Raw genomic sequence first — 72,089 nt, 5'->3', positions numbered from 1 at the left:
CAGCCGGCCGAGCCACAAAGCTTCTTTTGCAGCGTCGGACGCAGCTACATATTCTGCTTCGGTCGTTGAGGTCGCTGTGCACTCCTGAAGTTTCGACTTCCACGAAATTGCTCCATTGCCGAATTTGAAGCAGTATCCAGTTGTTGATTTCCGACTGTCTATACAGCCGGCGAAGTCCGAGTCGGTGTAACCGACTACGCCTGAGGTTGAGTTCGGACCGAAAAGAATGTCGTGGTCTTTTGTGCCAGCAAGATATTTGAACACATGCTTGACTGCGTTCCAATGCGATCGGCCAGGATTGTGCATAAATCTGCTAACGACTCCTACGGCATGAGAAATATCAGGCCGTGTCGCGACCATCAGGTACATAAGGGAGCCGACTGCCGGTGCATACGGTACCGACTTCATATCTTCCCCCTCCGGACCGGACGTCGGGCAGTCTCGTTGAGAGAGCCGAAGATTCATGGGGAGCGGGGTTGAAGCAGATTTGGCTGATTGCATGTTGAAGCGTTCCAAGACACGTCCGATATAGTCGGTCTGAGACAAAAAAAGATGTCGTTTATCGCGATGCCGACTAATCTTCATGCCAAGTATGTGTCGTGCCGGACCGAGGTCCTTCATGGCAAACTTCAACCGCAATTGCCGAATGAGATCGGCAAGTTCGCCCGCGTGGCGTCCAGAAATTAGCATGTCGTCCACGTAAATGATGAGGAAGATGGGTGATCCATCTTGAGCTGTGTTGGTAAAAAGACAATGGTCCTCATCGCTTTTTGAGAAGCCGATCGATTGGATGAAGTCGTCGAACTTCTTGTACCATTGTCGCGGTGCCTGTTTGAGGCCGTATAGACTCTTCCTGAGTCGGCAGACTAGATGTTCTTGGCCAGTTGCCACGAAGCCTTTTGGCTGCTCCATATAAATTTCCTCTTCAAGATCACCATGGAGGAAGGCTGTTTTGACATCTAGCTGAATCAGCTCCAAGTTGTCGGCTGCCACTACGCCGAGTAGAAAACGAAGGGTTGTCATTTTCACCACTGGTGAAAAAATCTCGTCGAAGTCGACGCCATATTCTTGTCGGAAGCCCTTCGCAACTAATCTGGCCTTGTACTTTGGGGTGGTCGAATCAGACGTCTCTTTTAGTCGATAAACCCACTTGCAAGGAAGAGCACGTCGATTCTTAGGTAATTCGACCAGATCCCAAGTCTTGTTTGCCCGAGTGGAGTGCATTTCCGACTCCATCGCCAGATGCCAGGTGGCTGAATCGACAGATGTCGATGCTTCTTCATAAGACGTCGGTTCGCCGGCGTCGGTGAAGAAAATTCCAGGAGAATACCTCTCTGGAGGTTGCGACCGTCTCTCGGATCGTCGAGGTATGATTGGACTGGTCGTATCGGGTATCGAGGTCGGATGGTCCGAAAGCGAATTATTCTGCTGTGCCGAGTCAGAGTTGTCCGAGTCGGTAGTGTAAGGTTCAGCTACCCGTGAAGCTGACCGTGTGTTAAGAGCGGGGCCTTCTTGAAGGGTCGGCACATCGGAAAATGTTACCCTTCGGACTTCGATCGGTGTTTCGACTGATGGATTCATAGCCGACTCGTTGAACACAACGTCCGAACTTCGAACGATTTGTCTGCGTTCGGGGTCCCAGAGTCGGTATCCCATTTCGCCGTCTGATCCATATCCAAGGAAAATGCATTTCCTGGACCGAGGTGCAAGTTTTCGGCGATCATCTTTCAGAATAAGGGCGTACGCCTCGCATCCGAAGATCCTCAGCTTGTCGTAATTCGGCTTACTGCCGATCCATAGTTCCTGAGGAATTTGAAGTCCTAGAGGTCTGCTTGGCGACATATTGATTATGTGTACTGCCGTGAGTAGAACCTCTGCCCAGAAGCCATCCGACAGTCCGGAGTGTTGGAGCATGGAAACTATCCGTTCTTGGATTGTCTGATTCATGCGTTCTGCAATCCCGTTTTGCTCCGGACTGTGTGGTGCCGTAAATTCACGTCGGATGCCGCATTGTCGGCAGAATTTGACGAATTCTTCTGATTTGAACTCTCCCCCATTGTCGGTCCGAAAGCATTTCAGTTTTCGGTCAGTTTGATTTTCTACCATAGCGAGCCAATCGGAGAAGATCGAGAAGACACGATCTTTGGTGCGAATTGGATAAGCCCACACCTTTCGAGTCGAATCGTCAATAAAACTGACGAAGTAAGAGGCACCGCCGAGAGACTGATGCGGCATTGGGCCACAGACGTCCGAGTGGACTAAATCGAGAGGTCTCGTTTCTCTTGGTGCTGATGTCGGGTGTGATGCGGCTGCTTGTTTGCCATACTGGCAATGTTCGCAGAATTGATGGTCCGAGAAGGAGAGTTTAGGGATGTATCCGGCTCTAGATAGGTGCGTAATGCCGGCCTTGCTGAGGTGTCCTAATCTTCTGTGCCATAGTGATGACACAAGAATATCCACCAAAAACAGGTTACCCTCTCTGAGCGTAACATGTAACGGATATAGTGAGTGTATCTTGGGTCCTCTAGCAAGCAGGAGGTTCCCCCTGTGGAGTGTCCACCCTCCCGAAGAAAAACCGGCACGAATGCCGTCTTCATCTAGTTGTCCGACTGAGATCAATGGCCTTGAGAGCTCGGGTACATGTCGGACATTGTGAAGTACAAGTGTAGAGCCACCTGCAAGGTTGAGCTCTACTGTGCCGATTCCAATGATGTCACAGTGTTGCGAGTTGCCGACTCGAACTGAGTCGGAGTGACGGATCGTATATTGCCGAAATTGGGATCGATGAGGAGTCACGTGAAATGACGCGCCCGAATCTAAGAGCCATGTGCTCGATTCTTCAGTCGTGAGCAGAACTTCTGATCCGACTGGATTTTCGATTGATAGTATATTCGGGTCGTTTGGTAGCACATCAGCTGAGAAGCTGACGTAATTGATCTCCTCATGCCGGCCACTCTTCTTGTCTGATTTCTGAGACTTGTCGTTCTTGTTCTTGAGTGCGCGGCAGTCGGCTTTGATGTGTCCGGGTTTCTTGCAATAGTTGCAGATTCGATTATCCCGTGACTGGCTCCGTCTTCGCTGATTGTTCGGCTGCCGTGAGGAATCTCTTCCTCGTATGTTCGATCGTTCTGTCGAACCTTGTACTACATAAGCGTCTTCTGTTGAGTCTTTGGCGAAAGACTTTCTCCGAGCTGCTTCGGTCAGGATTGCGCTCGTGACTTCGGAGTATTTAACAGCCGTGGTTGACGCGTTGCACACGGTTGTGACGAAAGTTTCCCATGATGAGGGAAGGCTGCTCATGAGTATCATTGCTCTGAGTTCATCCTCGATTGCCGTCCCCTGAGATGAGATTTGGGAGCTTATGCTTTCGTACTCATTGAGATGTGCTTGAACCGAATCTGATTCTTTCATCCGCAAGTTGTAGAGGCGCCGGATCAGAAACATCTTCGTTGCAGCGACCTTCTTTTCGTAGGTGTCCGACAGTGTTTTCCACAGTTCGAATGCTGTCGTACACGATTGCACCGTAAAGTATACTGATTCCGATAGGTGCATCCGAATCGTGGCGCGGACGATTCTGTCCAGCTTCTGCCACTCAATTGGTTTGTATCCTTCTGGAGGTACTTCATTTTCGATGGGATCGATTTGCCCCTTGACTATGAGATAGTCCTGCATTTGCTCCTTCCAGAAGTTGAAGTTCGATCCATCGAACTTTCGTAGACTCATTTCTGACGAGCCGGATGTTGATGTCATGACTCTGCCCTAAGTCGGCTACGAACTTTGGTGAAGTGCAGCGGTTTGGCCCACTCAGTGTCGTTCTAGCCGAAGTTGGACACAAGTGATGTTGATTACGGAGAATCGGGGATTTGGTTCGGATTGACTACCGACAACTGTCTTAGTCGAGTTGAACCTAGATTTAACGATCCGACAGTCCTTCAAGCCGATTCGGTTTCGGTTGACTGCAACGGTGAGAGCAATGGAACCGACTGGTCCTTCCGATTATTGTCCAATCGAATGAAACGCGAACTGGGTTGTCCTTGAAGTCGTCGTTGTGCAGGAAGCCCACCTCAAGCAGTTACGATCAAGGAAGTAGAGTACAGCCGACTGGTTTACTCCGAGTGATGATCTAACGCAGCGAGATTCAAGCTTGTGTTTGCCTACTTTCTTCTCTGTTTCTTCGAGTGACGCAAGAAACCGAATGCTTTGCAGACTAGGATGAAGCGAAAGGCCGAATACTGTGCAGGCTGTGATGACGGCCGACAGCGGGTTGAGGGACCTTGCTCTGATACCAAATGTTGAAGACAAGGCCGTCAATGCGGAAGATCAAGTAGCATTCGATTGGGGTTGAGTACCTGCGTATGACAGTTTCCAAGATCGTGCACAGAGATAGAGAGAGAGAGAGAGAGAGAGGAGGCACAAAAGACTCTTTCTATTCAATAGAAACAATAATACAACCCAACCTTACAAAAAGGTTACTAGGTCACTTTATATAGTGACAAACTTAGGGCAACTACCATTTATGCTAATTACACAAATGGCCCAAACTTGAGCTATACAAAGGGATAGTGTGAATACGTCCATTATACACTTGTATTCGACAGCGGAAGGGTCGAAGCGCGCGGAGTCGAACAGGTCGAGGAGCGCGAGCGAGGCGAGAAGCCAAGAGGAACCAGTGCTGTGAAGATCCCGAAGAGCCTCAAGTTGAGCTTGAGGGGGAGTGTTGAGAGACAAGCTCAACATCGGCCGGATCGGCTGAAGAAGCCGAGGATCGGATCGGTTGGGACCGATCGGTTAGGCCGAGTACATAAACCAGGAGGTCGTTATGAAAGATATTCCGTGAGGAATATATTTGGGAGTTAGTGTAGGTTTCTTGATGAGCATTGAAGTATTGTCAATACTTCGGTCAGTCCTTCTAGGGCTTGTATAAAAGTGTTCACTGAGCACGTCTTATGTACAAAGATTGAGTATTATTGTTGAATATAGTTTTTTGTGTTTCTCTCTCTGTCTCTCCCGCGTATACCGTGTAAGCCTAAGCTCTCCATTGAACCTGAGTTTCCTTCCTCTGTTCTGTCTTCATACTTGTTTCCGCACGCTACTTTCTACAGTAAGTACTCATTTACAAGAAATAATACCTTTAACCTTAGGTTAGGCAATTAAGTCAATTTGTTATTCTTCACCATTACACCAATTTCCACTTGAATATTTGTATTCCTTGTTTCGTCACTTTGTAGGGCTTCATCTAATAAGGGATGGATTTTGTCTAATGGAACATTTAGTATCTTATTGTGAACAATCATTAGCCTTATGTGAATTCCCCATTAATGTTTCTTATGGCTCAATATGACATAGATCTTACTTGGAGTTCTATAGATTTACTTCTTCATATGTAATGGGCCTTCATTGACTCCAATATGAGTGTTTCCACTTAGAGTTTTTCAAGAAGGTGACTATAACTAATCAAGAGCAAGAGTGGTGAGATTTGGTTCAAATGATATTGGTTGATGGTCCAACACGTGGTTCCATTGTTCTAGACATGAAATCCACCAACATTGTTCAACTTAACAATTGTCTTTCGCTTTGACATTATATTAAAAGGAAATAATGCCATATTCTTTACTTCTAATAACATTATAGGGCTAAATATTTCCAGTCTAGAATTTTGTTCATAGGCCAAATGCAAGCCAAAGACATGGTCATATTGTAAATTGTGGGATGCTACCCTTTATTAGGTAGCAATGGCTAATGCCTAAATGGCCTGTAACGTGAACCCTTACGGTTTCCAATTTAGAAAATGGCAAGAGCTCCCACATAAAACATTAGGGCCTTTGTATTTTGTATCTGATATGCCTTTTTAAAACATTAGGGCCTTTGATTGGCCTATCTTTAGTCCCACTAACATTATCTAGGCTTTGCCTTTGTTAAGAGTCAATTTCCTCCGTGCAACTTTTTCCCACTAATTAATTGAGAGATACTACATTAGTATTAAAAAGATACCACATTAGTATTAAAAAATGCCCTAAGGCTATATATGCAAGATCTATTTAACTAAGATACTTCATATGTTTTTTATTTAGTAATAATCTATTTAATTACGACAAATATATTCGTAATTGATGCAATGATTATGTGTATATTAATTTTAGTTTAACTTAAGAAACCTTTGAGGTTTCTATGGTCCAGGGCTACATGGAGTCTAGAAGACCATTCCTCGAACCACAATTCCTTGAACCATGTTTCTTCAAGCCAAGGTTTCCTCGAACTAGTAAATTCCTCAAAAGAGATCATTCTCAAAAGAAAGGGGGATTATGCAAGGACTACCCACAAAGGGTTCTAAGTCTTTTCTCATGGCCTCACATCCTCTCTAGTTTAGGAGCCCGGGGACCTACTCAAGTAGCACACCCACATGCATTTACGCAAGTAAGAATGTTCCATAAGAGAGACGACATTATATGCCTCGACAATGTTGTATGTGAATCAAATTCCTTGTATTAGCAAGTGAAGACATAGCAAACCAAGTGGAAGATTGAGCATTAAGGAATAAAACAACCACATAAGTGTGCAAACTCCTTTTTTTTTCCAAAAAAAACACTACTTCGCATTAGTTAGCAAATAGAATACAACTAAGTTTACCCGAATCCACAGTGGGATCAACATATACAACTCGAAGGAACAACTCCAAAAGTATAATAAAAACACTAAAAACTCACATGACCCTTAACTCCTACAAAACTGAAATAAACCCCATTTTACTCTGACTCTACTTCTCCCAATGAACTCTTTTATAACAATGTTATCCGGGTAACACGACTATGCTAACCCACTTGTGCTTCAGTTATACATACATAATTACATCCCATGTACAATATTGGGAGCCATCGGCGGAAACAACCACCTAGGCACTTGTTAATTCCACTTAGGCCTCGTCGAAGATTTGACCATCATGGGAGAACCACCCCATTTCAGCAAGAACTTTGACCTTGCCCTTTTTGCTTCATCTGATTCCCCCTAAATCGATTCATACCGTCTGCACAACCAAGCCACAAGGTCAAACCAGATATTTAACATCATCTCCCCGCATGAGAGCTTTTGTTGCTGAAAAAAAAACTTGATGCGCCTGGTTCAAATGTGCCAAACTTATGAGCACGCCACCATAAGCCAAATCTACTCAAAAAATTCAAATTTTGTGCCAACTCTCACCCCCATCACATTGGAACAAGCTACCACCCTGCACTATAAATACATGTCCCTGTGGATTTAACTCTTCCGCCCAACTTTCCTCTTTTAGGGACAGTCCTTGTATGGAGCCCTACACAACGTTCCCATTTACTGCACAAGTTGCCACGATTTGAAGGCTTCTACTCCAAATGCTAATCACCTATGTACAATTCTAGAAACAATGAGAGATTGATTCCAAAGCATGTCCACATCACTTACATATAGCGTCGCCACCATGGGAACTCAACCACTCCCCTACAGGTACCGTCTTGCGGCTACGAAGCCACAACCAAGCCTTTATGTTCTATGACGTATCCAATGCCCATAGTCTCCTCCAAAACGACTTCCGATCGTCATCTGATATGTCGTTATCCTTCCAACTATTGCAAATCAACACAACACCGACCGTTTTGGAGCCAATGATTTGTCATCCTAGCTTAGTATTGTACTCAAAAAACTTTTTCAAGTTGTTTGTTCTCGGTGGCTGCCACCATACCGCCAATGGATCCCACTCCAAATCATATAAGGGCTTGTTGCCGAAAAGCCATATTTTACAGTCCTAATCAAGTGTCTTAGGGTCCGGGTTCAATTGTCACCTCCTACCTTCCAACATTGTCATGTGAACTGCCAACCACGTGCCATCATCCGTCAATGAACTTAGGTTACCCCACAAACGCTCCTCGTTAGTTGAGCACCTACCACGAATAAGTTGTGCATCACCCTCACTTACAAACCAACCTAACCAAACTGCCTCTTCCACGTTCAACTTACCTAATCCATCAACAACCTTATTTATCAGTTGGGTCACCTTCACTAGTCTTCCAATAATAAACCTACAACTAACAGCTTGACCCTCCCACCTCTTCATGTTGAAGACCTCCCAATTGTGTGTCGACCTAATCTTGTAACCTAGCATCCTCCTCAAGGCAAGTATTTTTTCTGTTCAAGCATCATATCGTGTTCACTTCTAATCCTAGGGTTCCAAAACAGTTGTTGTCGTAGCCATTCAATCAATGTTTTCGGTTGCATTAAGACCAACCCTTCTCTTAAACTTGACTAGGTCTTCATTGTTAGGAAACAAGTCCATCCGAATGGGAAGGAGAGCACGAGCCGGATTGGAGTCCAAGGAACCAACATTGGAAAGGAAAAAAGTTCGAGAGTCGGATCATATGAATCCGATGAAGAAGCGAGACCGGATCCGGAGAGGCATCTAGAAAAGGCCATATTTGTAAATAGGTTTTGTTGCGCCTTTTCAGGTCATACTTGTAAATAGTCGTAAAAGTTGTGTTAGTATAAATACAACTAGGGAAGACCATTTTGGATGGAGTTGTTGACTACTGTAAAAGTTATAGCTAGTAGTTGCCTCTGTAACTAGAGAGAGAGAGAGAGAGAGTGTGTGTGTGTGTGTGTGTGTGTGTGTGTGTGTGTGTGTGTGTGAGAGAGACTCCTCTGTAACCGTCAGTCCGACAAAGAGGAACTCAAGTTTGTTGCCTTGTAGTTTTCTTGTTGTATACCTTACACACATATAGTCATTTCTTGGAGTTTGCGGACTCCCGTGGTTTTTTCCCTTTCCGGGTTTTCCACATAAAATTCTTGTGTCTCTGTACTTTTGTTTCGTCTTCAGTTTTCTATCATTTCTATCTCTACACCCCTCATATACACATGTGTTAACTAGTTGTGGCCAATAGTATCCTCATCATTCATTATGGCGCGAACCACCTTATCCTTCGTGTTAGTCGGTTCTTTCAACTTTAGAGTTGGACTGAACAACCACCACGTATTTGCTACCAAGGACCACCATTCCTAGGACACCATAGGTCAGCTCTATTCCTAAGGAGCACCTTTTACAATTTTTGTCTAGGTTACAGACTTCGCACTAGAAGCTTACCAAGTAGAGCCTTACTTTGGTGAACCGGATCCACCAATCCAGGTCCTCCCTTATTCTTCGCCTTAATTAACCAACCCACGCCACTTTAGCTAACGCCATCTCATTGTCTCTACCCGCCCAAAGGAACCCTCTCACCATTGCCTTAATATTTTTATGCGGGCTTTTTCTAACATCCAACATGCCACTGAGTGCCACATGGTGGCTAGCAAAATATGGTTCACCACATCCATCCTACCGGCAAGGGAAAGCTTTACTGATGCCCACAACCGAAGTTTTTTTCTAATTTTGTCTTTCACCTGCTTGAGTTGCTGATTTTTAGGTGTCTCGACTCCCACCAAAAAGCCCAAATACTTAACATCCATTCCATTGGGGACCCATTGAAAATCAACATTAGGACACCAAAGTGGTCGTGGGTTTGAACTTACCCAAAATCCTCTACTTTTGTTCCAGTTAATTTTCCCCCTGACGCTTTGCAAAACAACTCAATCCGTCCTTCACCCTTTTGTAAATTAGCGTCATTGCCTTGCAAGTAAAGCATAGTATCATTTGCATCCTCAGAGTCAAGCAAATCCTTGCTCTCATGTGGAACAACTAAACCCTTTATTCCCGCATCTAGTCTGTTCAAAAAGAAAGAGAATGCCTCTGTAATAAATAAATAAATGTAGGGGGCCAATGGGCACCCCTACCTAACAGACTTGCTTAATATAATCGATGGGCCCTGATGCCCCGTCAACAACACCCTATTCGAGCTTCCTTTGTAAAGGGCCAGAGCAAACGATCTCCATTTTTGTTGGGATTACGGTCCCTCCGGATGGGATGGTCGGATGTCCGGGAATCGGGAATGAAGACCCGAATGAGGAGTACCCGGTATCGGAGCCGGATGATGAAGACCCGGTTCCGGATCCGGATGATGAAGACCCCGACTACGAAGCCGGATGATGAAGACCCCGGCTACGGAGCCGGATGACGAATGTACCCGGAGAGAGATCCGGATGCGGGGACATATTTGTGAATATGTTTGCCAAGGGACCTTGAGGCTATATTTGTAAATAGCCCGAAAGTCATATGTGTATAAATATGACTTAGGGCAAACAGTTTTGTAGTTGTTGCTCATTTTTCTGTTTTCCACTGAGAGGGAGCGAAGTGAGAGCAGCCGAGAGAGAGAGAGTGAGAGAGAGAGAAAGGAAGAGGTCGACGCCTCTGTGTAATACCGCCGCCTGTGGCGAGGACAGCGAGATCAAGGTCGTCGCCTTGCAGCTCGCCATTGTGAAGGTTTTGAAAGCGTCAATTTCTATCAATCTGGTATCAGAGCGACTGCAGTGCAGAAAATGGAAGGCGGCAGCAGCGGGCAGCCGGGGATGATGGTGCTGAATGCGCAGAACTACGCCGACTGGAAGATAAAGATGGAGGATCTGCTCATTGTTCGGGACCTATATGAACCGATCGACAGGTCGGAAATACCCAAGGGGGTACTTGAGACGGAATGGAGGCTTCTGAACTGGAAAGCCGTTGCAACCATTCGGCAATACGTCGACGTGAGCGTTCTACAACATGTGGCGAACGACACCAACGCATATGAGATGTGGCAGAAGCTGTCGGGCCTCTACGAGAGGAAGAATGCGTTGAACCGGACCTCCCTGATGAGGAAGATAGTGAACCTCAAGTACCGGGACGGCGAGAGTATGGTGGAACACGTAAGCACGTTCATGGGATTCGTGAACCAGCTTGCGGCGATCAAGTTCCCGTTGGAGGATGCAATGCAAGCCATCATGCTGATGTGTACATTGCCGGAAAGCTGGGAGAACTTGGTGGTGACTCTCAGCACCTCCTGCACCGAAGATAACTTGTCCCTACAAACGGTAAAGACAAGCATTTTGAACGAAGAAGCGCGTCGGACAGATAAAGAACCGGCCTCCGATCCGAAGATGCTGCTTACCGAATCGGATCGGGGAAGACAACGGAACCGGAGTCCGCAAAGACGGGAGAAGTCGGGGACCCGGTCGCAGTCAAGAGGAAGGCCCACATGCTTCCACTGTGGGAAGCCGGGGCACTTCCGAAAGAATTGTCGGCATTACCGAAAAGACAACGGAGCCGACGACACCGATTCGAAGAAGTCTTCGGAACGGAACGGTGCTTACCGGGGAGCCACGGACCGGAATGGTTCGGATCGGCGAGGGCAGGACCGGAAAGGAACGACGGCACTCGCGGCAAGTGAAGAGGAGATCATGCTCATCACCGAAGAAGGTGAACTAAACATTGCCGGCGATGAGACTACCTGGGTGGTCGATTCCGGAGCGTCGTTCCACCTGACCCCGGAAAGAAGATACTTCTCATCCTACACAGCCGGTGAGCATAGCTGTGTTCGGATGGGAAATGAAGGTACGTGCCGGATTGCCGGCATAGGAGACGTGTGGTTGACAACCTCGACCGGATGCAAAATGTTGTTGAAGGATGTCTGACACGTTCCGGAGGTTCGATTGAACCTGATTTCGGCCGGGAGGCTAGACGATGAAGGCTACACAGGTAGCATCCGGAACTGCGTAATGAAGTTCAGCAAGGGGAGCCTGATAGTGGCTCGGGCCCGGAAAGTCAACACATTGTACCTTATGAATGCTTGGTTGTGTCCGGAGGAGTTGAACGTGGCAGCCGACACTGCCGGTGAGCTATGGCACAAGAGACTGTGCCACATGAGTGAGAAGGGGATGAAGAGGCTTGCAGAAGACAACCTTATTCCAGTGAAGCATGTGCACCTGGAGAAGTGCATTGATTGCCTGGCCGGTAAGCAGAACCGAACCTCCTTCCACTCAAGGCCACCGACGAGACGTAGCGCACCATTGGAGTTGGTGCACTCTGACGTGTGTCAAGTAGAAACGAAGTCACATGGCGGAGCCCAGTACTTCGTAACATTCATTGATGACCACAGCCGGAAGCTGTGGACGGCACCGTTGAAGACAAAGGACCAAGTGTTGTGCGTCTTCAAAGAACTCCACGCGAGAGTGGAAAGGGAATCCGGCAAGAAGCTGAAAGCGATACGAGCGGATAACGGAGGGGAATACCGGGGGCAATTCGAGGAGTACTGTCGCTCGAAGGGAATCCGGCTCGAGTTTACTGTGCCGAAGATGCCGGAACTGAACAGGCTGGCCGAGAGGATGAACCGGACCATAATGGAGAGGGTCCGGAGTATTGCTGGCGCATGCGAAATTACCCAAGGGGTTTTGGGCTGAGGCAATGTCGACGGCGACATACGTGATAAACAGATCACCCTCAGTACCTTTGGACGGAGACACGCCGCAGAGAGTGTGGACCGGTAGGGAAGTATCCTACCGGCATCTGAAGGTGTTCGGGTGTCTCGCATATGTGCATGTGGCAAAGGACCGGAGAGGAAAGCTAGATCCAAAGACCCGGCCATGCATATTCCTCGGTTACGACGATGACGAGTTCGGCTACCGAGTATGGGACCCGGTCGACAAAAAGATATTCCGGAGTCGTGATATCATCTTCATGGAGGACAAGACACTCGCCGACTGGGAGTCGGATAAGAAGATGAAGAGCTCCAAGTCGACCGGTGAGGATCAACTCTACGAGGAGCAGTCCCGACCGGCAAGGGACCGGTTAGCACTCGAGGATCCGGCCGAAGACGGTGAAGAAACAGAACCGGCCGAGGAAGATGAAACTGATACCGGAACCGGCCCCGATCCCGAAATGGATTCGGATGAAGAGGAAACGAAGGAGCCGGTTACCGAAGCTCCGAAACGGAGATATCCTCTAAGAGAGAGAAGGGCCCCCCGGAGATTTCCGGAACCAGAGCACGTGCTGCTAACTGACGAGGGGGAGCCGGAGAGTTTTGAAGAAGCAAAGCTTGACACCCATAGCCGCAGGTGGCTAAGTGCCATGCAGGAGGAGATGGATTCCCTGCATGAGAACCACACATATGAACTTGTGGAGTTGCCGAAAGGAAAGCGGGCACTTCGAAACAAGTGGGTGTTCAAGCTGAAACCGGGAGATGCCGGAAACCCCCCGAGATACAAAGCCAGGATCGTGGTGAAGGGGTTCCAGCAGAAGAAGGGCGTCGACTTCGACGAGATATTTGCCCCGGTAGTGAAGATGACCTCCATCCGGACGGTGCTGAGCATAGCGGCAAGCATGGACCTCGAGGTAGAACAGATGGACGTGAAGACGGCATTCCTTCACGGTGACCTCGAAGAAGAGATCTACATGCAGCAACCGGAAGGATTCGAGAAGAAAGGGAAGGAGCACCTGGTATGCCGGTTGAAGAAGAGCCTTTACGGACTAAAGCAGGCTCCCCGGCAATGGTACCGGAAGTTCGACTCTTTCATGACCGACGAAGGGTACCACAAAACGCAGTCCGATCACTGCGTGTTTGTGAAGAAGTTCGAAGGAGGAGACTTTCTAATACTCCTCCTGTACGTGGACGACATATTGATCGTCGGACGGGACCAGGTCAAGATACGGATGCTGAAGAAAGCGCTTCACCGAACCTTCTCAATGAAGGACCTGGGTCCGGCGAGGCAAATACTAGGGATGCACATCATCCGGGACCGGAAGAAGAAGCAGTTGTGGCTGTCACAGGAGAAGTACGTGACAAAGGTGCTTCACCGGTTCAACATGTCGGAAGCAAGACCGGTTGGGTCAACCCTCCCGGCAAACTGCAAGTTGTCCAGCAAGCAAAGCCCCAAGACAAAGGCTAAGAAGGAGGACATGATGAAAGTACCATATGCCTCTGCCGTCGGAAGCTTGATGTACGCAATGGTGTGTACAAGACCGGACATAGGATATGCAGTCGGAGTGGTGAGCCGGTACATGAGCAATCCCGGCAAAGAGCACTGGAACGCGGCCAAGTGGATACTCCGATACCTGAAGGGCACGGCAAACGTGTGCCTCCGATTCGGCTCCGGTAAGCCCGAACTCGACGGCTTTACCGATTCGGATATGTCGGCTGATGCAGATACCAGCCGGTCCACATCAGGGTATGTGATGACGTATGCAGGGGGAGCTGTTTCGTGGCAGTCGAGGCTGCAGAAGACGGTTGCGTTGTCAACCACGGAGGCGGAGTACATGGCGGCTGTTGAAGCCGGCAAGGAAATAATATGGATGAAGGACTTCATTAGAGAGCTCGGTATCCGGCAGGAGGAGTACCGACTCTACTACGACAGTCAGAGTGCCATCCACCTTGCGAAGAATGCGGCCTATCACTCCCGGACGAAGCACATCCAGCGAAGATATCACTGGATCCGGGAAAGGATAGAAGACCAGGAGTTCGTGCTGACGAAGATCCACACGAACGAGAACGGGTCAGACATGCTGACCAAAGTGCTCACACCCGACAAGCTGGAAGCGTGCCGGAAGAGGGTCGGACTGGAAAGACATCCCATGCCGAAGTGAAGGGGGAGTTTGTTGGGATTACGGTCCCTCCGGATGGGATGGTCGGATGTCCGGGAATCGGGAATGAAGACCCGAATGAGGAGTACCCGGTATCGGAGCCGGATGATGAAGACCCGGTTCAGGATCCGGATGATGAAGACCCCGGCTACGGAGCCGGATGACGAATGTACCCGGAGAGAGATCCGGATGCGGGGACATATTTGTGAATATGTTTGCCAAGGGACCTTGAGGCTATATTTGTAAATAGCCCGAAAGTCATATGTGTATAAATATGACTTAGGGCAAACAGTTTTGTAGTTGTTGCTCATTTTTCTGTTTTCCACTGAGAGGGAGCGAAGTGAGAGCAGCCGAGAGAGAGAGAGAGTGAGAGAGAGAGAAAGGAAGAGGTCGACGCCTCTGTGTAATACCGCCGCTTGTGGCGAGGACAGCGAGATCAAGGTCGTCGCCTTGCAGCTCGCCATTGTGAAGGTTTTGAAAGCGTCAATTTCTATCAATTTTAAGGGTAATCCCAACCCCACCATGACTTTTTCTAAAAAAGGCCATCGAACTCTATCATATGCCTTCTCAAAGTCTAGCATGAGACACATTATCAATTATGTATTTGTTTTCCATGAACCCTACTTGTCCAACATGGATTAGTTCATGCAAGTAGGGTTTTACCCTCTTGGCCAGTATATTCACAAATATCTTATATATTGTGTTGAGCAACATGATTGCTCTCCATTTCCACAAACTCCTTTAAAGATGTCCTCTGCAAATACGAATATGGAAAGGATCATGGTAGGAGTGAGTTGGATGTGATTAAAGAAAAAGAGCACTTTTCACAATTGGGGATCAACTTGTCTCCTACAAAGACAACCCTAAGGTTAATGGGAAGATAGGGCATGGTCATTGCCCCATTGTAAAAACACTTTGTAAGGAATGTAATGGCAAGTTGAGAAAGTGGCCATGTTTGTTGCATTACTTTTTGTGGATACACGAAATTAGGCATAACAAGGTGGCAGGATAGATGCATGCGAAGCTAATTTATAGGTGAAAGCATATTATGCTCATAGAACACGCAATAATGGCATGGACTATAATCCCACAACATGAGTATCAAAGCGTTTCAGGGAAGCTCAACTAAAAAATAAAGAGTGTTTTGATCAACCAAGAAGAGGAAGATGATCGTGTTGGCCTATGTAACAACACGTGCAACTAGCATAACTTTGTGGAAACTTGGTGAGTGTTGGTATGAGGTACACGTCTCAAAAGCACACGTGCTCTAACCAAATGTGATCCAAAGTACAAGTGATTTGAAGCCCACGTGGTTGAAAGCCTATGGGACTCAACGAGACATAATTCAAAGTACCAAAGTTCATAGCCCACATGTATGCATGGTTCTTATGTGAATTTTCCTTGCTCTCTAGAAAAACATCCTACCTATTCTAGCAAAAATGTTCCAAATTTAGCAAACAAAATTTGAAATTTGGACTTCACCTTCTATCCCTATTGCTTACTCCAGAGTCCCCACTATGGAATCGGGAAACGTAATTATGAACGTGACCCTTACCATTTCATTCTATCACCTTAGAAATTCAAATTTGAGGAGCATGATCCTATACAAGAACAACTCCAATTTCCCATATAGGTGCACACATTTCGTTAGATATTTACATTCTATGTCACATGTTCCTCAAATGAAAGTACACTTATTTGGAACTACATTTTCCAAAAAACTTTCATGAATTGTGGTCAAGAAAGCTCATGTACTTGAAGTGGCTGTATTTTGTCATTAATTCTCCCCTTTAGAGAATTATCTGGGTAGAAATGCTTTTACAAATAAAGCATGCTGCAATGTGAGAGGTCCAATCATTTATTATTTCGTTTCAATGGATTTTGATAAGACTATTACTTTGATGCTTCAAATAGCTAGTTGCTTCTAACACATGGCTATGTACCATATCTTTGCCAACATTAATAGATGGTGCCACTATCAAAATGACCTCAATGCTCTCTCTCTCTCTCTCTCTCTCTCTCTCTCTCTCTCTCTCACACACACACACTTTAGGCTCCATGTTTAAAGGAGTAAATCAGTTTGATATAGCTATCATTTCAACATGCCATCAAAGTAGACGGTATTGCTTTGTTCATTCCAATTGAAATCATGAATAATTTGTTGCACTCAAAATACGAGTAAAATGCCAAAAGAGATCCATCATCATGAACAAATATAAGTAGCATCATCAAATATGAGTTATCAAGAAGAGCACCTTATAAATTACACACCAACATGCAATACACTAACAATTTCTATCAGTTTGTATTCACATCTCGTAACTTGATTTGTAATTAACCACATTGTTATACTAATTCTACTCAAAGGTGAAGAAAGGATTTGGCTCCCAAAAATGAAACCACAAACTTCACGCAAAGGTTATATTTATCACAAGTGTTACAACAGCTTTGGATGCAATGTACACATTAGTGTGAAACTAGACATCATCTGATTTATGCTATATTTGCTAGAGACTAGAACTTTGCCACATCGATATGTCACTAATAAAATCCCGGAGCTCATCAATGAGAACCTTCACAACTTTATTTTTGTTCATAACTTCCTGTTTTTTAATCCAGAACAAAAAAATGTTCACATAAGCATGTACCGCATGAATCATATTTGAGATAGAGTACATGGAATAAGATATAAATACCTCTCTCAACTCGGCAACCCGCTTTTCCAGCTTCTCTAACTCATCAGGATCAGATTGGTCAATGAGACCATTTGAAGGATCCTCTTGGTCTCTAATCTGCAAACCCAAACGTCGATTCAAACTCCAGAAAAGTGATTGTTCATTCGAAGTGTATGACAAATGTCTTAAAACAATAGTGATTTGGTCCAAGCCTAAATTGAATAAACTCTTCTACCTCTTTGTTGCAATTTTTGTGAAAGATATGAGAAGAGGAATGGTCACATCCCAACTTTGACCATGACATTATATCCCGAGACAATAATTAAGTAGGCTTAACTTTTTTGGGTCCTTGGTGATATTTAAGCTATTACCGGTCTCCACACAATGGTCGGTCATGAATCCTAGACTGATAAACCCATAAATGCTAATTCATAACAACCATGGATTGCATATGAATAAAATGGCCAGTATTATTAAAATCATATTTGTGGTTGCTGGAAGACAATGTTTGGAGAGCAGAAAAATGACAGGGATCAATCACACAGGAGCAAAGGATTTACAGCTCGAGTATATGACATCATAGCCATGCCGTTGGTTGTGTGTTTTGCATGTTTGGAAGTTTTTCATACAAGTGGATCATCGAGTAGTGTAGTTTAAGATAGACGTGTGTATATCGTTGTTCCATAAGGATGTGTGGTGTTGAGTCATCTTTTATATGCATATGCACAAATATGCTATCAATTCCGTAAGACTAGAGTAGGCTCAGTCATATGGAGGTGAGCATCAGATTTTGTATCATCGTAGGTGCTTCCCTCGCTTCAGAGACATTTCCATTCTGGATTGACCTATGCTAGAGATCTTTCGAAGACAAAAGCTACAATATACCTAACTTGAGAATCTCACATGTGCCAACAACCACATTCCCTCGTTTCTTCTCTTTTCATCTTATTTACTTTTATATTTACTGTGTAATATTTATTTTATTTTGATTTGTTCTCAAAGACGAGAAAACACTCAAGATGTAATCTCTTATTTGGTCTTATAGGCCATTTTGGCCTTTTAAAAGACGTTAATATTTCTTTCTTTCTTTCTTTCTTTCTTTCTCTCTCTAGATCCACAATAGGTCAACCATAGACGGAAAAAATATCTCTCTACATTAATAAAATACATCCATCTTCCACGTTCTCATGAAGCTTTGCTTGTAAGACAGAACCAAAAATCATAAAACCCTAATTGTTGTAGGTAGCAGATCCCCTAATTTCAGCATATCACCAAAATACCTAATTTCTGGGAAAAGAATACCAGCAGCAACTGAAAACAAAGATCAGAAACCATTTTCTTTGGTCTATTTAAATTGACTTGTAGTTTTGGTTCTGAAAAGCAACAACTCTTTAATGAGTTTCCTTTCCTGTTGTTTCTTTAGTTTTCATACAGAGATGCTTTTTTCTTAATTTCTTTTTGGTTATGAACATGTTATACATCAATTAAAGTTGATGTATAACATGTTAATACAGAGATGCTTTTTCCTTAATTTCTTTTAGTTATTAACATGTTATACATCAACTTTAGCAATATCTCGCTAGTGCCAAGACACAGTATCCATCGAAAGACTGGCTAAAAAGCAATGCTATTGGGAACATGGACATGGGATATTTGTCGTTGTCCCTATCAAGGATACACAAAGTCGGACTTTTAAAATCTAGACTGGGTAGTACTTTCCTTCACTCAATTTTGTCTATTAAGACTTTTCAATTCCTGATATATTCGGAACCCAATGTAATTCATCTCATCTTGTCCAATAATTTTGTGAATGGCCATTGGCATCCCTCTAATGCAAAGAGATAAAAAGTATCATAGTTTCAGCTGGTAGAAAAGCAAGGTAACATTGTGGCCATTATTATCTGCCAAATACCTCAGGAAAATTAAAAGGCATGGTTAGTTCCAAATATATGATTTGGTAATTGCCATTGAAACATGAGCAATTCCATGGAAAGGTTTGATTCTCATCACTTTGTTTTTCCTTTCTAAAACAGGATTCAAGGTCTTAAACCCAAAATCCAAACACATTTAATCAATAACTTATTTATTTTTTCCTTTGGCTTATTTTCTCTCTTGACTACTCAGAATTATGATTAGAACATCAGATCATGACATCGTCCTTGGCCAATGTTCAGGAAAAGGGTGCCCTCAATCCAGCTAAATAATTATTCATGAAGGGGCCAAAATTTCTGACAAAATATTTCCCAAAGGATTTGCAGCAGAAACCTAGCAATGGGAATTTTTCTAATAAATCGGCAATCGATGTTTTGGAAAGTGATTAAAATCCAGCATTTACGTACTCCACAAAATTCCTATGCATGAAATGGAAACTCGTCCAAACAGTAACAATATAATTTCCCAAACACGGGATCTTTAGGCTACCCTTCTTTCAAACTTGGGTTAATCTGGAGGGGGTAGAGCTTATCCCCACAGCTTGCAACAACTCTCATTCAGATCAGAAGTATGTTTATGGGATGCCTTTTTCGTTGGTTGAATAGCTACGAGCCAAGGGATCCCAAGGTATAGATAATCGCACGTAGTGACAAATCACAGCCATATTATTAAGAGATGCAAAGAAGGGGGATGAAAATGCCCGAGGGATCTACATTTACAATGTTCAAATAGAACCTTCAATGTCATATAATAAGAAGGGGGATGAAAATGCCCGAGGAATATACATTTACAATGTTCAAATAGAACCTTCAATGTCATAATAAGAAGGGGGATGAAAATGCCCGAGGAATATACATTTACAATGTTCAAATAGAACCTTCAATGTCATAATAAATATATATATAATATAGGTATAGGTATCAGTCTAGATATGGCAATTCTGTCCAACATAAATTATGAAAAGGAACCCCGTCAGTTTGTAATCAATATTTTTTTCCCAAACGCCAATTCAGCAGCCTAATAATGGTGATTTTGATCTAGTTTTTGAAAATCAGTATGTTTTCTCATGTTTTTTTATGCACCAAAAGGAAACTTGGCCAATCCATAAAGAAATTTAATTTCCAAGAAAAACGTACCAGCCAGGTATCTGTGGCGATTTCAACCAAATTTTGCAAAAAGGAAGAAAACCAAGAAAGGGACATTATATATTCCTATCCATTCAATGTGTTTTCTCATGGTTTCCTATGCCTAAAAGGGAATTCCACGGATTAGTATGGATACAAAAACCTAGGATACAATGTATCAGTGTGATTTTGAACTAAATCATTAAGATGAAACTAGACCAATTAGCAAAGAATCCTTTCCAGAACATTATGCAGCAGCAGCTTAGCTATGGTGATTTCGACCTACATTTTTCTAAATCCATTTATTTTTTCTTAATTACCAAATCCCTATGCACAAAAAAGAACGTTGGACTATTAGTGAAGAAAATGTATCCCAAACAATAATATGAAGCAGTCAAGCTATGTTGATTCTGACCTCAATTTTACAAAAACGATCTTTTTAAGAAATGGAAACTCAGATTATTAGTAATACAAAAAATCCTGGATACTATGCAGCAGCTGGCTATGGAATTTTTTACCTCAAATTTTTGCAAAGCAGTGTAAATAAAACATGAAATTAAAATTCAGCGTAGAAACAAGAAGTAACCTCAGGAGAGTTGAAAATGGCAGTGATGACTGTCCGAAGAGAAGTTGTGGAAGATCGGAGACGTAACCGAGATTCATCAAGGGCTGCCCATCCAGCCTCTTGCTCACTTGGATTGGTTCGATTAACATCCGTTTCAGCCAACGGCGATGAAGATGATGTGACGGCAGACAATGATGATGTCACCGCCGCACTTGCCACCGATGATGGCGACGTCAGGGCTGATGGTGACGTCATCGGCCCCAACGATGACGATGGTGCCGCCACCGTTGCCGGCGGGTTGGGTTGAGAGGTTACCCATAGGGCCGGGTTGCAGAGAACTTCATTCATGGAGGCCAGGGTCTCATGGGCCGCCTCTACTGTTCCTTCCAGCACTTTTTGCCCTTCCATGGCCAATTCCTGCAAGCTCTTCGAAGGCACAGCAGTGTTGGCAGTAGTAGTAGTAGTCGGCGGCGGCGGTGGTGTCGCAGCAGGAGCTGTTGCCTCCTCCATGGGATGGGAAAAGGAAAAAACTTGACTATACAGTATCGTCTACATGAAGAGAACAGAGCTTTTTATGCACAGTAAGTCAGTCAGTCAGTCCCCCCCCCCCCCCCCCTTCCCTTGGCTACTTACTTAATACGATAGATACATTTTGGAGGAAAGGGGGGAATGGTTCCTACTTACTGTCTTCTATCTACATATGTACTTCTCACTAGAATGGTCTCATTGATCCATCGTAGAATGATGTGGTATAAAGGCTTCGTAGGACGCATTTGTGGTCTTTTACGTTGATATGGTGGCATTATCTCAATGGCCCGTCAAAACAAACGCGGTCGTTTGGTGCTTATCGGAACTGGATCACAAATATTGTTATTGATTATAGAAGAGGTTCATAAGGTGTGGAAGGAAACATTGTGTTGTTTGTTAACATGATGGTATATCTTTGTTGAGTCGATATCACTTGAAGACCTTCAATGGTTTAAACTTTTAAGTTATACTAAAACTTGTTCCAGTTATTATAAAGACTTGTTATTTTCTCACATCAAAATCCACGTGCTTTAAAAGGGGGAATTACCCTAGTAAGGAATGAGCAAAAAGTTTGATGGATTGCTTAAATGGATGAAGAAACTCCCTTTTAAGATAAAACGTATCCGAAAGACACTAGATCGTCTCAATAAGGGGAACTAGGAATTAATGGTGTCCATCTTAGAAAGTAATCAAACGAGTAGGAGTTGTTAGGCATTTGATCAAAATAGTGAGGAAACATCTTGTACATCTTATTAACAGGAGTCAGTCATGTCTAAATGAATCCATAGAAGAACCTGGCTTTGTTTAATTAGTAAATGATGATCATGAATGAGTTAACCTTAATATAAAGATTGCATGAGACTATTTGATATCTATAACAATCATTTATACTTTGGCTAGAGTAGGCCAATAAGTAAATATGTAGACAATTTGATGTACTTTAGACGTATATTTTCTAAGAAAGGCAAGTAATAATTCAAGATTATTTGAGTCAGATCAACATAATTTTAAGACTACATTTTGTGTTGCATATGCAATATTAGTTTTAGCTAAACTTTATCATTTTCAACATTCTTTTACATGAAACTAGGGATATTATGTATATTATTGATATAATATGCTAGGAAACCCCTTTCAAAATACAAACTCTAACATGCTCATATAAAACCTCGTTGATAGTGTGCAATATGTATGTAGCTTGATTCTATATAACCTTAATTGTGAACAACGAAGATTACATTGTCTTGGCTCTCAAGAGAACATTGCTTATAGGTGGATTGATTCTATAATAGAATTCTTACTTGACTTTGATTATACAAGGGTCGCAATCAACTTTCTCAACACAAGTGTCATGCTTGAGCCTCACCACCCAATCCCCCTGATAAGAACATGAGTGCTAGATGATTTGACAAATAAAGGAGCATCACAAAATTGAATGGGATGGGTTTTTCCAAAGTTGTTAGAGTTCCAACACATATGTCATGCCATTCATGTTGTTCACAACAAGAATGTGCCCTATCAAAGAATTATTGATTTCAAGAGATTGAGGTTTTGCGCATAACACACACACATATATTTCTTGATCTATTCCAAATGTTGTTTCACTCTCACAAACACATACGTGCAACACACATGCACACATATGTTTATCTATTATGTTGCACATAGCTTTACTTTTTTGTTCATTACATAACATAATCACATGAGGGTTGAGCATCTGAAACATAGTCCATTTGTTCTCATATGTTATTCATTGAAGAATTGGCTCATAGATGTTGATGTCGTTGATCATTGATATCATAGAGTGTCTATAGAGCATGTGCATGGAAGAGGTTTGAAACATCTATAGTTGACCATTCATGAAGAATTAAGGTTGAAACTTGAAAGAAGTCAAAAAAGAAAAGTTAAACAAGTAATCCCTACAAACATGAAATATACAAATGAGAAGTTTATGACTCCCAAGTGAAGCTCGATGAACACTTGGTATTCTAGGAATCACTTACTACCTACCAGAGGAGACTATTGGGGCTACATGGAAGTTCATTAGGAGAACATGCTCAACGAGGCAACATCAATTATCCAAGTTGGAAGTATTGGGCAAGTCATATGATATAGAATTTAGTAACTTGATTCATGACCAAGGTGTTCACACTAACAAGTGCAAGTTATTGCCATAAACAAGAGCTTGTTGGGAGACAAGGGGCCGTCAGTGCGGAAGATCAAGGAGCATTCGATTGCTGTTGAGTATACCTGCGTATGACAGATTGTAGGTCGTTGTACAGAGAGAGAGAGAGAGAGACAAAAGACTTTCTTATTCAACAAAGCAATAATACAACACCCAACCTTACAAAAAGGTTACAAGGTCACTATATATAGAGACCGACTTAGGGCAACTACCCTTTATGCTAATTACACAAATGGCCCAAAGGGATAGTGTGAATATGTCCATTATACACTTGTATTCGACACTCCCCCGTAATGGGCGTATACATGGGTTATCTAAGATTACAGGTATAGACTTAGGTTCTCGGACATATCAGCTTTGTTCGAGTCGGCAGGGTCCGAAGGCAGAAGACCGAACTGGTCGGGTCGGAACAGTTGAAGCCGATCATTAAGGAACTGATGTCGGTTGTCGGGAACCATCCTGCTCTGTGTCCAGCTCTAACCGGACTGGTTTGTCGTTACGCCCATCTGATGCCGAAGAAACCGAAAGCGGTCTGCCGAAAGACACTTGGTCATTCCATCTGCGACATTGTCGGTTGTGGATATTTTCTCTAGACCGATTTTCCCTGAAATGACGCAGTCCCGAACGAAGTGATATCGAACGTCGATATGTTTGGAGGCGTTGTGGTGAACCGGATTTTTCGACAAGGCAACAACACCTTGACTGTCGCTGTAGACAACTGGAGCCGAGTCATGGTCGACTTGTCGAAACGTGTGCGCCAGCCGACCGAGCCACAAAGCTTCTTTTGCTGCGTCGGACGCAGCTACATATTCTGCTTCGGTCGTTGAGGTCGCTGTGCACTCCTGAAGTTTCGACTTCCACGAGATTGCTCCATTGCCGAATTTAAAGCAGTATCCGGTTGTTGATTTCCGACTGTCTGTACAGCCGGCGAAGTCCGAGTCGGTGTAACCGACTACGCCTGAGGTTCGGTTCGGACCGAAAAGAATGCCATGGTCTTTTGTGCCAGCCAGATATCTGAACACATGCTTGACTGCGTTCCAATGCGATCGGCCAGGATTGTGCATAAATCTGCTAACGACTCCTACGGCATGAGAAATATCAGGCCGTGTCGCGACCATCAGGTACATAAGGGAGCCGACTGCCGGTGCATACGGTACCGACTTCATATCTTCCCCCTCCGGGCCGGATGTCGGGCAGTCTCGCTGAGAGAGCCGAAGATTCATTGGGAGCGGGGTTGAAGCAGATTTGGCTGATTGCATGTTGAAGCGTTCCAAGACACGTCGGATATAGTCGGTCTGAGACAAAAAAAGATGTTGTTTATCGCGATGCCGACTAATCTTCATGCCGAGTATGTGTCGTGCCGGACCGAGGTCCTTCATGGCAAACTTCAACCGCAGTTGCCGAATGAGATCGGCAAGTTCGCCCGCGTGGCGTCCAGAAATTAGCATGTCGTCCACGTAAATGATGAGGAAGATGGGTGATCCATCTTGAGCTGTGTTGGTGAAGAGACAATGGTCCTCATCGCTTTTGGAGAAGCCGATCGATTGGATGAAGTCGTCGAACTTCTTGTACCATTGTCGTGGTGCCTGTTTGAGGCCGTATAGACTCTTCCTGAGTCGGCAGACTAGATGTTCTTGGCCAGTAGCAACGAAGCCTTTTGGCTGCTCCATATAAATTTCCTCCTCGAGATCACCATGGAGGAAGGCTGTTTTGACATCTAGCTGAATCAGCTCCAAGTTGTCGGCTGCCACTACGCCGAGTAGAAAACGAAGGGTTGTCATTTTCACCACTGGTGAAAAAATCTCGTCGAAGTCGACGCCATATTCTTGTCGGAAGCCCTTCGCAACTAATCTGGCCTTGTACTTTGGGGTGGTCGAATCAGACGTCTCTTTTAGTCGATAAACCCACTTGCAAGGAAGAGCACGTCGGTTCTTAGGTAATTCGACCAGATCCCAAGTCTTGTTTGCCCGAATGGAGTGCATTTCCGACTCCATCGCCAGATGCCAGGTGGCTGAATCGACAGATGTCGATGCTTCTTCGTAAGACGTCGGTTCGCCGGCGTCGGTGAAGAAAATTCCAGGAGAGTACCTCTCCGGAGGTTGCGACAGTCTCTCGGATCGTCGAGGTATGATTGGACTGGTCGCATCGGGTATCGTGGTCGGATGGTCCGAAAGCGGATTGTTCTGTTGTGCCGAGTCGGAGTTGTCCGAGTCGGTAGTGTAAGGTTCAGCTACCCGTGAAGCTGACCGTGTGTTGAGAGCGGGGCCTTCTTGAAGGGTCGGCACATCGGAAAATGTTACCCGTCGGACTTCGATCGGTTTTTCGACTGATGGATTCATAGCCGACTCGTTGAACACAACGTCCGAACTTCGGACGATTTGTCTGCGTTCGGGATCCCAGAGTCGGTATCCCATTTCGCCGTCCGATCCATATCCAAGGAAAATGCATTTCCTGGACCGAGGTGCAAGTTTTCGGCGATCATCTTTCGGAATAAGGGCGTACGCCTCGCATCCGAAGATCCTCAGCTTGTCGTAATTCGGCTTACTGCCGATCCATAGTTCCTGAGGAATTTGAAGTCCTAGAGGTCTACTTGGCGACATATTGATTATGTGTACTGCCGTGAGTAGAGCCTCTGCCCAGAAGCCATCCGACAGTCCGGAGTGTTGGAGCATGGAAACTATCCTTTCTTGGATTGTCCGATTCATTCGTTCTGCAATCCCGTTTTGCTCCGGACTGTGTGGTGCCGTAAATTCACGTCGGATGCCGCGTTGTCGGCAGAATTTGACGAATTCATCGGATTTGAACTCTCCCCCATTGTCGGTCCGAAAGCATTTCAGTTTTCGGTCGGTTTGATTTTCTACCATAGCGAGCCAATCTGAGAAGATCGAGAAGACCCGATCTTTGGTGCGAATCGGATAAGCCCACACCTTTCGAGTCGAATCGTCAATAAAAGTGACGAAGTAAGAGGCACCGCCGAGAGACTGATGCGGCATTGGGCCACAGACGTCCGAGTGGACCAAATCGAGAGGTCTCGTTTCTCTTGGTGCTGATGTCGGGTGTGATGCGGCTGCTTGTTTGCCATACTGGCAATGCTCGCAGAATTGATGGTCGGAGAAGGAGAGTTTAGGGATGTATCCGGCTCTAGATAGATGCGTAATGCCGGCCTTGCTGAGGTGTCCTAATCTTCTGTGCCATAGTGATGACACAGGAATATCCACCAAAAACAGGTTACCCTCTCTGAGCGTAACATGTAACGGATACAGTGAGTGTATCTTGGGTCCTCTAGCAAGCAGGAGGTTCCCCCTGTGGAGTGTCCACCCTCCCGAAGAAAAACCGGCACGAATGCCGTCTTCATCTAGTTGTCCGACTGAGATCAATGGCCTTGAGAGCTCGGGTACATGTCGGACATTGTGGAGTACAAGTGTAGAGCCACCTGCAAGGTTGAGCTCTACTGTGCCGATTCCAATGATGTCACAGCGTTGCGAGTTGCCGACCCGAACTGAGTCGGAGTGACGGATCGTATATTGCCGAAATTGGGATCGATGAGGAGTCACGTGAAATGACGCGCCCGAATCTAAGAGCCATGTGCTCGACTCTTCAGTCGTGAGTAGGACTTCTGATCCGACTGGATTTTCGATTGATAGTATATTCGGGTCGTCTGGTAGCACATCAGCTGAGAAGCTGACGTAATTGATCTCCTCATGCCGGCCACTCTTCTTGTTGTTCTTGTTCTTGAGTGCGCGGCAGTCGGCTTTGATGTGTCCGGGTTTCTTGCAATAGTTGCAGATTCGGTTATCCCGTGACTGGCTCCGTCTTCGTTGATTGTTCGGCGGTCGTGAGGAATCTCTTCCTCGTATGTTCGATCGGTCTGTCGAACCTTGTACTACATAAGCGTCGTCTGTTGAGTCTTTGGCGAAAGACTTTCTCCGAGCTGCTTCGGTCAGGATTGCGCTCGTGACTTCGGAGTACTTAACAGCCGTGGTTGACGCGTTGCACACGGTTGTGACGAAAGTTTCCCATGATGAGGGAAGGCTACTCATGAGTATCATTGCTCTGAGTTCATCCTCGATTGCCGTCCCCTATGACGAGATTTGGGAGCTTATGCTTTCGTACTCATTGAGGTGTGCTTGAACCGAATCGGATTCTTTCATCCGCAAGTCGTAGAGGCGCCGGATCAAAAACATCTTCGTTGCGGCGACCTTCTTTTCGTAAGTGTCCGACAGTGTTTTCCACAGTTCGAATGTTGTCGTACACGATTGCACCGTAAAGTATACCGATTCCGATAGGTGCATCCGAATCGTGGCGCGGACGATTCTGTCCAGCTTCTGCCACTCAATTGGTTTGTATCCTTCTGGAGGTTCTTCATTTTCGATGGGATCGATTTGCCCCTTGACTATGAGATAGTCCTGCATTTGTTCCTTCCAAAAGTTGAAGTTCGATCCATCGAACTTTCGTAGACTCATTTCTGACGAGCCGGATGTTGATGCCATCAAATTTGGTTTCGGTTGACGAAGCTCGGTTCGGAGTTGACTACGAACCTTGTTGGAGTGCAGCCGGTTGGCTCACCCGATATCGTTCTAGTCGGATTTGAACCCGAGTCGGTTCGGCTTCGGAACTTGCTCGAATTGACTCCGGTAGCTTGAGGGACAGAACCGACTGGTCTTCCCGAATGTTGCCGAGTCGGAGTGAGCCCGGTTCGCTTCAGATATATATATGCCGAATACCGATTATTGAAACCGATTATCTGGACCGATTCTGCTTCGGGTGGCTGCAGCGACGAGAGAGACAGATCCAACTGATCCTCCCGAATGTCGATCAGCCGGATGAAGCGCGAATTGGGGTTGTTGTCTTGAGACCGATCTGCACCAAGTGGTTACAACGAGCGGCGAGCAACGTTTAATGACCTTTTCGGATGCTGTTTAACCGAGTGGAGCACGATCGTGTCAATGTTGCACAAGGGGATTTCACCTCGAGCGGTTACGATCACAAGGAACAGAGTACAACCGGCTGGCTTACTCCAAGCGAAGATGATCTAACGCGATGAGATGCAAGCCTCGTTTCTCTTCTTCTTCTCTCTTCTTCGAATGACGCAGGAAACCGAATGCTGTGCAGGCTGAGACGACGGCCGACAGCGGATTGAAGGACCGACTACTGTGCAGGCTCTGATACCAGATGTTGGGAGACAAGGGGCCGTCAGTGCGGAAGATCAAGGAGCATTCGATTGCTGTTGAGTATACCTGCGTATGACAGATTGTAGGTCGTTGTACAGAGAGAGAGAGAGAGAGAGAGAGAGAGAGACACAAAAGACTTTCTTATTCAACAAAGCAATAATACAACACCCAACCTTACAAAAAGGGTACAAGGTCACTATATATAGAGACCGACTTAGGGCAACTACCCTTTATGCTAATTACACAAATGGCCCAAAGGGATAGTGTGAATATGTCCATTATACACTTGTATTCGACAGAGCTCAATGACATTTGAAACAATGGGGCATGTCCATTAATAATTACACAGTCAACGTTAAAAGCCTATATGATTCTCTCGTCAATATGAAGGTCAATAAGTACAAGATGGTGCAATATCTATCTTGGCAACCTTTTGCAATGATTCGGCTCCCTTAGAACCTCCATAATCAAAAGAGACCGAGCGACTCCCATTTCATCGTTTTGTAACCCTAAATTGATGCTATAAGTAAAGAAAATTGAGCCAATTGTTCTATTTCCTTTTAGACAACAGTCACAATCAAGGAAGATTCTTTGCCAAATGCGCTACCCCCACTCAAAATGATGGTTGAGGCAAAATAAAAAGAGTAGTTGATGGCACGCAAACCACAAAAAATCGACAACAAAATGTGGAATGAAGTGGGATGGATATAATAGAAGATGAACTTGTGGGCGTAATGTCTGTACTACTACAAAATTGCCCATTCGGAAGAAGAAGATAAATGTTTTGAAACAAACATTACCTCACCAACTATACCGTTAGACCACAAACATGAAAGGTGGGTTCAATGAGCCAATGATCACATGGTAACTCATTGAGTACTTGATTGAAACAACATCAATGAACACAACACATATCCACTTGATGTTCCATTTTCTTGACACAACATGGACCCACTGAACAAATTGCTTTGTTTGATGTGGCATGGATGTGTTAGGCAAATTACTTGCTCAATGCAACATGGACCATTTGACAACTACTACTCATTTGTGTGTTTAACAACTCGCTAGATGACATGATTGATGCTCGATTGAGAACCCATGCCGACCTTCTCGATAACACATTTACTAATAACCCACTAGACTAGGATTGTCTGCTTAGTCTCACTCACTCCAACAAAGGAATTGAAGATGCTTGAGCCCAAGGATGATCGTCGTAGCTCTTATGTAGAAGCAACGAAATGTCACTCTAACAACTATACAAGCTCGGGTTTGTTCCTAAACAACGAGTTTAACATGTCAACCGTGTAGTGAGGCAAATGCTGGCTGAATGAACAAAAATATCGGAAATCTCTATCTTTGTCTTTGTCTCTTTCTTGGTATGAACATATGACACGAGGGAAGGTAGGGAGTCGGGAGCATCGTAGGGAGGCCCAGCAGGTGACCCCAAATGACAATCCGATGGCTTCTCCAAAGGGCCCATGGTCCTGTCCTTTCCCCTCAAGTGTGAAACCGATCATGGCCCGAAGAGTATCTCAAGTGTGAAACCGATCATGGCCCTAAGAGTATGAACAGCGCCCCCCCCCCCCCCCCCCCCCCCCACAAGGTTTCTTCTTCTAGAAGCATCCGATAGCTCCTTTCCGTCTCGTCTGTCTGCCTTCAACTCTACTTCTCTCCGCTTCTCTCTGTCTCTCTGTCTCTCTTTCTCGCAGCAGGAACAGGCAAAGAGCATAAAAGAAACGAGACGAGAAGCACACCGGAGATTTTCTCTACTCCTGCGAAACAGAGCAGACATGAGGTACGCCACTCTGGTCTTCTCATCTCATCAGTTCTATCTGTTTTCGCTGAATTGTGTGACTTTCTTTCTGTCATTTAGTTTACTTTGAGATTCGGATGTGTTTCTTAGGGTTTTCTTTTTTATCCTTGATCTCTTTCCTTCCCCTCCCGCTCGAGTTTCTCCTGGTAGTATTTGTTTTGTATTCATTCCTTTGTTCCGATACTGTTCGGACTGTTATGTACCTCTACTGAACGCTTTCTGATCGCTATATGTATAAACTATTAAACAAGAAAATGCGTACGTCTTCATGTTCTTTCCGTGAAAAACGAGCGATTGGTGTGAGCAACTTCAGGTGCATTTTATGTTGTGCTTGTGAATGGTCAGGTTAAGGTTAGAGCACCTTCAAGTGATATTTATTTGCCATATAGTAAGCTGGTTTTTCCTAATTTAAGTAGTTAGGCGTCATACTCTTACATAATATAGTAAAATTTGAAATTGATTATGACATGTTTATGTTGGCCGTATGCTTTATACTCTTACATAGTATAGTAAAATTTGAAACTAATTATGATGTGTTTCTGTTGACCGTACGAACATCTGAAGGTTGCAAGTGTACATTCTCTCTCTTTCCAGAAGCCCAAAAGAAGATGAGAGTTTTAAGTGAACTCTTCTTTCACATTTAGAGTTGTGGATTTATTGGAGTTTGTGAATATCATTCATATGCTTTCTGAATTTGTTTGTGGGTACGTACGTGGTATCAGAATTTGAGTACAGCCTGGGAAAATTTGTCATGCCAGATTATTTTATCTATTTATAAGCAAGAGATGTACGTTATTTTGTTTCTTTCTGTCGAAACAAAACAATGGGTTTTTGAAAATAGCAAGTTTCACATGCTCTCAGACATTGGTTTTTTATTTGAACAATAAGCAAAATTGTTTTTTGGATTGAATGTAGTCGCCATCCTGAAGTGAAGTGGGCACAGAGATCTGATAAGGTATATCTCACGGTTATTCTACCTGATGCGAAAGATCCTAAAGTAAAGGTTGAACCCGATGGAAAGTTTGTCTTCACGGCTTCTGGTTATGAACTTGATTTTGACCTTTTCGAGGGGGTTAATGTTGAGGTAAATGCAGCATTTTGCTATCTCCACACGTAATGCTCTTTTTTAAATGACATATGGTATTGCATGTGCTAATGTTCTGGTATTGTAGTTAATATTGATGCCATAACTAGTGTCATTTACATTTTCTTGCATCAAATGTGATTTTCAAAATGGTACATGTTATTTCATTTGGGACCTTTGAGGTTGATTAGCCTTTTTTGCCACATTGGTATACTCTTTGAAAGTTACATGTTGCACCACATGGTAATATTTTTTGTTCAGTAGCATACATGACTACTTTTACTTTCCCTCGTTGCTACTAATTTTTGAAGTGATATGTGTATTTGCATACAGGAATATTACCATTGCCTGCAGCACCTGTTCATCCAATACATATAACTGATTCACCTTTTTGCTACATGTTGTTTTGCACACCAGAATGTTCGAGGAAGTTTTTCAATTGTATTTGTTTTCCTACAATTGATGTCGTCTGTCCTTGATATAGTTCTGAGCATATAGGAATGCCACTTATTTAACTGTGCATGATGGGCCAATCATTCACGTATTGATGGATTATATCTTGTATGCATCATGAATATATTCAATGTTTTGGTGCTTGCAGGACAGTAAGATTAGCACAAACTTGAGAAATGTGTTCTGTGTTCTTGTAAAGAGTGAGAAGGGATGGTGGAAGAGGCTTTTGAAAGGGGAAAGCAAGCCTCCCCCATACCTCAAGGTCGATTGGGATAAATGGGTTGATGAAGATGAAGAAGACGAGGCTAAAAATGATGGTAAGACATTTGTAAATTAAAGTATGTGTTGCTTTCTCAATTATTTTAAAATTCAAATGTTGCTCTGATTTCACTAAGCCTACACTGGTAAATTTACAATATATGTATCTGTGCCTATTTTTCCTCAGAATGACCAAACTGTTTTCTATTTTTCATCAATATCAGTTGACAACTTTGACCTTGGATCCATGGGAGGTATGGGTGGCCTTGGAGGTATGGGTGGCCTTGGAGGTATGGGTGGCCTTGGGGGTATGGGTGGCCTTGGGGGTATGGGTGGCCTTGGAGGCATGGGAGGCATGGGAGACCTTGGAGACTTTTCGGTGAGTTGCTATCTCTATTGTTTTGTGTAAGTTTATCTTAGCTAATGTTTACATTATGCTCTGAGTGTTGAATTGAGATTGCAATCATATAGTATGATTGCACAGATATAATGCATCAGAGGTTGCAATCCTAGCTGTACAATGCTTAAGGTTGGGGCCTAGGATGTGTTCATGTAGTAATGTGTCCTACATGCACCATGAGGTCAAATCTATAACTGGTGATGCAAATGTATTTCTTTATTTATTTTGATGGAATCTGTATGCAACTGTTATTTTCAGGGCTTCAATCAACCTGGTGGACTGGATGACCATGACCACGACCATGATCACGACCACGATCACGACCATGACCATGACCATACTGAAGACCGTGACATAGATGATGAAGGTTTGTGAAATAGATTTTAAAAAGGTTTATGTAAATATTCCCTCACATTTCTGATGTGAATACTTTATGTATCATATGCAGCAGAACTGAATGCTGGCAGTCAATCAGAGAAAGAGAAAGATAAGTGAAAAGTACATGGTAATAAGTTATCTGAAAACTTGTTAGCAAGCAGAAGCTCATACATAAACGAGCATATTGTTGTGACTGGAGTTGTATTTCTCCGGGGTGCTCAATGTTTATGTCAAGAAACAGTTTTTCAGTGCATGAAGTTGGGGGTTAGCAGTTGCCATTTAGGAAAAGCAGCTAGTAGACAGAGATCCCTTTCTTCTTGGCTTGCTAGTCAAAGAAGTGATTGAACTAACTTATTTTTCTGTTGTGGAACTTTATTTTGCTACATACATTTTTTCAATGCGCAACAGCAGTACCATTAAATGGAGTGTTAGATAGGTTTGTGGGAAATGATGTATGATGTAATAGATGTTAAAAACGAGTTTTTGGTTAGATGTCTAGACCTCTAAATTAGTGGTGATGTTTCTTTTACTACATATGCTATTCGCTGTTTTGTTTAAATCGTGACAAATTGTAGTATATGTTTTGCAGATTATGCATAGTTATAAACAATGTATGCTAGTACGAAGACCTTTTTGTATTGGATGTAGCATCTGATGATTCTGGTCCATATTGTTTTCCTGTACAAATAATGAGAATGTTTCTCCACACTGCTGTAAATTTGTGCACCACTAAATAACTGGTGTACAAATTCTAATGTACTATTGGTATATCAAAATGATCACGTGGCTATCTTCCAGAATGGTGTATAAAAATGACCATGCATCTATCTTCTAGAATGGTATACCAAAATGATCATGTATTCATTTTCCAGGATGAAATTAGGTTTTGTAGATTTTGTTTGGTGGGTGTGCGTTGTGGTTTAAATATATGTATTTTTTAATGAAATCTTGGAATCTCAGTTAAAAATAAAATGGATTAGAGCTTCAATTTCACTGAGAAATTGGAACGAGTAGTTTTATTTGGTTGCCATTTAGGAGCTAGGAATAGCAAACAATGTACCAAATAACATGATCATAAATATTCCATCATGATTGCTGATGGCTTGTTATTGTTAAGATATGGAGCTAATTCAAGAAGATGCAATTATCGACATGACTTGCAGAAGTCATTGCTCTATTTATTTCAGATTCTGTATTTCTAGTTTCTCTTCTGCACCATATGAAACTTACAGCAATAGGTTTTTTTCATTTTCAAGAGTTCAAGAGGATAATTACATCCGTATTGCTAACTTAAATCATGTGATACTTCACACCATTTTGTGAAGCTCGAGAACCACTTGCTACATCCACCACGAATAATCTTTCTAATCTCTTTGTGCCCCTCACTATCTTCCCCACAGTATTTCAATGTTTTTTGAGCTTGAGTGATACAAACATGGCAAAATTACCCAGCAATTAAAAAGCAAGATCCAATATGTAATTGTTCACATACAATAGGAGATGCATACGAATCATATCCCCACTAAATCAACTGATAGAAGTTTTTTCTTATCTACAAATGAGTGTGACTGTTGAAGCACGTGTAGTTTGGAAAAGAAGCTCGCTACTCTTTTGCTCTTGTTCTATTCTCCTAAAGGAACATTATATTTTGCCCACACATGTTGTACTCAATGCTTGGATTCAAACCAAAGAGTATGCCGAGAACTATACAACATTTTTAACAATATGATATGATTTTTTCTACTCCGAAAGGAACGTATTAACTGTCCACACGTAATCCACTGCTTGGGTTCAAGCCAGAGAGCATGCCAAGGACTATATTTGACATTTTTGACAACAATAAAAAGATTGGAGATGCTTTGAGATGATATCCTAAATAAGCAATGGATGTAGTCAACCAAAATGGGCAAAAATAAAGCACCACAAACAGTGATCGCTTACTCTAGCTAGGGTAGCAAAAGTAACTTAGACCAAGGCGTAGTGTAACTAGGGTTCTCTCATATTATAAGGGTTTCACCAATAAACGCCAATGAGGTCTCAGCATTTTCAGAATGTGGATTCAAATCTTCAAAACAAACATTCGCAAAGCATGAAATGATGGAAACAGCTAACAAAATGCAACAATAGATAAATACCACTACAAATCCAGAATAGATTAAACACCATTGAAGGAGGATCTCTTCTTATATTTGTTAATGGAACCACGTTGTCTGGACTTTTGAGTCCACCAGTTAAACGAGTAGATGAAAGAATAATAATATAAGCTACTATAAATATAATTGCTAATGTAGCTTCATGGTATGGTATTTTCCACAAATGATATGAGCAAACGCTGCAGAATGCCAAACCTTACAATCAACTACTACACTATTACGAATGGACTTTACTGACTTGCATTGCTCATAATTAAACCATCTGCCTTACAAAACCATGCAAGTATAAATCACAAAGCTCGTCACAGGAAAATCCATTTGTAAAACAACTTCTAAATGCCAGTGAAAGTTTTAGAAATCATTCCAGCAATGTTGGGAAATGCACAAACCAAAACTAAAAATCAAATTCTTAAGATACAATCATGAGGTAATGACAGATCAATCATGTTGCCCCAGCTACATTTTCATTAATGCCTGGATTTCTGATTCCAAATATTGAAGAATTTCTTCATTAATGCATCACATCTAGCCCCCTCATACCTCAGGAAAATGCAGACAAACCAACTTCAATATTTGTCATCAATATCCAAGATCAACGACTCGTGAAGTAGCTGTGGATTCAATGAACATGAGTTAACAATAAGACTCACTTCATGAAGAAGTTTCATCATTTGATCCTTAATGTCACAAGATGGTACATTTACATTGGAAGGCGAGGTCAGATTAGGAGGTTTAGTGTTGACAGTCAGTTTATTAGCTGTCAACTTGTCATGGCTGATTTGCTGATGTGACATTACAGGATCTGCTGGGATGCATGTGGTCATCACTGAATCAATTTCTTTCACATTTTCTTCTAGATTCTCAATGAATGGAGATTTTCCCCGATCATCCCTTCTACAAATGGTATGGTTTGAGGCAGATGTATTGCTAAATACAGGACTTTTTTGAGACCGAGAGAAGTGACGAAGCTTATATGATACCTCAGCTCCAAATATTCTGTTTTCTAATGCATACTTTAGTGCAGCTTCAGCATCCGAATTAAGCTTAAAGATCACCTGTGCAGCTGAAGTATTCTTGTACAGTCTAATACCTGCATTCTCTAGAATCCCAAATTGATTAAATGCTTTGTTCACCTGAGCTTCAGATGGCATCACGAAATCTTTTGGGAACTGCATGAAAAGCCCAAGTGAAGTTTCTGTGGCCTTAGCATCAGCTGTGCGCATAGGCATTTTCATATATGATGAGTCAGATGGATCTTTGTTAGAATGATGTTGCTTCATATTCCTATACCCATGTCTCAAATCAGAGAACTTTCTTTTGCTCAGTTTTTCTCGAAAAGATTGTTCTATGCTTTTTGTTGTTGCTATCTCTTGTTCGACTTCTGATTTCTTTTTCCTTGCCGCTACAGCTAGCTCTTGTAGACCAGGTATTGAATTCTGAGGAGATAGGCATGGAGTGGTAACTCCTCGTTCTAGAAAAATAGAATCTTTACTGGTTTGCGAATCATATGTGTGACTTTGAAGTTCCACATTCTCAATAGGACATTTCTGCTCTAGGTCTACTGTGCTGGACGGAATCCTCAAATTCAGCTTTTCCCTCATAGATGAAGGTTGTTTCTGTACTTCATTTCGCTCACAAGAAGATTCTTTAACATTGAATTTTGGTTTCACATGTTTCACACTGTGAGTTACAAGTTGTGCCTTGTCTAGTGCTTTTCGGTTCACTACAGCCCTGATCTCTGTAATACCATACCCTGAACTCTTCAAAAAGACATTATTGCGGAATTTTAAAATAGAAGATATTACTTCTTGCAGGGAGCTTCTTCTACTTGCATATCTCAAAGGATCTCTGGCGAGAACCTGTAGGCCCTGAACAATTCGAATAAGAGAATGCCCAAACTTCTTAGTGCCTGATTTGCCAGAGATTGAGGCCTCACTTCTGACATCAGAATCACATTGTTGTGGAGTTGAACTGTATGTTGCTTGACATTCAAGAAGCTTCATGTTACAGCTTTCAATCCTGTTCAGATTTTTCGCAACAACTTTCTCGTCCCGTTCCTTCAATCTATGCATGATGTTTGCCTGTCCATTGATTTCTCTTATTTCAGTTCTCATCTTCTTGGTTTTGCGAAGATTATCACCTTCTGATGGACACAACGGTTTTGTTCTCTTTTCTCCCTTAAGTATTTTCCTTTCCTTGCCGCTTGATGGTTCTATCACTGTAACTGGTGATAGATCAATATCATATTTTTTTAAGCCCTCGATATATTCTGATTCCTTGAACTCTGGCAGTACACCAGGTACAGATTTATTACTCCCTTGAGAATGATCTTCGAAGGTTTTGCCAGCAGTTGGCAGCTTTGCTGTGGAAAGAACAAATCCTGCAGGGGAAAACAAGGGCTTTGCTTGCTTTTCTCGTTTTAGTATTTTCTCATGCTTCTTGTTCATTACTTTGGATGGATAACCTGTAATGTCAAGAAATGCCTCTCCATCACTACCAATATCCAAAGGAGCTGTCTCACTTTCCCCTAGATTTGCTAAATTTTTTGAGCTTTTCCCTCCTTCATACTCCTGCGAAGCAAGTCGCCAGTTGCTTCTACTGGAAGTTGCTTCCTTAACAGGACCGTCAGGACCTTCATACACCCTGTCCTTGTTTTCTACTAGTGTATCACCTTCTTCTGTCGATAAAATGGTTTCTTGTATCCTCAACTTTGGACAAACCTGACAATTCTTTAGAGCATCTTCGCTCAGCTGTGGCTTCTTCACTTTCATTCCTTTATCACTTACAGATTTATCCTTTTCACTCCAGTAAGGCTTCTTTGCTTCCTTCCTTTCTGCACATACTGCCTCTTCAACAGCTTCAACAGACGAAAACCTCCTCTTCAGAGTATCTTCTATGGCTTTTTCATTAGATTTATTATTTGCTATTTCAATATTGAGCAAATTTGACTTGTCAGAATTTACTAAAAATGAACGAGTGCCATACGCATGACCACAAATTTCTGAATATTCGACACTGAAGTTCTGTTGGTGGAAAGAACAGCATGCTGCAGTTTGGATGAATTCCAATACCGCTTTTGGAGTAAACATCACTCGACTCAGAGAGATATCTGGATGGTGTTCAATCTTCACACTATTCTGTATTCCTGCATTTGCATGTGGAAATGTATTCTTGCTATATAGGAGAACATTATGGCGTGAATGAGTGAGACCTAACTCACTCCTCCGGCAAACTTCATCTAGTGCTGCTGCAACTGCCCTAGAAAAGCTTTTCATATTAGTCTGTTTTACCTTCTGTTCAAAATTTGGCTTGAAGGCTATGAGTTGAGAATCCTTCAGCCAACCAAAAGTGCCATCACCAAAGAAGGCTACTAAAAGTCTTCCAGATTTCTGAGTCTTTTTAGCAATCGTTGAAGCATCTGAGGCATTGAAAATCTGTCCTGGCCACCAAGGATGAGACTTAACTTTGGCCCACACCAGATCACCTCTACTAAATCTAGAAGCCACATAATCAACCTTATCTCCAATACGCTTCCTTGGCTTAAATTTACCGTTGCATGCTTCACGATGTATGCTGCTTTCGCTTTTGAAATCAAAAGTACATTGATTTTCATCCTCTACAGAAGATATATTAATGTCATAGGAAACATCATCATCAGCCATCCCAACTTCAAATATTAGGCTTTGTTCTGTGGCCAGTTTTCCAAGAACAACGTCATCAAATGTTGGTAAAAGCGTATCATTGCCACTAGGTTCAAGAGTTTCCTTGTTCAAAGCTGCAAAATGTTTCTCTGTGGATTCTGTATCATTACTAAAAGCATCCAGAATAGTTGCATGTGATGTTTCCTGGGTGCATACATCCATGCAAATTAAAGACTTGGGATCCTCATTTACATTTTCAAGTTCTACATCAAAGTTCATTTTAATAATCTGACCACACTGTGCTCCTTTCTCTTGCTGGTAACTTCTAAGTTCACATAGCACGTTTGAAGACTGTGAATTATCTTTTGAGGGAATATTAGATAATTGAAGCATTTTTCTCTTCCCAGCAATTTCATTTGACAAGTTATTTGTGTAATCAATACCAACAACTGATGCCATGGATTTGTGTGCTTTCATATAGTTATCCTGTGGAAGGCTAATGTCAGTACTTATCAAATCCTCATTTCGTGGAAAATCAGCCAGGTCTTCATGAGTCACATTCTCAAGGTTCTTATCAACAACCGAAGCTGTCGCTTTGTGAGTGTTCATACAATTATTCTGTGGAACCTCAACTCCAGTGATTCTCATATTATCGTTTCTTGAAGAAATCGCAGATTCTTCAACATTCATATTCTCAAAGCTCATATCAACAGTTGAGGTTGTGGAGTTCTCAGTGTTCTTACGATCATCCTGTGGAATCACATTCTCAGCTTTTGGAAAAACAGCTGATTCTTCATTACTCAAAATTTCAAAGCTCTTATTAAGACCCAAGACGGTAGATTTGTGCATGTTAATAAAATTACCCTGGGAAATCTCATCTTCCGTAACTACCATATCCTCATTTCTTGGGGGAACAACTGATTCGTCAACACTCTTATCCTCAAGGCTCCCAAAGAAAAAAGACAACATAGCTTCTTTATCCATACATTCACTTCAACAATGATCAGACTTCAAACATCTTAAAGTCTCACCGGATATATGTGTTTTATCCTTGATGATTTACCTAGACAGAAAAGAAAACCCATTCAAAACTCTGAAATTTTCACTGTAAGCAGGCACTTAGTACAGCGTAAAACCTATTTATTACCTTACATCACACATATTTGCGCTTGCACTCAATTCATGAGTATGAATGAAGAAAACATTTCCAATGAATTCAACAGCACTTTCAGATATCCGTTAACACTAATTTGTAAGACAGAATCTGTGAGGAAAACCTGGATGCATGAGTAAACATAAGTCTGCAAATTTGGGAGTATAATCTGGAGGTTCTTTTTTCTGAGGGGAAAAAACTGTTCAATAACAAATTTAATGTACAAAACCTGTCTGCATGGAAAGCTGTGAAGCTAAATTTGAAGCAAAGAACGTCTTCAAGGGACTAGAATTGCTCTTCTCTGTTCTTCTCTCTTTGGCTCCGCTAAGGTTGAGATTTTCTTTTCTCAAATCTCTCCGGAGCTTCTGATTTTTTTTCTATTTTTTACGGTTGATCTAAAGACAAATTTGGTTTTAGAACAGAGACGAAACCCTAACAAATCGATCTTCACACAGACAGAAGGAAAAGCTTACCCTAAAGCAGGCGGGCGTGCGGGCGTGGCGGGCGCCGGGAAGGGGGGCAAGCAGATCGCGATGAAACAGAGACTGCTGCTCTGCAGCAGAAACAAAATCACGAACAAATAATTGTGGCGAGTTTTTTGCTGTGTTTTTTTTTTGGGGGAAGAACTCCAAATATTTTTTACTCCATAAATGTTGATTTCAGACCAATATCCATTTGTTTTTGTTTTTTGGGGGGGGAGGAGGGAGGTCATTCGTATATGTACGTATATGCACCACACACAAGCCAGGCCAGGCCAGGCCATTCAACTCTGCCAAACCCTAAAAAGGTCCAAGTCAAGTTCATGCGGGAAAACCCTCCCCAGGCCCCTACAACCATTGGGCATGGTGGACCAAACAAGGGACGTTTTGGGTAAGTCACTATATATACATATGGTTGGGCAAACATATAAGTTATGAAACTAGTAATCATCACAAACAATCTAATCTTAGCTTATTTTGTAGCGAATATTATTGGTATTTCCTTACTCTGTTATTAAGTTGGGCAAATATGTGAAAAAAAACCTTTGTCATACATAACATTAGTTAGTATGTTTCAAACTACTCGAAAAATGGTTATTGAACTACAAACAACCCCTAAAATCTCCCGTGTTAGTAACGCTAAAATTTTAACCACCTCATTGAGCATTCAACCACCTCGTTGATACTTGCTTTTGTGTAACACAACTCATGCATTTGCTCAATTAGTACCATGGGTAGCGATGATAATACCCTCTTTATAAGATCAAGGCCCATATGCTTTTTTTGAGCTTGGATTGAGGAATCGAAGAGAGATCAAATCTACTTGTAAGTAAACATTAGGTCATAACGAGGGCCTTATCCTATGTGGAGATCTACATATCCCTCATGTAAGTAACACCTAGCTCATCCATCACACCATATAACCTCGTAAAAATTTAAGTGATGATGATGATGTTCAGTGTCATCATCGATGGGCACAACAATGGAAGATATTCTAAAAGCAATACTCCCAAATAATCTTTGAAGAGAGAAGTTCTGCGATGCTAATGATTCAAAATTTGCCATATTTGTTCATCCTTCCTTGTCTTTTTTATGTAACACATTCTTTTTTCCTGTAATATTTCACTAAATTTACTTTGAACTAATCCATTTATGGAATAAACATTTTGGTCATCGGAAGTGTGATTATAATATTGCATTCTTAAAACCCTAGATAACATGCATGCAACAATCAAACAAGTTGTTCTAAGAAGATGCACGATAACGGAACCACGAGCATGCTAGTGAGACACACAAGACGAATTTCAAATGAATTGTCATGGTTGATTCGAGTGCATGGTTTGCTTACTAAAATTTGTTTTTTTAAGAGAATTATTAAAGGGGCCTCCTTTGACATTTTAATATATCAAACTCACCCTTACTAGTTATGCAACAAGCGGTTAAGTCACAAAGTTTCAAATTTGAATAGGACTTGAAAAATGTTCTATTTACTAAATTTGTTTATACGTAAATGTTTTATATATAGTTTCTACATCTAAAGAGAGTTCCATTTTGTGACCATTCAAATCTTTAAAATCTATGCTTTGAAGTTCAAAATGCTCCTTGAAGCCCAAAATGCATGTCATATTTAAGCACACATATTTATTCTCCCTTAACCAACTCAATACTAGCGTACACCATGTACTAAAAATGTAATAACCAAATTCTTCCTTTTACTAAACTACGAGTGTATTAATACCAAAGCATCTATTATTTCAAAACAAAGAGGCTAGAATATACATTTGAGGGGATGAAGTTGTTAAGGGCAAGAAAACCCCCTAAAACTAATCGAGGGTTGATAAACACAAGGCACTATACTATGCAAACCAAATAAGCTTGTAAAACAGATGTCGCCCTTTACCTAATTAGTGTTCAAAGATTGCGGCATGCACTCAAGAGGTGAACGAAGCACGTGAGGCAAACATACAATTGCCCGTTGACAACTACTTACACACATACACAATGGCGTAGGGTAAGTAATACTTGATTAGTGTTTGTTACGGGCATGACCATATCCCATCGTAAGTTTTATCGTAGTATTCTACACACATGGATAAAGTCATGCCCGTAACAGTGTCAATCAATTGAGATTAGCTCTATTGTACTTGACTAGTGCTCGAAATAAGTGTTTAGATGAAGAAATTTTCTTTTCTTACAACGAAACATTTCATTGAATGATGCTACGAGTTCAATGGCTTTTACAAGGATTAATGACCTAAAAATAAGAAGAATGATAGGAAGCTTGATCTTCCGGTGAAGGTGAGTCAAGTGGATAGTTGAGACCGTCGATGGTGATGACACCTCAAAGTTAGAGTAGTGTTCCTGGGCCACTTTGTACTCCCTTCAATGACTAGTGTGCGAGCGAACTTGTGCTATTCCCGAGCCAAAGCCAAGCTCTTCCTCGAAGTTGTCAAAGCGTGGTGAGCTTGGTGGTGATGAAGACTACAAAAGCCTCTAAAGTGGAAGAGAAGGCAAAGAAGAAGAAGTAAAAAAATATAACAATATACTTAGGGCCAAAAATCCGGAAGTTGAGCTCCAAAAATCTCAAAAAGAATCCCTAAATGAGCCTTATTCCCTTCCTTTTACATAATGGGAGAGACTCGAGAGGCGCCTCATTTGGAATTAAATGCATACTATTCCCACTTTACATTAAAAAATGAAATAGGTTTATTCATGCTAGCAAGGATTAGAACTTTTCACCCCTTATACATGGTGAGGATAGTAAATCGATTATTAGGCCATTTACTTTCTAATGCACAAGAACCAACACAAAAGGACAAAGTGGCCTAATTGGACTATCATCTCAATCATGAAATGCCATTGCATGAGAAGTTAGAAAAGGGAAATCAAGACTAAAGAGAAAGGGAGGGGTAGAACTTAGAAGAGAGGCCAAACGCATGTCAAAAGAGAAACTTAGGTATCTTAGAACAATAACAAAGCATGCATAGCGTTTAAGGGCTTGACCTTTGTTATAATAAGGATGTAACATTTGATGCATTTTGTGAATATAATATAGTATCAGAATTGTGGGATACGATGTGTCACCAATATGTTATGCTTGAAAGTTTGATGTGGAGGGTAAGAAGGCATCTCCTAGGGGGAGTTCACATTCTGTTGAGAAGGTCCTTTTGTGATATAATATGGGGTGTTGTGTGATTGAGGAGGAAGAAGGGCAGAAGGAAACAAAATGAAATACGACTTAAGTTTCATATAAGGATTCATGAAAAATGTGACAACCAAAACATTATATTGGTCAAAACCCACCTCTAATTGATGGCATATTCTTGTCGGTTATGTTAAAGCCCAAAATATGCCTCAATTTAGTAAACACCAACCATGAGCTTATTCTTTTGTTGGAATGGCACAATGTTTCTTATGTTTGTGAATCATGAAAACAAGTCGAAATATGTTTTCCTTTAATTTCCATACTAATAACATGTCATGATAAAAGGTATGCCTTGACTCAAGCAACACCATTGAGTTGAGTACTATTTATTAGCTATTTGTTACCGATGTTTGGGGGAGTCTAATTTTTTGACATCACTTAGAGATAGAAGCGTAGAAGGATATTGCATTCATTTACAAACGCCATGGGTATTCTAAAAATGCAACATATGAAATAGAAGATGTGTAACTAAAATGGAGAGATATAGATATTGGTCAAGGATAAACCTCTTACATTCTAAGAGCAATTCTAATTTATCTCGAAAGATAGATCTGAAAAGATTAATGTATTTGAAACTCAAGGTATGTTTTTTTTTTCTTTAAAGATTTTCCTCATTAGTATTAAGAAAAACATGTGAATGCTAGCTTAAGCTTATGTGCCCAAAAGCTTACAATTTTCATGTACAATGATATACGATAATCCTAAGACCAAAGCTAGAACTTTGTAAAAGGTTTTTTTTTTTTTTTTTGCATTCTGCCGTGCTTCACTGTTAATCAACAAATGGTCCAAGGAAGTTGATAGTTCCATTGAGGCCCTTGAGTTGACTTAGAGAATAGGGGTAACTTTTTCCATAAATGAAGGAGCTTCTTCTTTCTCTTGGCGTGACTTATTTCAAACAAACCCAAAACAATAACTGGCACTATATCTAGAAAACGAAACATTATGATAAGTTCATTCACTTAATGAAAATAGGATGGATTTTATCATCATATTCTTGTTCTCAAATTTTTGTTAGGGGTTTGGAGTGTAAATGAAAGGGGTCGTATATAATAAGCATTTGTGAGATTTTTGAAGTATTGTATGATCAAACTTGTTCCATTTCGATATATATTTGAGAAAATTCTAACACATGGTATAGTTCATTGTACATGCCTAAGCATTATGATGACGAGTCTAAACACTCAAGTATGTTATGAAGTGAAAATGAATTAGCAATGCACAAGATAAGGTAAATCAATGAGAGAGACTAAATATGACATTTGTTATCATTATCGTGAAGCATATATCAAGCTTGGACACATAAGATTGTGTACTTGCATTCTTGATACACAGTCGGATGCATGTAACAAGTTCATCAACGTGTGCTTGTTGCCGTCTTATTTGAATGTCGGCTTGATCACTTAGTGGGTGTGGTTACAAACACAACTCCAACAATCACAATAAATGTTAGTAACACCTTCAAGTTATATATAACCACAAAGCCATGACGCTCCCTTGTACTTTACAACACCACATGAATAGAAAATTGATTCTTTCATATTAAAGGAAAGCATTATCAAAGCGGTTTCCTCTCATTAAAGCATATCATGCTTAATGATGTATTTGGATACCTTGGATCTAATAATTAAGTTTGTTTGAAGTATGCCCCTATAAAAATAAGGGAGATTATGTTACCCATAACAATTTTTATGCTACTCACCAACTAAATTTAAAAATAGGAAAATTTCAATTATACCAATAATATCGAAATGGGATCCTAGTCGTTTGAGAAACATCACTTCATACCAACCAAAATAATAATGCAAAATGTAGTTGTTTTGTCCATCTTTAGATTTTATTAGTAGAGGGGAAAATTTAGCTCCCTTTGTGCCATACAAAGAATCTGGTTTGAAACCATTTAGCCTTTTTTATTAATATAAGCCTATTTTATTAATATGACACGTTGTTCTTGAAAAACCAATAAAGTTATTTCTTGAAAGTAAACCATACGGTGTTACGTCATGTTTGTGTGTGCTAGTCAAGTGGGTCCATATGGGGATTTGAACTAGGGAGGCCGTGATGGTGTGCGAGAAGACTTAACACCCCTTTGTGGGTTTCCCTTGAGTAACCGCCCTTTTCAAGAATTAGCCATTCTTCGGAGTTACACTAGCTTTCGATCAAGGAATTCTTTGCCTTGAGGAAATCTTAGAGTTGAGGAAAGGCATCGACTTGAGGAAACCTCAAAGTCAAGGAATGCCTTTGACTCGAGGAAAGCTTGGATTCAAGGAAACATTAGACTCGAGGAATGCCATCGACTTCAAGAAAGTCTTTGACTTGATGAAACCTTAAAGTCAATCATTATTTCCTCTCTCGCCGGCGCTACGACTCAAGGAAACATTAGACTCAAGGAATGCCTTCGACTTCAAGAAAGCCTTTGACTTGCTGAAACCTTAAAGTCAACGAAGATCTAATTGTCTATCCCTCTCACCATGGTAGCGTTCAAGTGATTAAAACAAGGATTAGGGCTAAGTCCACTTGTTTAATACAATAAACATAGGTTAACACTCGACACTAGTTTTTTACAAAAGAAATTCCCTTGGGTTTTCAATGCAATTACAAAATAACTATAGTAGTGATTATGATAAGTGTTTGCAATGGTGGTAATGAAGGTACACTAGTTAAGCTAACGGTAAGGATCCTAATTTCATGGTCTTCGACGAGCCCACATACAACCAACGACTATACTACCTCTTGTTGATGTGGGGAACCCATGCCCCTTCGAGCTTCCTTCCTTGACTAATGAACCCTACCGACTTTCAATTTCTTTCCTCCATGCTCACCCAACACGCCATGATGACTTGCAAAGGAGAAGAAGGTCCCAACACGGAAAATACGAGCGTGGTAAATGATGAAATACTTTAGGGAGCTGACAATAGGCATGAATCTGGGGATTCTTGAATGGGTTAACTGTCTGAATTGCCGAGATGGAGGAGAGGTGGTTTAAACTCCACTCTCACATGGACTCTCACCCTAACCCTAAACCCAAAATGAGCAACCAGAAATAAGCCCTCTTTTCCCATTTTTTCTCTATTGCATGAAATGGTCACCTACCCCTTTTCTCTTGGAAAATCAGAAGGGTAGTTATTTTACATGCCAAAAAAAAATCAAACTCTCAACCCTCTTCCTCACAATCCATAGCTTTACCATTTCCCTCTAAACCTTTTATTATAATTGTTTTCATTATACGTACTTTTGTGATTGTTCTCTTTCCATACTATTCTCTATTTGGTACCTTTGGACCTGCCACATCACAACAATTGATTTATTGGCTTTGGTTTTTACCAAATGGTAAGGCATTGTTTCCCTCTTAAATGTTTATGCTTGTGCTTTCATATTAACATCTGAAAGTCTTTGAACCACGATTTTCATGTTTTTGCATTTAGGACAACTAAAATATATCTATTATTCAAACTCTTATACCTAGATTTTGGATTGAAGAAGTCTTTCCTTTTATAAATGTAGAGTTATGTTGAGCGGCGAGCCTATCTAACATTACAATTCATTTATCTCTGTTATGGCTATTACCTCCACGTATTGCTACATTTGGCATCATAGTGTTGTGAAATTTTCAAGTGCAGATTCTTGTCTCAATTGTTGTTTTAAGGATCAATATTCACAAACATTTAATTCTTTCAAATATTGTTATGTTGTACATCAAGGGTAAGTTTAATGGAGTACTAGTCATTTTGACATTACGAAGATTTTTGACTAGTGAATAATTTGTAATGTGCAACTTAAATCTTCTTCTTTTTTGAAACCTTTTAGAAATGAGCTATTAAATCCTACAACAAATGATTTACAACATTTTTTATTGTAGCATACACCTCGAGTATGCATATCTGCATCTACCAAGTATTCTCTCCCATTGTTTCTTAAAATTTTCAAAATTGGATGTGTATAAGTTTTTTATAGTTTTTTTTCTAAAAATACTTTTAATGGTGATTGAGTCACAAATATATAGCTATTAGCAATCATAATAGTTGTTCTAGACATTTTGTTGTCAAAGCATAATGTAATGTAGAGTCTTCTAGAGAATTCACCGCATTCTTACCAAACCTTTCAATTTCTTCTAAACTAAAAACAAAACAAGGACAAAGAACTCAGGGTTGGATGACAAAGTTACAAACCCAAGGACTTTCATCCCTTGTCACTAATATATGAATTTAAGAATATTACATCATGTATAATTAACGTTTACTTATTAATTACAACATCGAAATAATACTAATTTGAAATTTGCATATGTATTTCATGTCAACTACTTCATTGAATATTCCAAAGGATAGAAAGTCCATACCATTAGCTAATACAGTGTGTTGTTGCATGTATTGCCAAGCTTAATGAATGGCCTTCAAGTTGGCCCTTTACCATAAAATTATGTCCCTTTTTGCACATTCATTAGAGGTTTAAAATATTAGATTTGTAGGCATCATTGCCAAATGTCAAATGCACACAATCCTTGAAGATAAACATGTCTTATAATGGCTGAAAAAATGTTACATCATTTTGTTGCCAAGGGCATGTGAGGTAAAGGTGTCAGGCCGTAGCCAAAGACAAGTTTAAAATGAAGAAAAGGATGAGAAATAGCAAATAAGAGAGGAATGAGAGAGAAATAAGATGTTGACAATGTATTAGTAATGAGAACAAGGGTTACAAGAGTATGCCGAAGACTGGCATTGAACAAGAATAGTTCATCAATACTTCACTACATGTTTATATAGCATGATTTGGATACATGCATGCTCGCCACCTCATAGGCATGCATGATCGCCATTTGGCATTCATGCATGCATGACACTTGGTAATCATGCATTAGTCTATGCGGTGGCGACATTTCATAATACTATATATGTTTTTTCCTCATCTAATATAAGGATTTATAGGTATATATATATATATATATATATATATATATATATATATATATATATATATATATATATATATATAATGTATCCTAGTGGTTGAAGCTTCACATCATCTTAAAGGAGGTCATGGGTTTGAACCTCCATTACAAGTCTTAGAGTTTTGGTATATTATCCCCTTCCTTCGATGATGAGTTCCATGAGTCACAATGCACGAACTAGGAGTTGGCTTATTCAGATATCATTGATGAAATTTAGCTACAAGTTCTTTGGTATTATTGTGATTTTTAGCTCGCTCCCATGTTCAATCCGCGGGTGTATAACCCAACCAATCAACGAAATAATACAATTTGTTCTTCACAACTTTGGAGTCCAAAATGGATTTCACTTCATATTCCACGCCTTGATCAAGCTCAATAGGAGGTGGCGGGGGAACAACATGATCTGGAATAGAGTTTGAAGCATAAGGTTCCAAGAGTGAGACATGGAACACTGGATGAAGATGCATATGCGGAGGGAGATCAAGATGAAAATCAACTTCATTGATTTTTTAAGTGATTAAATATGAACTAAGACATTGATAATCCAACTTGTTACAAGGCCTAGTGGTCTTCACATTATGTTGTAAGAGCCATACACAATCTCCAACTTGAATTTTGGGGTTTTTCGGTGATGAGTTGAGTCGATGGCGATTTGTAAATTTCTTATGGGTGGCTTGAGCATGATGAGAAAGAGCAATATGTTTTTGGAAAAAAAGAAAAGAAAAGAAAGAGCAATATGAATTTCCTAGATATGACATAAGCGATCCTCTACAACAGGGTTTTTCAAGATTTTGGGTGCTCAAGCATTGTCCAACAGGGATGAACACCCATGTTTGCAAAGAAGGGAGTAAGTTTAGTAGAAGAATGAATTGAATTATTGTAAGAAAACTTCTCAAAATGCAAATAATCTACCCAATGAGTATTGTTCCAAGGTTTGATTGGTACGTTCGGTTTGACCATCAGCCTCTGGATGATAGCTTGAAGAGAGTTTACAATGAATTTGGAGGAGCCCAAGCCCAAACAAGTGTTTCCAAAATGTTGAGATAAATTATGGTCCTCAATCACTAATGATATCATAAGGTGGACCATGATGCCGAAACACTTCACGCATAACCAAATATGCTGTCTCTTGACTATTAATAGTTTTTGTGCATGGTAGAAAATGTGTCATCTTAGTGAAGCGATCTACAACACTAAGGATGGAATCAAAACCTTTGGAAGATGGAAGATCGGTAATGAAATCCATAGATATAGACTTCCATGGACCATTAGGAACTGGTAAGGGTTGGAGTAAACCATATGGTCAATGTCGAGGACACTTGGACCAACAACATGCATCACAACTGCGAATGTAGTCCTCAAAATAATTATGAAGATGCAACCACCAATAATATCTAGAAACTAATTCCAAAGTTTTGTGAACTCCAAAATGTCCAGCCATTGGCATGTCATGGCAATGTTGTAAAGTAGGGAGTTGAGAACGGCCATCAGGGACATAAAGTAAATTATTTCGAAAAAGTAAATTATCATGCCAACTGAACTGATTATAATCTTTACGAGAATTCATGGACTTTGAACAAGAAGCACGATCTGGAATGATATGATTCAAGGCATCTTGTGCAAATTCATTTGATTCAAGATAAATACGAATCATACTAATAAGTGTCGAGTCCGTGGGCATCTTAAAAGCATTAGCGAGCATCACTTATAAACGATCAGGACTGGGTTAGGACCAAGGAGGATCTGTTTCTGATGATCAAAAGTAGGTTCCCCTAAACAGGGTGCCATGTAGGAACGCCGAGATAGCGCATCTGCCTTTCCCTAGTGTATTGTGAGGTGATACACGATCAAGAAATCAAAGCATGTAAGAAATTGTGCCCAACGAGCTTGTCGACAATTTAAGACTCGAGCATTCTGGAAATATGTTAGGTTCTTGTGATCATTATAGACAATGATTTGATGGGGAGAACCTTCCAAAAAGTGGCGCCAGTGCTCAAAAGAGTCTACAATAGCCAAAAGCTCCTTGACATCGTGAATCTCATAATTAATTTCTGTAGCTTCAAATTTTCTATGAATGAAAAGTAACTAGATATAATAGCCCGTTTTCTTTGGGTTGTGAGAGGACAATCCTGAGTGCAAAAACTGATGCATCAGATTCCAAAATAAAAGGCTTGTCTTGGTCAGCATGGATCAAAATAGGAGTTGATGTGAACACATGTTTTAAGCTTTTGAAGGCCTCCGCCGCACTAGAATTCCATATGAATGGTTGGTTTTTATGTGTTAATTGTGTAAGAGGCAGAACCTTCTTTGAGTAGTTCCTAATGAATTTGCGGTAAAAATTTGCAAATCCCAAGAAACATTGGATATCATGCACAGATTGTGGTGTTTCCCACTTTAGAATTGTTTGCACCTTTGTTGGATCCATAGATATTCCTTTTGGTGATACTATGTACCCCAAGAATTCCACTTGGTTGAGACCATATTCTTGTAATCGTCGTAGAACTTGGCGTACATGCTCATCATGCTCTTCTTGAGTCTGGGAAAATATCAAGATATCGTCTAAATAAATGATGGTGAATATATCCAAGAAGTCTCGCAAAATATCATTGGCCATATGCTGAAAAATCGCAGGAGCATTTGTGAGACCAAAAGACATAATTGTATGTTGAGAATCAAGCTCAACTTGGTCTAGTGTGTGAACTCACCTTGAGAGTGAAGAGACACCTCAACGGTCAAGAGTCACCATTATGTCACCACTTTGTATTCTAGCATTTAGTATGAGTCATAGAATCATATTCCATGACACATAACTTATGAGCTTTCACATTCCCCATGCTCCATGAGCCTTGTAGTTAATGAAGAGAGAGGGTGACTACATAAAGCACCCTCCTCCCATCTTGTATAATGTTGAGTCTTTCTCCTTTGCTAATATACTTAACCTTGCGTATACTCTGTGTCTCTCTCTCTCTCTATCTCATACACACATACACACATAGTTCACACCTATTCCGCTTCACAAGAATCCATCTCTTGATTCTTTACATGGTATCAGAGCGATTTGGTAGCTCGATCTAGCCCATTCGCCTCATCGTGATCGTGTGTTGTGCTCTATGCCGACGACCAAGAACCGGCTCATAGCTATCGTAGCTTCGCTACATAGCTCGCATTCGAAGAGAGAAGAAGAAGAAGAAAAATCGATATAATGAATACTCAAATGGGGAGCGCTCTCCCTACCGAGAAGTTGGATCGAAACAACTTCGCATCTTGGGAGTACAATATGCACCAATACCTTGTCGGACAAGGCTATTGGAGCTACATCAAAGGAGTGCATGAAGACCGACCCGCCGAAGCGGCTCCCGGATACGCGACATGGGAGCAAGCCGCAAGCCGTGTGATGTATTGTTTGGCGACATGTGTTCACGACCACATGCTCGGTTACATTCGAGAAGCCAAGACGCCGAAGGAAGCGTGGGAAAATCTGCGAAAGATTTTCGCCGCCAACACGACCACGAGGAAGCTTCAACTCCGCCAAGAGTTGAACAACATTCAACAAAGGGACATGTCCATCACGACATACAACTTGAAGATCAAGGAGCTTTGCGACTCGCTCGGCTCAATAAGCGTAAGTATAGATGATGATGAGATGGTGCAAATATGCCTCGGCGGCCTCGCACCACGGTTCGGCGCGATGCGAACCGCCGTTCTAGCACGGGAGAAATCTCCCTCCTTCTTCGAGCTCCAATCAATGCTATTGGTCGAAGAAAACCACGCGCGTACAAGGAGCAATGAGTCGGAAGGCCACATGCTCTACACGCACTCTAATGGAGGAAGAGGACGCGGACGAGCGAGAGGCCGATTCGGCCAAGGACAAGGCGGACGAGGTCCGACCTACGACAACAACTCCCAATTTCGGCCGCAAAACGGAGGCCAACGAGGAACCTTCGCAAGAAGGGGGAGCTTCCAATCCAGCCCTAGCCGTCAAAACGCAACCGAATGCAGATATTGCGGAAAGCTAGGCCACCACGAAGAAGAGTGCCGAAAGAAGATGCGTGAATCGGCTTCCACAAGTCGACAACTCACGAATTACGCACACAATTCTGACTACGAAGAGTATAGCGGAATGTACGGGAACAACTCCGACTACGAAGATCGTGGCGGAATGTTCATGATGAAACATAGAGCAAACTCTATGTCGGCCTCTACCTCAACTAGTGCCCTCAATCCGGAGGACGTATGGTTTGTAGACTCTGGAGCCTCAAACCATATGACATCCCATAAAGAATGGTTTCTCGAACTTCGAGAACCGGAGCGACCCGGTTATGTCGAAATCGGAGATGACACTACGCACCCGATTCAACACATCGGCAATGTTCCGTTCGGCGAAAGAGGTAAGCAAACATACATTAAAAATGTCTTGCATGTTCCCACCATCACAAAGAATTTGGTCTCGGTCAGCCAAATGGTTGAGCAAGGGATGCAAGTAACACCGGGACATTTGAAACAGGTAATATGTCGCATTTTAAGAACTATCCGTCAAAAAAAGACACAAAATAGGTCGATTGACAAAAAGGGGTGCTGCATGCATAAAGGATTTTAAAAAATGACCCAAAAATATATTGATTTTAAGCATGTCCAAAATTGTAGGTCTTTCAAAAAATGCCTAAATAATAGACATGCCAAACTTACAAAAGAATGTACAAAATGACTACCACCTATATTTATACATATTCGTTAACTAACATTTTGATGTACAATTCAATATCTACAGATCATGTGTCAAACTATCGCTTTCCAAGTCTATGCCATCATTTTCAGACCCATCCGATGAACTAGAAGAGCTTTGTGAGGTATCATCCTCATCATCACTGGCAACCAATGCATTGTCTTCATCCAATTGCAATCCAACATCACCATGGTTATGAGACATGCTTCTTGTTTGTCTTTGTGTAGTGGTTGGAGCCGCATTTGGGATCTTCTCTTTTAATATCTTGATTGTGGTTTGTCTTAGATGGCCTGTTTTGGTCAAGGAGAAGTCATACACTAGTATGTCAACATTATCCAATGTAAGAACATACGTGCTTGGTAGATTCTTTCTTCTTCGCTTTCCACTTGTGCCTTCAACATCCTTAACAATCTCTAAAGAGTACTTTCCAGTGAATGGATTTGGTGAAGAGGTGTGATACCAATGAACCACAATGGACTTAACTTGATTGCCTGATTCATCCTTCATTATATCCAAAATTTTAGCACTCCAAAATGGATGGCCCAACTCATCATCCCCAGCTAATGTTGCAACTAACATCCCAACTTGTAGTTCATGCAAACTGCCTTGCCATCTTGCCTCTGCAGTACGCGATATTCTTGGTCCCACATAAATATCTCTCTGTCGTGGGCGAACTAGATTATTGAGTTCGGCATTACCAATTAATTGATGGTTAGCAGGTGAAACTATTGACGACATACCAATGTTCCATGTGAAAGCATTTTGGATTGGCCATACTCCGGCAATGTAGTTGTTTAAAATTGTATGTTGATGGTTAAAGAAGGTATCCCACCATTGAACATCTTGATCACCAGCATACTTCTTGGTGCGCTCAATATTTCTTTGTTTCTCTTCAAGGCATCGCATCCAATATATCTTTTTCTCATCAATTGAGTTGCTATGAACCATTTTTTTATGGTCATCATACGACATTTGTTCTGCACCATGAATTTCTGTATTTGGAAAATAAAGTAAGAACCTACAACCCTCTTGTGGCTCCCATTGTGAACTAGATGAGTATTGTTTTGCATACAACATCGTCGTGTTGTGGCTCATATCACTTCGTTTTATGAGGAAGACATGGTTAAAACTTATATTATTCAGAGGTGCAAGAACCCTACCTTGAGCCCCATCACCATCCATGCAGAAGCGTTTAAAATCATACACTTCATTCAACTGATGTACTTCGGGCTTTGGGGTATAAGCTTCACTGATCAACGTTGTTAGCGTAGGAAGCGTGAAAGCATCACATCGTGCTAATTTATTTGAGAACCTACTAAACATTTGATCTATATGATCATGAGTATGACCAACTAGTAAGAAGTTAACCTTAATCTTCTTAAATAAACCCTTCTCTACTAGCATGCTTAAGTAACTGAAAACAATTGAGTTTTTGTTTTCTCTGGCTGTATTGTCAAGTTGCACGTATAGAACAGGCGGGAGTATACCTGGCCAAGACTGCAACACTCTTTGCATGACTGTAACTGTAAGATTAGGGTTGTTGTGGATATTAGGATAAGTTAAGAATACTTGAGGCCTTATTGTCTGACAATATGACAAGCAACCTACTAAATGCATTTGTACAAGGCATTCATCTCCAATATCCTTTGGCAACCTTTGAAAGTGTGGCAAACAAGTCTTCTTCTGATCCATGCCATCAATAATCATACACATATACCTTTCAGGTGATTGGAGAGCTTTTCGTCGGTGGTGCATAGCTTTAGAATGTTCCAATGCTTGACTCTCACGGTGTTCTTTCAATAGATTCTTGTAATTCTTTATTTCATCATCTGATTTCCCACCCTTTGCCATACTCTTTAAACTTGCACATATTGAACAAACACCCATTCGAACTTTACGCGGTATAACCACATTGTTAAATTGTAACCTCCATAATCGATTGAAATGTCGATACTGTATGTAAGGTACACCTTGTGACAACATGTCGTCTTTATATTCTTGATACACCTGACGACGAGTGAAATTATCAGACAAGTGCAATCTCCCAGTAGTAGGCATAATATCACATTGCTTTGAGAAATATATCTCCATCCAATTAATAGAATGACGCCCTATAAGACCCTTACTACCAGAGGAATTCATATCAAAAGGTATAAACGATCCCTTCACCAATCTTAGTTGTATTCTCTGAAGCCTCATGTTCCGAATGCTATGAGCAATTTTGAAAGCAACTCTACAACACTTAGTCCTCAATGCAAGGTAATATTCAACGTGCGTTGAACTAGCCCCAGTGGCGTGATCTCTTACAAGCTGCATATGTGAAATAAGAAAAGTATCTTGTTCCTCACCATTAAGTGATAGATACTTCTCCCGCATTATTCGTAAGTTTGACTTTCCAAATTTATTAAGACATAGATTCCCACAACATGTCTTGCTCGAATCACAAACAATTTGACGATCAGAACATAAAAAGTTATATCTCTTTACACTAACTTGTCGAGGAACTCTTTTGAATGTGAGAGGCTTTGTTACGCAAGCTTCGCCAGATGTGGTTTCATCCTTGTCAATGCTTGCACAACTTTTGCTTTCTTGTATACCACTTTGTCCTGGCCTCTTGAAAGGGTCAATTGAGAAAAGTGAGTTTGAGTTATTACCAACATCACAACTAACATTTTCACCTGGACCCTTTGAAACACTTGGGACCTTGTACTCATCGACTGAGAAATATGAGTTACTCGATAAAACATAAGGGTCCACTGAAAACAAGGATGATCTACTCGAAGCACAAGACATCTTGAAGCCTAACTTAAATTAACACCTTTCTCTTGTTTAAGTAGAAGTTTAGGAATTTAAGATCTAGTCTACGAACATAAACCATATGAAGACATCTTGGGATAAAAGATAAGGTATATTGACATCATATTATTATTTAATTTTGTAAATTTTTTATAATAATTTATTGTGTAATATTGTATTTTTTTAAGAGATTTTTTTAAAAAAAAAATTTATTTTATTTTCCAAAAAAACAATTTAAGTTAACTATATAAATAGAGATCTACCGCTCATTATCTCTTACACGTTTCAAGAGCTCAGAGCACTCTTTAGAAAAAGTCATCGTTTTCTGTGTTCATCAACACATTGTCAACAACTAGTCTAACATGAAATCGAGCAAGACAGTTGGCAAGTAAGTCTTCTATTACCCAAATTTAAAGATTCCTAAAGATACCATAAAGATTCTTTTTTATTATCTATAAAATTGAGTGACTTTAATTATAATTAGTTTGGTGTATGTATAATTTCTTCGGTTTCTTGAGAGAATGTCCTCTCTAATTCGATGCAGTGCATCGGATTAGAAAGTACTTCCTCGCTAACTCGATGAACTGCATGGGGGTAGATAGGACATTAAGACAACACATACATAAGAATAAGAGGTTATCGTCCTTAATCCGATGCACTACATTGGATTAGGGAGGATATGATACGACATCCTCTGAAATCCGATGCAATGCATCGGATTTCAGAGGTTATCCTCCCCAATCTGATACAATGCATCGGATTTCAGACGATGTCGTAACATATCCTCCCTAATCCAATGTAGTGCATCGGATTAGGGAGCATTGCATCAGATTAGGGAGAAGATGATCAGGAAACCTCTGAAATCCGATGCACTGCATCGGATTAGGAAGAAAATCCTCCCTAATACGATGAAACGCATCGTATTTCAAAGGATGTTGTATTATATCCTCTGAAATCCGATGCAATGCATCGGATTTCAGAGGATGTCGTATCATATCCTCCCAAATTCAATGTAATGCATCGGAGTAGGGAGGAGATGATGAGAAAACCTCTGATTTCAGAGGATTTCCTCCCTAATCCGATGCAGTGCATCGGATTAGGGAGGAGATGATCAGAAAACCTCTGAAATCCGACACAGTGCAACGAATTTCAGAGGATGTCCTCTCTAATCCGATGCACTGCATCGGATTAGGGAGGAGATGATAAGAAAACCTCTGAAATCCGATGCAGTGCATCGGATTAGGGAGGAGTGGATAGGAAATCCTCTGAAATCCGATGCAGGTATATTTAGATGTATTTTATGTATATTTAGGTGTATTTCGTCGTATTTACGTGTCTGTTACATGTACTTAGGTGTATTTATATGTATTTAGTAGTGTTTAGGTGTGTTTAGGTCTACTTACGTGTATTTAGGTGTGTTTTATGTTTATTTTACGTGTACTTAGGTGTATTGGAGAGTATTCAGTTTAGGGTTTAGTGTATTTAGGTGTGTTTTACATGTAGTTAAGGGTATTTTGGTGCACTTACGTGTATTTAGGTGCGTTTTATGTGTATTTTACGTGTACTACGGTGTATTAAAGAGAATTTAGTTGTGTTTTGGTGTATTCACGTATATTTTACATTTATTTCACGAAAATATTTTGCTTTTTTCCCCAGTGAGCCCCGTCTGAAGGTGCCGTCTTTCAAGTTGAAGTTCCGGACTCCGACAAAACATGACTCGGAGAGTTTTTTAAAAGAAAAGTCTCGACGATCATTATTCGAGTCCGGAGGTGATGGGACTTCGAAATCATCCGTAGGGAATACGAAAAATAAACAAATTATGCTCGTAGAAGATAAGTCCACGGAGCATAAGCTAAAAAATTATTCACACGTAAAATGGAGTCTCACTTATGTTGAAGAAGATGGGGTATTGCTCCTCATATTTGCCACGTCGGAAGGAAAAGGAAAGCTTGAATTAGGGAAGACCTTCCCCTATGGTAAAGTTCGTAATTTAGAATATGAAGACAATGATTCGTCCATTATCTTCCTCGAAGTTGAGAGCTCCGGTGGTATAAGGCGAGTGCAAGTTGATGAAGGAAACCTAGTACCTGACGTATGCCACCCAAAATCTTTGCGAAAAGATATGCAACCAAAGAATAATCTTATTGTAGCTCTTCGGCCTTATGTTACCGGAGAGATGATGAGCACAGAAGCAGAGATTCCGCCTAAAAAGTCTCGGAAAACAAAACCGAAACATAAAAAATATCAAAAACGACAAATATCTAATGACGAGGACCTCGACGTCTTGGAGTTCGAGGAAGAAGAAGACGATGAACAACAACTTGAAATTGTCCCTCCAGGAGGGCAAATATCTTCCGGTGTATTGACTTCAGAGCAAAACCGGATTAGAGAAAATATAGCTAGGACCAAACTAGTGCGAAAAGGTCAACTCTTCCATCTACCAATTTCTTCAATTCAAAGGCTGCCCATCGACCCTGAAACTGGAAGACGCACGCTCGAGATTAGAGAGCCACATGCAGTGCATGTACAAAATTTGAAAAGCAAAATGAAGATAAATCCACATGCAATCGTCGTACCTTTTTTGGTTATGGTAGACCCTGAACAATGTCCGACAGTTGCTGATTTTAAATATAGCTCTTTAGATGATTATACTTATTATGTTATTGGAGGATCTCATTCAGCTGAAGCCCAACATCAACTCATCAAGGAATATCCGCTCACTCCGTTCTTTAAGTACGCAGAATGTAAAGTATATGCAGGTCTTACTCATGAAGAGGCCAAGTTGTTAGCATGGGACCACAACAATGATAATGATTATAGACAAAATATGTCTTGTATCGAACGCATCAGATTCTTTCACCATGAGTATTTGGATGCGTTGCAAAGATTTGGACCCAAGTTGAACCCTGGCTTACGACGTCAATGTTTACTAGAAGTGGGTATTGTAGTTGACGAGAGTACGAAATCTGAAGGGCTACGGAAATATGACTCATGGTTTCAGCTTGCCTTTAGAACAGGTGAGGTATGGGATCTCCAGGATAGAATATTTGGCATGTGGGAGCGCAAGGAGGTCAAAGGTCAACGGGCAAAGAAGGCCAAGGTAGATCCACAAGTGGAGATGAAGACAAAGTCACGTAAAAGTGACTTATTTATCGAGGAGTTGGCCGAAGATATGAAGTTGCTACCTTGGAGGTCACTACAAGGAATTAAAGACGATAGATTGTTAATATCTGTGTTGTCTCGAGTTGCAGCCAAGAAGTTTAGCTTGGACGAGATGGTGACTGAGTTACAAAAGTATGTAAAATTGAAATGTTTTTCTTTATTCTTGTGCATTTCCTTTGATAACTGATTTCACATTTAATATTTTATTTTTAGTCATAAAGTATACATGAAGATACAAGAATTGATGATGAAAAAATTGTGCCTACCAACCTGGGAAGAAGTCGAACAAGCTTGCCCAATAACATCATCATATAAGGCATTAGAAGAGTTCTTCATTGTATTTAGAGAATGGGTATGTGTATTTTCAATTTGAAAAGATTCAATTATCATTTATCAGATATATTCCTTACAGGAAATGAATTTTGCAGAAACCACCTCGATCAAAGAAAGTTGGTGATAGTAATGACGGTATTCCAAGTTCGTTCATTACGCACTTGGAACGTGCTAAATACGAAAAAAGAATGACAAAGGAAAGGAGTTGGAAGTGCCGGAGGACTTCGCAATGGTAAAAAGTTTTTTGCATAGAGCAGACCCTTTCAAACAATTACATTATAGTGTATTCCAGGGGGATGTGATGAATATGCTCGACATATTACCAAAAAGGCACTATACATTACTTATTGCTGATATACCGTACGGATTCCGGATCACGGGTTCCATGTTCGATGATGTGCCTTTCAAGCACCCCCATATTGAGAAGATGGTAAAGGACTTCGCAGAGTTGACCTTAGCACCATTGTGGAGGATAGTCATATTTCATAGCATGGGTCAATCATTGTCAGTCACAACTGCTTTAAAGTCACGATGTCATGCAACAGAGCATATGCATTGGTGAGTTATACGTTGTTTTTTGATAATATTCTCTTAGATATGTGGTTTATATATGTTCCATTCAAATTTTAACTCATTTGTTTTGGGTTCAATAGGATTAAAACAAATATTACACGTAGCCCGGGCGATCATATGGTCAGTGCAGTTGAGCATCTTAGTGTGGGTTATTATGATGTAATAACGAAGAAGAAGGCTCGGGCACACGTTAACGAAAGAAACGTTGTAAATTATATAATGTGCCCAGCTGTGACAAAGAAGCTTCGACATGTATCAGGTGAAAAGAGCCTTGTGAACCCTTATCAAAAACCTCAAAGATTGATCAACCGCTTAATCGAGCTCTTCTCAAACCCAGATGATTGGGTTCTGGATTTGTTCTTTGGCACAAGTATATGTAATATAAGTTTAGTCTCGTTAATTTGATTAAGTTATAGACTTTCATTATTATTTTGACTTCTGCACTTCTATTTTACGATCAGGTACTACTACAGCTTGTGCATTAAAAATGTTTAGAAACTGTGTCGCGTTGGAGAAGGACCTTGAACAAGTTAACTACATCAAAATGAGGATCCAAGGAATCTGGGATTGTCCGGATCAAGATCAAGAAGTCGGAGCGAAGCACATCAATGAAACAGAGAGGTTTCAGATGACTTCAAGAGAGCCAATGGAACCTATAGATGAAGACGCAGGGGACCTTGTGGACCTAGAAGATGTAATAGAATTTGAACATATGCATGGTTCAACGGAGCACACAATCAATGCTACAGAGGACAATTTAGAAGAGTCCATTCATCCAAAAGAGCCCACGTTGCCTGACCAGCTTATAGATTGATTTCTATGGTTAGGTGTATTATTTGAACGATATTAAATGATAAACATTGACTTGTGACTATTGTTTCATTTGAACACAATTAAAACTTAAAGTTTGAGTTTATTTGGCAAAGTGTATAATTTGAATGGTATTAATGTTTTACATGTTCTTCAACCTTTCTTTGGAAAGTCTGCAAGGGTTTTTATAGATGATTTTGGCCATCAATAGTGCAAGGATGGGTCATCTAGAAACGTTGTGTGCGGATAATCTTTAGTATTTGATTTATGTATAATTTGACTAAGTCTATAATTTTAAGGGTATTAAATGTTTATCTTTGACTTCTACCTTCTAGAGTTATAACACTATTAAGTTTTAAAGTTTGACGTATTATATGTGATTATATTATAAAATTAGCATCTATGTCATTCTTGGCGTGGGCAACTATTTTTATCTTCGCCACAATTACGGTTCAAATGATTAAAGTTGCATATAATTCCATTCCATTAATTTAGAATTTCACCAAAAACATGACATATGAAATATAAGGCTATTGATTTTCTTGACATAAAATTATTTAGTTGAAATTTTTGCTATGTTTTAAGGAACCATGTATGCATGCGTGGTACCTTTTTGAAATTCTGCTAAAATAAGGCATATTTTAACATCTCCTCAAGATGTGAAAAAGAGAATGCGACATATTACCTGTTTCAAATGTCCCGATGTTAAGTACGATTCGATCAAGAAGGGTGCTTCATCGAAAAAGAAGGCCGAATCATCGCACGCGGAAGAAGAGAGGGCCAGATGTTCATTCTCGATTCGTACGAGATGAAATCTGCCATGTTCGCGAAAAGCACGAAAGCCGACTCCCACATAGAGCTATGGCATAAGCGAATCGGCCACATCAATCTCAACAAACTCAAAGCAATGAGATCGAAAGGAGTCGTTATCGGATTCCCGACATTCAAAGAGAAGGAGATTGAAGGTGTATGCGAAGCGTGCCAATTCGGCAAGCAACACCGACACCCATTCCTGAAGGAGCGGAATGTGAGCAAAGGCGTACTCGACGTAATTCATTCCGATGTATGGGGTCCGGCCCAAACGACGACATTCGGCGGATGCCGATATTACATGCTCTTCATCGACGACTTTTCTAGGCACACTTGGATCTATCCGATGCGGCAAAAGAGCGAAGTATTCGGACACTTCCAAAAGTTCAAGAATGAAGTCGAGAAAGCCACGGGCCGACATGTACGATGCCTTGATCGGATGGCGGCAAGGAGTACTTCTCGGACGATTTCACGACGTATCTCCGAAAGGAAGGAATTCGACGAGAATTCACTTGCCGACACACTCCGCAACAAAACGGAGTAGCCGAGCGCAAAAATCGGCACATCCTCGAAGTAGCGCGGGCCATGATGAACGAGAAGCATATGCCCAAGTCATATTGGGCCGAAGCGGTATATATGACTGTCTACCTAATGAACCGGTGCACAACATCCGGCATGTGACGGGAACTACAACGTTCCTTATGCACAACGCTCGGCCACAACCGAGATTCTTTTCATACACAAAAAACAGGAAACGGAAAACACGCGACACAAAGAGGAGAAGAGTACACAGGGTGTTTACGTGGAAAACCCAAACTAGGGAAAAACCACGGCAGTCCACAGGCTGCAAACTGTCACTATGCTAGAATGTACAAAACAATGAGTTCACGGAGGCAACGACCTCGTGCTCACGATCTTCGCCACAGGCGGCGGTTACAACAGAGGTAGCAACCTCTTTCTCTCTCTCTCTCTCTGTACACTATTACGTGTGCTCTCTACTTCTTGTACCAACAAGAAAATAATAACCAACACTCAGTAAGTTTGCCCTAAGTCACATTTATACTAATATGACTTTTTGGCTATTTACAAATATAGCCTCGATGGGCTCTCAGAAACATATTTACGAAAATGTCTCTTCGTCCGGTTCTCACCGGGTCTGTACCATCCGGTTCTCCGTAGCCGGGTACTCCTCATCCGGTCTTCACCGGGTCTGTATCATCCGACTCTTCGTAGCCGGGTACTCCTCATCCGGTTCATACCGGGTCTGCACCATCCGGCTCTCCGTAGCCGGGTACTCTTCATCCGGTTCATATCGGGTCTGCACCATTCGGCTCTCCGTAGCCGGGTACTCTTCATCCGGTTCATACCGGGTCTGCACCATCCGGCTCTCCGTAGCCGGGTACTCCTCATCCGGTTCATACCGGGTCTGCACCATCCGGCTCTCCGTAGTCGGGTACTCTTCATCCGGCACTGTTCTTCTTTCTTCCCATCCGGAGGGACCTGTCTCCCAACAAACTCCCCTTTCACTCCGGCATGGGGTGTCTTACCAGTCCGATCTGCTTCCGGCATGCATCCAGCTTGTCGGGTATCAGAACCTTGGTCAACATATCTGACCCGTTCTCGGCCGTCTGGATCTTGGACAGTGCGAACTCCTGGTCATCTACTCTTTCCCGGATCCAGTGATACCTTCGTTGGATATGCTTCGTCTGGGAATGGTAGGCCGCATTCTTAGCAAGGTGGATGGCACTTTGACTGTCGCAATAGAGTCGGTATTCATCTTGCCGGATACCGAGCTCTCCGATGAAGTCCTTCATCCATAATATTTCCTTGCCGGCTTCCACAACCGCCATGTACTCCGCCTCTGTGGTTGACAACGCAACCGTCTTCTCCAACCTCGACTGCCACGAAACAGCTCCCCCTGCATATGTCATTACATACTTGGATGTAGACCGGCTGGTATCCACATCAACCGACATGTCCGAATCGGTGAAACCGTCAAGTTGAGGTTTTCCGGAGCCGAATCGCAGACACATTTGAAGTGCCCTTCAAATACCGGAGTATCCATTTGATAGCGTTCTAGTGCTCCTTGCCGGGATTGCTCATGAACCGGCTCACCACTCCGACTGCGTCTCCTATGTCCGGTCGGGTACAAACCATTGCGTACATCAAGCTCCCGACAGCAGAGGCATATGGAATCTTCATCATATCCGCCTTCTCTGCTTTTGTCTTCAGGCTTTGCTTACCGGATAGCCTGCAGTTTGCCGGAAGTGTCGATCCGACCGGTTTCGCTTCTGACATGTTGAACTGGTGAAGCACCTTTATCACATACTTCTCCTGTGACAACCATAATTGCTTCTTTGACCGATCTCGAATGATGTGCATCCCCAGCATCTGTCTTGCCGGACCCAAGTCTTTCATTGAGAAGGTCCGGTTGAGAGCCTTCTTCAGCATCTGTATTTTGACTTGGTCACGTCCGACGATCAACATGTCATCCACGTACAGGAGGAGTATCAGGAAGTCGCCTCCTTCGAACTTCTTCACAAACACGCAGTGATCGGCCTGTGTGTTGTGGTACCCTTGGTCTGTCATGAAGGAGTCGAACTTCCGGTACCATTGCCGGGGGGCCTGCTTCAACCCGTAGAGCCTCTTCTTCAACTGGCATACCAGGTGCTCCTTCCCTTTCTCCACGAATCCTTCCGGTTGCTGCATGTAGATCTCCTCTTCGAGGTCGCCGTGAAGGAATGCCGTCTTCACGTCCAGTTGTTCTACCTCGAGGTCCATGCTTGCCGCTATACTCAACACCGTCCGGATGGAGGTCATCTTTACTACCGGGGCAAATATCTCGTTGAAGTCCACGCCCTTCTTCTGTTGGAACCCCTTCACCACGATCCTGGCTTTGTATCTCGGGGGGTTGCCGGCATCTCCCGGTTTCAACTTGTACCCCACTTGTTTCGGAGTGCCCGCTTTCCTTTCGGCAACTCCAACAATTCGTACGTATGGTTCTCATGCAGGGAATCCATCTCGTCCTGCATGGCACTTAACCATTTTTGGCTGTGGGTGTCATCCTTCGCTTCTTTGAAGCTTTCCGACTCCCCCTCATCGGTTAGCAGCACATGTTCTGCATTCGGAAATCTCCGGGGGGCCCTTCTCTCTCTTAGAGGATATCTCCGTCTCTGGGCTTCGGTAGCAGGCTCCTCCATTTGCTCTTCATCCGAATCCGATTCGGGGTCTAGGCCAGTTCCGGTCTCAGCTTCCTCTACTTCTTCTTCTGCCGGTTCGGTATCCTCACCGTAACTGGCTGGTTCCTCGAGTGCTAACCGGTCTCTTGCTGGTTGGGTCTGCTCATCGTAGAGTCTATCCTTACCGGTCGACTCGGAGTTCATTATCTTCTTCTCCGATTCCCAGTCGGCGAGCGTCTTGTCCTCCATGAAGATAATATCTCGACTCTGGAATACCTTCTTGTCGATCGGGTCCCACATTTGGTAGCCGAACTCATCGTCACCGTAACCGAGGAATATGCATGGCCGGGTCTTTGGATCTAACTTTCCTCTCCGGTCCTTAGCTACATGCACGTACGCGAGACACCCGAACACCTTTAGATGGCGGTAGGACACTTCCTTACCGGTCCATACTCTCTGTGGCGTGTCTCCGTCCAAGGGTACTGAGGGTGATCTGTTTATCATGTATGTCGCCGTCGACAGTGCCTCAGCCCAAAACTTCTTGGGTAGTTTTGCATGCGCTAGCATACTCCGGACCCTCTCCATTATGGTCTGGTTCATCCTCTCGGCTAGTCCGTTTAGTTCCGGCATCTTCGGTACGGTAAATTCGAGCTGGATTCCCTTCGAGCGGCAGTACTCCTCGAACTGCCCTCGGTATTCTCCTCCGTTATCTGCTCGAACCGCCTTCAGCTTCCGGCCGGTTTCTCTTTTCACTCTCGCGTGGAGCTCTTTGAAGACGGATAGCACCTAATCCTTCGTCTTCAACGGTGTGGCCCACAACTTCCGGCTGTGGTCATCTATAAACGTCACGAAGTACTGCGCTCCGGCATGTGATTTCGTGTCTACTTGACACACATCCGTATGCACCAACTCTAGTGGTGCATTACGTCTCATCGGTGGCCTTGGTCGGAAGGAGGTCCAGTTTTGTTTACCGGCTAGACAATTAGTGCACTTCTCCAAGTGCACGTTCTTCACTGGATTGAGGTTGTCGTCTGCAAGTCTCTTCATCCCCTTCTCGCTCATATAACACAGTCTCTTGTGCCAGAGCTCACCGGCAGTGTCGGATGCCATGTTCACTTCTTCCGGACACAACCGGGCATTCATCAGGTAAAATGTGTTGACCTTCCGGGCCCGAGCCACAATCAGGCTCCCTTTGCTGAACTTCATGACACCGTTCTGGATGCTACCCGTGTAGCCTTCATCATCTAGCCGACCGGCTGATATCAGATTCAGACGAACCTCCGGAACGTGTCAGACATCCTTCAGCAGCAACTTGCATCTGGTTGGTGTTGACAACCACACGTCTCCTATGCCGACAATTCGGCATGTACCTTCATTCCCCATCCGGACACAGCCGTGATCACCGGCTGAGTAGGATGAGAAGCATTTCCGGTCCGGGGTAAGGTGGAACGATGCTCCGGAGTCTACCACCCAGGTCATCTCGTCGCCGGCAAGGTTTATCTCACTCTCCTCGGTGATGAGCATCAACTCTTCTTCACTTGCCGCGATTGCCATCGTTCCCTTCCGGTCCGGCTCCCTCCGGTCTTTACTGTTCCGGTCCGGGGTCCGGTTCGAATCGGTACCGTCGGTCTCCTTGTCTTTACGGAAATGCCGACAGTTCTTTTGGAAGTGTCCCGGCTTGCCGCAATAGAAGCAAGTGGGCCTCCCCCTTGACTTTGATTGTGTCCCCGACTTCTTCTGGTTCTGGGGACTACGGTTTCTATGTCTTCCGCGTTCTGATTCGGTAAGGAGCGCTTTGGAGTCGGAGCTCGTATCTTTATCTTTCCGACGCGCCTCCTCATCTAGCAAGCTTGACTTCACTCTTGCTAGGGATAACCGTTTTCCTTCCGGCCCGACGTTGCCCAAAGTGACAACCAACGTCTCCCAGCTATCCGGGAGGGAACCGAGCAGGAGTAGCGCTAGTACCTCGTCGGCGAGAGGTACTTCCAATGATGTTGCCTGGTGTATCAGCCCCTAGAAGGCATTCATGTGCTCCGCCATGCTGGAGCCATCTTGGTACCGGAGTCTTACTAACTTCCGGAATACTGAAACCTGATTAACAACATTTTTGTTTTGAAACATTATGCCGATCTTCTCCCAGAGCTCATGAGCCTTGCTCTCTTCATTGAAGTTGTTGTATAGGCTCATGTCGATGAAGCACCGTATGTACGTCGTTGTCTTCATGTGCATCACCTCCCATATCGTGGCGTCGATTTTGTCCGGTCTCTTGTCCTCGAACTGAACCGGCAGCCAGAGGTCTTTAACCACGAGCATGTCCCCCATCTTCGACTTCCACACTGAATAGTTGGAGCCGGTGAGCTTGAACATGCCGCCAAACGATTCGTCCATTTTTTGTGTCGTTTTGCTCTGATACCACTTGACGGGAACTACAATGTTCCTTATGCACAACGCTCGGCCACAACCGAGATTATTTTCATACACAGAAAACAAGAAACGGAAAACACGTGACACAAAGAGGAGAAGAGTACACAGGGTGTTTACGTGGAAAACCCAAACTAGGGAAAAACCACGGCAGCCCACAGGCTGCAAACTGTCACTATGCTAGAATGTACAAAACAATGAGTTCACGGAGGCAACGACCTCGTGCTCACGATCTTCGCCACAGGCGGCGGTTACAACAGAGGCAGCGACCTCTTTCTCTCTCTCTCTCTCTGTACACTGTTACGTGCGCTCTCTACTTCTTGCACCAACAAGAAAATAATAACCAACACTCAGTAAGTTTGCCCTAAGTCACATTTATACTAATATGACTTTTTGGCTATTTACAAATATAGCCTCGATGGGCTCTCAGAAACATATTTACAAATATAGCCTCGATGGGCTCTCAGAAACATATTTACGAAAATGTCTCTTCGTCCGGTTCTCACCGGGTCTGTACCATCCGGTTCTCCGTAGCCGGGTACTCCTCATCCGGTCTTCACCGGGTCTGTATCATCCGGCTCTTCGTAGCCGGGTACTCCTCATCCGGTTCATACCGGGTCTGCACCATCCGGGTCTCCGTAGCCGGATACTCTTCATCCGGTTCATATCGGGTCTGCACCATCCGGCTCTCCGTAGCCGGGTACTCTTCATCCGGTTCATACCGGGTCTGCACCATCCGGCTCTCCGTAGCCGGGTACTCCTCATCCGGTTCATACCGGGTCTGCACCATCCGGCTCTCCGTAGCCGGGTACTCTTCATCCGGCAATGTTCTTCTTTCTTCCCATCCGGAGGGACCCGTCTCCCAACAACGTGCACGAGGTCACTATGCACGAAAGATTCTTCGGAAAGAAGCCGAACCTATCACATGTTCGGATATTCAGCTCCATTGTGTACGTGCACATCCCCGAAGAGAAGCGTCAAAAGCTCGAGCCGAAGTCGGAGAAATGTATCCTCGTAGGATACTCACTGGAGCAAAAGGGGTACAAGTGCTACAACCACTCAACTCGAAAATCTCAGGTAAGTCGAGACGTCGTCTTAGACGAGTCCGCATCCTGGTACGCACCAGAGACAACTTCACCTCCGACTCCGCTTGACCCGGAATCCACCGAACAAGAGATAGAGGATGAAGATCATCTCACGCGCATTTTTCGAAGAAAGTCCGATCATGACCCGACTAAGCGGACCACAAGAGCCTTTGAGCGATAAAAGCACATCATGGCCTAGCCCGAAGATGGACAAAGGCAAGACGAAAATGGCGGAATATGAAGACGATCGCTTCGACGACGATAAATCGACTCACTCACTCGACAACGAGTTCGACGGTTTCGAGGTACCAATCAAAGCCAAGAAAGCCCTCATCTCTGCAAATGAAAAGCTCCGCCGATCCACTCGTGAAAAGAACCCCGTAAGCCGATTTGGCTACAACAATTATATGGCGTTCCATTACGCCTTTATGATAAAGGTAGCGACAGTACGAGAGCCGAAAACCTTTTCAGAAGCCGTGAAGGACCCGCGATGGATCGAAGCAATGAACGAGGAGATGCAGGCACTATGGAAGAACGAGACGTGGGATCTCGTTCCCACCTCACCACGCAAAAAGGCGATCAGATGCAGATGGATCTACAAGGTGAAGTATAACGCCGATGGCTCCATAAACCGCTACAAAGCTCGACTCGTAGCGAAAGGATATGCTCAGACGCATGGCGTCGACTACGAAGAGACCTTTGCCCCGATGGCAAAGATGACGACGGTACGGACCGTAATTGCGATTGCCGCGGCGAAAGGGTGGCACCTCCATCAAATGGACGTCAAAAACGCCTTTCTACAAGGCGAATTAGAAGAGGAGGTGTACATGATCCAACCACCCGGCTTTAACTCGAGCACACATCCAAAAGCCGTATGCCGACTCAAGAAGCCACTCTACGGCCTCAAGCAAGCACCGCGTGCTTGGCATTCAAAGATAACGCAATATCTTCATCAAATCGGCTTCCGTATGTCAAAATCGAACAACTCCCTCTACATACGAAGCGATTCCGCAAGTCCGATCGTCATCATCTTATATGTGGATGACCTAGTCATTGGAGGTGAGCATCTCGTCGAAATCATTAAGGTCAAATCCCTCCTTTCCGACAAGTTCGAGATGACGGACATGAAAGAGCTCCACTACTTCCTCGGCATCGAGGTAATTCGGACTTCGGCCGGAATCATGATCTCTCAACGGCACTACATCCTCAATTTGTTATACAAGTTCGGGATGGCGGAGTGCAATTCCGTGGCAACTCCGCTCGATCGTAATCTCAAACTAGATGCGAACTCCGGCACAAAAGCGTGTGAGCCGACTCAGTATCGGCAACTCATCGGGAGTCTCATCTACCTCACGATCACACGACCCGATCTCAGTTATTCGGTCGGTCTCCTTAGTCAATTCATGCAAACACCGCGTGATACTCACTTGGATTGCGCTAAGCGAGTTCTACGATACGTGAGCGGCACAATGGATTGTGACATCCTCTACAAGACCGCGATGCAAATATGACTCAAGGGGTACACAGACGCCGATTGGGCCGGCGACAAAGCTGATAGAAGATCAAACTCCGGATTTGTTTTCTCCCTCGGCAACAGAGTAATATCCTGGAGTAGCAAGAAGCAGCCTACCGTCGCTCTTTCGAGTACGGAGGCGGAATACAAGGGCGCAACCGTAGCTGCGTGTGAAGCCGTATGGCTCAAGAGGATTTTGAAAGATCTGAGCATACCCATCAAGGATCCGACTTCGCTTTACTGCGACAACATGAGCAGTATCTATCTGGCTCGGAACCCGGTGTTCCACGCACGGACAAAGCACATCGAAGTGCACTATCACTTCATCCGAGAGCGCGTTTTGGCTGGTGATGTCGACCTACAACACATAAGCACCAATCTTTAAACGGCCGACATCTTCACTAAAGCCTTAGGAGCCGACAAGCTATGGCAATTCATGACCGATCTCGGATTGACGATCCCTAATCTGCCAAGCTTGAGGGGGAGTACTGAAGACACTACGCAATAACGCGTAGATTCCGCAACCACACACCGTAGCAGCAAAGAGCTGATCTACCGCACAAAGCCGCGAAGAAATACGCAAGCCGAAGCACAGACTTCACAACTACGCACGCAAGCCGAAGCACAGACTTCGTAACTACGCACAACGCAAGTTGGAGCACGGATTCCGCAACTCCGCATAAAGTGAGTCAGCGCGAGTCAACGCGGACTCCCGAATGTGAATTGAAGCGGATTTCGGATACCGTCTGAAACCGACCCGACTTGAGCTTGAGGGGGCGTGTTGAGAATCAAGCTCAACTTGGTCTAGTGTGTGAACTCACCTTGAGAGTGAAGAGACACCTCAGCGGTCAAGAGTCACCACTTTGTATTCTAGCATTTAGTATGAGTCATAGAATCATACTCTATGACACATAACTTATGAGCTTTCACATTCCCCATGCTCCATGAGCCTTGTAGTTAATGAAGAGAGAGGGTGACTACATAAAGCACCCTCCTCCCATCTTGTATAATGTTGAGTCTTTCTCCTTTGCTAATATACTTAACCTTGCGTTTACTCTGTGTGTGTGTGTCTCTCTCTCTCATACACACACAATTCACACCTATTCCGCTTCACAAGAATCCATCTCTTGATTCTTTACATTGTATACTCAAAATGGCCATATCGAGCGCAAAATGTAGTTTTCCATTCATCACCCGGACGAATTCGAACTGGATTATAAGCACGCCTAAGATCGATCTTTGTAAAGTATTTGGCTCCAGTCAACCAATCCAAAAGTGTTGGTATTAAAGGTAAGGCATGTTCGGAATATGTCCCTCCTGTGGGAGGAGACGATTGTTCAGGCTGGTAAGAGACGACAGTCGAAAACATGAAGTGGTCGATCGTTAGTCGAAGATAAGGAGCCGACAATTCAGGTTGGTAAGAGCCATAACTCGAAGAAATGAAAGAGTCAATTAAGAGAGAGTCGACAATAGATGATCCAAGTCGAGGACAAGACTGACTAGTCGGGCCAACCGCATGGTCGACGACAAGGCCAACTAGACAGTCGACACAGGAGTCGGCTAATCAAATTGACTAGCCTATAAGTCCGTTGATTAACGACTATTATTATATAATAATAATAATAATAACAACTATATTTGTAAATAGCCCATACTATGTATAAATATAAATACACCTAGGGTAAACATTATGGGTGTAGAACAAAAAGAGCAAAACATAACGAAGTGCTGCGTAGATAGAGAGAGTGTGTGAGAGAGCGACGGCTAGCGTTCAACAAACTCGCCAAGAACCCTAAGTGGTTAACCTTTGAGTTTTAGAGAGAGTTGTAACCTTTTTTTTGTATTCTCTATTGTATAGTGGATCTCTGTTCCCATGGTTTTCCCCGTTTAGGGTTTCCACGTAAAACTTGTGTACTGTGCACATTTTGTTCTTTTTGTTGTTTTTTGTTCTGAGCTGTGCATTTTCTGCATATCTTTCTCACAGACTTTTGATCCCATCTCCACAAACTAGCAATAGAGCAACAAGTGTAAAGAAGGAAGGA

At 42.5% G+C, this 72,089-nt stretch overlaps 3 protein-coding genes across 9 annotated transcripts; 1 reads left to right on the top strand and 2 right to left on the bottom strand.

The window, feature by feature from the left end:
* Nucleotides 1–16,894: 16,894 nt before the first annotated feature.
* Nucleotides 16,895–21,336, bottom strand: LOC147862423 (mediator of RNA polymerase II transcription subunit). Its single transcript, XM_087320642.1, has 3 exons — nt 20,818–21,336; nt 17,197–17,292; nt 16,895–17,103 (listed from the first exon to the last, which is right to left on the bottom strand). Exons 1-3 carry the CDS (start codon nt 21,304–21,306, stop codon nt 17,008–17,010), a joined length of 681 nt encoding a protein of 226 aa, XP_087176768.1. The 5' UTR covers nt 21,307–21,336; the 3' UTR covers nt 16,895–17,007.
* A 9,004-nt stretch (nt 21,337–30,340) lies between these two features.
* Nucleotides 30,341–33,554, top strand: LOC147862422 (co-chaperone protein p23-2-like). Of its 6 annotated transcripts, none has more exons than XM_087321496.1 (7): nt 30,341–30,475; nt 31,409–31,577; nt 32,179–32,347; nt 32,513–32,542; nt 32,642–32,667; nt 32,947–33,055; nt 33,137–33,554. In XM_087321496.1, the coding sequence occupies exons 1-7, from the start codon at nt 30,471–30,473 to the stop codon at nt 33,181–33,183; spliced, it is 555 nt and encodes a 184-aa protein (XP_087177622.1). In that variant the 5' UTR covers nt 30,341–30,470; the 3' UTR covers nt 33,184–33,554. The 6 variants fall into 6 exon arrangements, with proteins under 6 accessions (XP_087177622.1, XP_087177619.1, XP_087177621.1 ...); XM_087321493.1 differs by having other exon boundaries at nt 32,579–32,667; XM_087321495.1 differs by having other exon boundaries at nt 32,513–32,578.
* Nucleotides 33,555–35,426: 1,872 nt separating this feature from the next.
* On the bottom strand, nt 35,427–40,413 carry LOC147862421 (uncharacterized). 2 transcript variants are annotated; one of them, XM_087320888.1, is made up of 3 exons: nt 40,243–40,413; nt 40,008–40,124; nt 35,427–39,923 (listed from the first exon to the last, which is right to left on the bottom strand). In XM_087320888.1, the coding sequence occupies exon 3, from the start codon at nt 39,842–39,844 to the stop codon at nt 35,786–35,788; it is 4,059 nt and encodes a 1,352-aa protein (XP_087177014.1). In that variant the 5' UTR covers nt 39,845–39,923; nt 40,008–40,124; nt 40,243–40,413; the 3' UTR covers nt 35,427–35,785. The 2 variants fall into 2 exon arrangements, with proteins under 2 accessions (XP_087177014.1, XP_087177015.1); XM_087320889.1 differs by lacking the exon at nt 40,243–40,413 and having other exon boundaries at nt 40,008–40,137.
* Between the last annotated feature and the right edge of the window lie 31,676 nt (nt 40,414–72,089).

This window comes from Azolla caroliniana, unplaced genomic scaffold (genome assembly GCF_043228905.1).
Source record: "Azolla caroliniana isolate FFs.n. ecotype wild unplaced genomic scaffold, voAzoCaro1.0.p SCAF_6, whole genome shotgun sequence".
NCBI classification, from domain to species: Eukaryota; Viridiplantae; Streptophyta; class Polypodiopsida; order Salviniales; family Salviniaceae; genus Azolla; species Azolla caroliniana.
Note: the sequence above shows the minus strand (reverse complement) of the source record. Positions and strands in the feature narration are given on the sequence as shown.

Coding starts and splice junctions, on each gene's coding strand:
- LOC147862421 (XM_087320888.1), bottom strand. CDS start 39,844: ATGGATAAAGAAGCTATGTTGTCTTTTTTCTTTGGGAGCCTTGAGGAT.
- LOC147862422 (XM_087321491.1), top strand. Junction 31,578..32,178: donor TCGAGGGGGTTAATGTTGAG/GTAAATGCAGCA, acceptor TGGTGCTTGCAG/GACAGTAAGATTAGCACAAA. Junction 33,056..33,136: donor CCGTGACATAGATGATGAAG/GTTTGTGAAATA, acceptor TATCATATGCAG/CAGAACTGAATGCTGGCAGT.
- LOC147862423 (XM_087320642.1), bottom strand. CDS start 21,306: ATGGAGGAGGCAACAGCTCCTGCTGCGACACCACCGCCGCCGCCGACT. Junction 17,293..20,817: donor CCATTTTCAACTCTCCTGAG/GTTACTTCTTGT, acceptor TTGGGTTTGCAG/ATTAGAGACCAAGAGGATCC. Junction 17,104..17,196: donor GGGTTGCCGAGTTGAGAGAG/GTATTTATATCT, acceptor ATTAAAAAACAG/GAAGTTATGAACAAAAATAA.